Source organism: Procambarus clarkii, chromosome 62, assembly GCF_040958095.1.
Source record: "Procambarus clarkii isolate CNS0578487 chromosome 62, FALCON_Pclarkii_2.0, whole genome shotgun sequence".
In the NCBI taxonomy this organism is placed as follows: domain Eukaryota; kingdom Metazoa; phylum Arthropoda; class Malacostraca; order Decapoda; family Cambaridae; genus Procambarus; species Procambarus clarkii.
In genome coordinates, this window is record NC_091211.1 from 11,959,801 (window position 1) to 12,031,889 (window position 72,089).

Here is a 72,089-nt window from a genome sequence, read left to right on the forward strand (position 1 = left end):
GAGCGGCTCTGCCAGCACCACTCAACATGAGGTGACAGGACAATCCCAGACGACGGTCCCAGAACAACCCCGAAGGGAAGACAAGCCAACCCTATCAAAGACCGAAGGACCCTTCGCAATGATAGGAACACACTGCCCCCGAGACGAAACACGCAGGTGGGAGACCAATAACCTGGTCCATTTAACCTGGGACCTGTGTTTAGATTCGCAAAACGCGAAGCTAAAAACAGCGATCCCGCAACCCAAAGGAGCAACATAACCAGCTCCAGCAGGGAAGAAAGAATGAGACACGCATCCCCGAGGCATCCAAGAGGATTACCGTGGATGAGAAACCGCAGGAAAGCAAACACACCCGGTCCGGAAAAGGAACAAAGAAAAACCGCAACCAGGACCGGAACCCAGCAAACCCGGTTCCAAGAAAAGGAACCTGGAAGGCAGGAGCGGCAGACCGAAAAGTCCACACCCCCCCCCCCACAGACAGCGCAACCCGAAGCCTGCAGAAAACCACACAGAAATCGCAGGAACTCGGTACCAAAACGGAACACCGGAGAAGTCTAAAAGCAGGACGTGAAACATGGACAGAGGCCCACCGGAGCACCAAACAGGATAACCAAGAAGCACTGACCCAGACACAAAAAAGTGTAGCATAGGGAGGAAAAACGGAAATAAATAAGGAAACCACAAATACGGCCCAAGGAGCGGCCGGGAAGTAACGCACATGACCAACCACAAAATGTGAAGAGGAGTGCGTACATACCTGAGGGACCTTACGGACAGCAGTGTGCAGTCAGGCACCGAAGATAGGCAAGGAAAGTGTCCAGACAGGGAAAAAACCCCGGGGTCGACAACGAAAACAAAAACACCAAAATGCGGGGCAGAGCTCCACAGGACAACAAAGAACAAAAGATGGACAAAAAAGGCACTAAAGACACATGCAAGGTGACCAAACACCATACCAAACACCCCAGTCAGGAGCCATCGACGCAATCCCGCCAAGCGGGGAAGAGTAAACAAGGATGGAACAGTAAACAAGGGTGGCGGAGTGAATAGAGTATCCCAAAAAGATACTGGCTCCAAACGCATGAGCCTAACCAGAGAAGCAAAGCTCTCCAAAGTACCAACGATGGAACTCAAACCGTTCCATACATCCAAGGAAAAGTCCTGCCAAACTGAGGAGAACTGTGAGGCGGCGCCCAAGCATATAACCAGCAGAGTAGCGAAGAATAACTAGACTACCTGCAAGTGTGGTCTAGAACAGACATGCGAGACACCGTACCGACACTCAGAGCACCCAACCCGCACCATTGCCCGCCAAAATATCACCCACAACTACTGAATACGCAACAAAAGATAAGTAGTTCCTTAGTGTTTGTGTTTATTGACCAATCCCCACGAAACAATAGAAACTGGGATAGTGGCACAAGCCACCCTTGCGACACATTGTGGGTACGAAACAACGGGCATAAAAGGGATAAGCGCAGAATCAGGAAAGACTGGAGGAATGACCTGCACTGTAATAGGCCCGGTGACGTGCGGAACTAATTACCACATAACGTGGTGGTGGGGCCCCACGATCGGTGCAAGGGCGGGTTGGACATGTATGTGAGTGGGAATGGATGGTAAGAAACAGTAGCAACCTCGCACGGGCCAATAGGCCCTCCGCAAGTCCACTGTACTTAAGTCCGTATGTTTGTACACACAAGGAGACACAGACACTAAAAGAACCTGATCAATGTGAGAAGGGAAAGGAAGCAAAAAACACCAAAAAGCCATGTGAAGGAGGCAGAAGCCACCCACAGGAGCAAACGGGAAGACAGAGCCCAGAAGGCTCAGGAAACTGCACAACCGTCAACTGACAGGAGAAGCGGGGCCCAAGAGCCATAGCCAACCCCCGCAAGCATAACTAGGCAAGCACCCCACCAAAAGTGAGAACCAGCACTAGGCCGACAGAAGCTCCAGACAAGACAACCTCACCTGCAGAGCAGACACACGACCGTGCCACAACACAGGCGAGCCAAGCAACATACCAGGAGCAGCGCTAAAGGTGTGCCCGAAAGCCATGCATACTCGAGGCAGTAGGCATAGTATGTACCCTTACCTGAATAAAATGCGAGGTCGAATGAGAAATACGGCCAGAGGTGCGCGCCCTGCAGAAGACGAAGCAGTACAGAGGGAGAAAGTGACACCCCAGATATAAATCCAAAACACCCTCAGCATCCAGAGGGTCACGACTGGTGGGAGAAATGAGCAAGAAGCCGTAGAAAACCACGAGAAACGACGCGAACACACGAGCATACCGCCCGTAAACAAAACGCACACCGCGGCCCCAGCACACGAGGTACGAAACGCACCACCCGTCCACCGGGAGGCGTGGCTCGTACACCAGGTGGACACACAAATCGTACACACAATGTACAGACATCGTACAAACACCAGGAAGGTGTGCGAAACGAAGACAAAGAACGCCGAAACTGGAAGTACAGGTAGAGACGACGCAAAAACAAAACAAGGCGAAAACGAAGCAAAAGAAAACAGATGGAAGGGAACCAACAAGGCTGACAAAAGACCCGATGGAGACCACATCGAAAATCAACAGACGTTCCAAAAATATTGGAAGGTACGAAGAGACTCGCGAACCATCGAGAACGCTTTGCCCGAAACGAATGCCCGAAACGCTTGCGTAATAGTGGCTTTAGGCATTGTATGTACTAGCCCTATCTATAAATCCATCATTCTTTGTAAAATCTCTAGTACGTATGTACCTTAGCTAAATAAACAATTATATTTATTATTTATTTAGAACCATGACAAGCACCTCTGACCAAGGAACTTGCAGGTACAATGATACGGAACGGTTGAGGCACTATGTACTAGGCCAAGATAGAAATCCAGCAATGTTTGTTTCACACCTTGTATGGATGTACCTAACCTGAACACTTTTTTCTTTTTTTTTTGAACAGCATCGCGACATAAGAGCAAAAAGGGTAAGGAAAAGGGGGTGAAACACCCCCCCAGGAACGACGGGACCGACGAACCCGAAGGAACACGGAACCGAACCCAGGGAGGGGTATATCTAAAAACAGGAACACAGAGGGAAGGAACAACCCCACTGAGGAACTGCCAGCCCCACACCAAAGGTACAAGGACCCAAGAGGGGCAAACGGGGCCGAGGGCCCCCCAGGCAACCCCTCCCTAGCCCCGGGAACCTCTTCGGCATGACCCAGGGCCGAGCCGCACCCCCAAAGCCCCAGCTTAACAAGGAAAAGCCGGGGCAGCCGTGCAAACACTAATGAAGAGAGCCCACTGGTCAGACCCATACGGCACAGCTGGAGGAACCGACTCGAATGCCTCCGCCGTCACCCTGGAAGAGGAAAACCCCCGAGACTGCCCGAGTCTCAACCAAACCAGACCCCGCCCCAACCCCGAAACCCGCCTATAGTTCGGAGCAGGAAGCAAGGGAGAAAGTTAGTAGAACATAAGGGGAGGAACAAGAAGCGGAAGGAGCCAGAGCCGAAGCAACCCCCACCCCCAAGTCCAGACCCCAACCACCAAAACGGGGCAGCCTTGGGGCATCCGGGGCCGCAAACCAAGAGCGTTGCAGCAACACACACCCAGCAAGCAACGCCGCAGCCGCCTGCACCCGATTATCAAGACCAGTGGCCTGGGTGAAGGAGAGCGTGTACCGACAACAAACATCGGACGACTCCGGGTCACAAGAACAAGGACCCAACAGGCAGCATGGCGGAGGCACAACCTGTGAGTGTCACCCTGAGACAAGGGAACAGATCAACTGTCAACTTGCAGGACGCAAGGGGCCTCCGGGGACAAACCTAGAGGACCACAGAGCCCCCGTGGGGTTTCCCAGGGCCCTTAGCCGTTGGTACACGCTAAGGGAAGCCCAGGCAGGGTACTGCGAAATGGCGCCCAAATCTACCAACAAACTGCTAAAGCTGAACCCCCGGGACATGTCCACTCACGGGAGCCAAGCGAGGAGTATCGCCAACAGAAGAATTCAAAAGAAAATCACCTAGAACAGGAAGGGGGACCATAGTAAAGGCAGACCCCTCACCAGGCAAAAACAAAAACAAAAGAAAAACCCCGCAAGAGGACAACGTACCCAGGCGGAACAGAGCCGGCCGCTGTTAATGGTGAAAACTAGCTGTGCAGTACCCCGCGCCCCTACCAGTGACAAAAACTACCACCTACCCAGAGACAAACCAGGGGAACAAAACCCCAGCCGACTCCAAGGGCGGCCCAGTACCGAGCAGTAAAGGACACAGCGGAGGCAGAACCCAAGGTGACTTGTGGAAGGTGGCCCCAAGCCCCAAGGGCAGTACTTACAGGGCACCTAGGGAAGATAGCCCTAGGCACATGCAGCCCGAGTACCGTGGAATCTTAATCCTGGCTCACACCCCACCGGTAGAGACAGTCCACACCACAAGGCACAGAACTGAAACAAAAACCGGAGCCAGAGGCACTCGACTAGCCAGTAATACCATCAGCCAATAACTGCCAGTTGGATCACCGGCGTGGAGGGTCTGGGGCTCCCCCTTCCCCCTCTCGGGGAGGGGAGGGGGGTTGTGCAGACGGTGGCGCGGCGACGTGATGACGTCATGCTAGTTTGAAAATATTTTTTGGGGAGTTTTGCCCACTCGTTCGGCTTTCGGTAGCAATAATTTCACCAGAATAGGGGTTTGTTTTGGGACACCTACCTTTCTGGGTGCCTGTCCCAGACGATGGCAGACATAGAATATTTCCAATCACAAAGGGGTTTCTATAGGCCATTGCTCATCGTGCCTCTCTGAGGGGGCCAGGTTCTGGCTCGTGGTCCCCGGTAGGCAAGAACTCCTAGCACTTTGATGCCAGAAAGGTATACATATCCATTCAGCCTGGATAGCTCCGGGGAGCCGACGGAGCTCCCCCCAGAAAAAAACAGCTAAAGCAACAAATTTATGAATGTTATGGGTACAGGGGGATAGATCGCAGGCTGGCTGGACCAAATAACCCCGAGGACGACCTGGGAGACCTGCACCCTGATACAAGGGAAAAAGGGAAAGCGGATCAACCCAAAGCACATCCCCAGACATCGAAGTCATTACCCACAAGTAACGGTGAAGAGTCGCAACTAGACAACATGATGCACCCCCTGCCCGACCAACCAGGCATCAACAACCCAAGGATTCCTCCTGAAAGCCGCCGTCTCATTCTTCACTAGAAAAGAAGGAGAAGGTTGCAACTGAACAAACCTACCACAATGACCGAAGGAGCAGAAGCCCCCTGTGCCAGAGGAGAGCATGAAGCTTCCCGACCCAACCCGACCCCCAGAGACCAATGCCAACAAGAAAAGAGCCGTAGCAAAATATTCTGGAACCAAAGGGGCCACCACAAACCGAGGAGGAGAGAGAGAAGAGAGAGCACCCGGTCCAACAACCTGGACAACTCAGTCGGTGCATGAGCAGGACAAGGGTGGAACAAACAGCAACAGTATGCAGCATAAGATGATGCACGGTCCTGAAACAGCCAAGAGAGAAAATTCAAAACAACCCTATGAGAAACCGAAGACAACCTACAAAGGGACAAAAAGAGATGAAAAGACCACCTGGATACTTCATACTGCTGCCGAGATAAAAAAAACTCAGGTGGGACACCAACAAGGAAGCCACCTGATGATCATACAATTGGGGAGAAACCCCGCATCAGAAAGACCAGACGCGAAGATCAGAGAAGATCGAACCAGCCACGGACCTGACTGGGCCAATCTGCTCGGCCTGCCTGGTAAGTCTCTAAATGAGCCAGAACCCAAAGCAACAGCTGGACCAGGGGAAAGAAGTACAGGTAATCCCACCTTGACCAGTCCTGCCGAAAGGCAACCATTGTGACAGCTTCTGACAGCCAAACAGACGCAAACTCCACCACCGTGCTGTGAGCACAATGGAAGGATGAACCCCACTGTCCCTTGCTGGCTTGGTGAGCATTGGTCACAAACCCCAGCCAAGAGATGACGCATCCGTGGAGCACCGAGCAAGGTGCCTGGGTAGGTGCCAAGGCCCCGAAACCCCCCAAAAAACTCAAGAGGAAGCCAGCGATGCAGCAACAGACAGTAGGCACCCGGAATCCAAACCCAGTGATCACAAGAGCAGCAGAAGGGATGTCCCCCGAAGGAACTAGAACACCCGCTGAATCTAGACCCAACCCGGCAGGTAAGACCCACCAGAAAGAGCAGAAGGTGGGACAGCAAGTGCAGCAACACCCTCAGAGGGGAGACAGGGAAATGACCCTAGAGTTCCAAATGAAACCCAGCCAGGACCGAACCATGGGACGGAATGAGATGGGACTTCCACCAGTACACCAGGATCCCAAACCCAGCGAGGTGGTAACGAACCACCCCTTTGGGAATCAGAAAAGCAAACTGGCTGGGAGCCCACACCAACCAGTCATCGAGGACGGCCAAACCCCGAACCCCAAGCAGAAGAAGACGGTTCTCCAAGACCCTGGGATGAAGCGGAAAATGCACGGTGCCAGAATCAAGCCAAAAAAGAGCACAAAGTGCAAGCACAAAGTCCCACCATGAAACCGAAGCAGTCCCTGAACCCCAAAAAGGGAAGAGAAAAAAATAAAGTAAAAGGAAATGTGACTAACCAAGACACGACTCAGAGGACCTGGAACAGCATCCAAGAACCCGGCTCCAAAAGAAGCTGGACCAGGGACAGAGTGGGCATCAAAAGGTAGGCAAAGAAACCTCATCAAGATTACTGGAAGGAGCGCAGGGAAAGAACCAGCCCTGCATGCCCAGAACTCCCCAAAGTAAGGGGAAGACAGCCCAGCGCCACCACAGGCCAGAGGACATGACCGAAAAAGCCCACAAAGCATGGGCAAATGGAGCCAGCCTTTCCCCCCCAATGCCCCGGCAATGAGGCAACCCGCAATAGGGTCAATGTCTCTGGTGAGAAGCCGACGTACAAGCAGAGCGAGCACCATACAGACCAGACCACGATGGCCCTGGAGGAGGCACTGGCACAGAATTGGCTGAAAGGCCCACCTCGACTGGCAAAGACTCAAGCCCTGGCATGACCAGCCCGGGAGCACAAGAACGCCCACCCCGATTCACTCACAAAACAGAAAAAGAGGAAAATTCCCAGAGTAAGGGGCCCAGGCCGAAGCAAAAAAGTCTGCAAGCCAGGAAACCCAGGAACTCCGCTCAAAAGAGACCGGAGCCAGAAGAGAGGCCCAGTCTGGGCCACACTGGAGGTAACCATCATCGGCCATTCAAACCTCCATGGGAATTCGAGAGAAATACCACCAGAATACGAAACCGAGAACATAAGAACATGGTAACTGCAGAAGGCCTATTGGCCCATATGTGGCAGCACCTATTTATAACCACCCAATCCCACTCATATGCTCGTCCAACACACGTTTGAAACAATCAAGGGACCCCACCTCTACCATGTTACGCAGTAATTGGTTTCATAAATCAACAACCCTGTTATCAAACCTGTATTTACCCAAGTCTTTCCCTAATCTAAACTTATCCAATTTATACTCATTGTTTCCTGTTCTTTCTTGTGTTGATACTTTTAATGCCCTCTTAATATCTCCCCTGTTATGTCCATTCATCCACTTGTAAACCTCAAATCACCCTTAAACCTTTAACTGCGCGGCCTATAAATATGACACCCCCCAGTGCGCATGAGATAAATTCTCGGGAAAAAATTCATTTTTGTTCTGAAAGTGTCAAAAACCCCTCCCTGTATATGGGTATAGCAACGGAATTTCGAAATTGTACTTACTTTGGCTGCTATGGGGTCCGTAAGATGGCATGTGACGTCATCATTCCCCGTGCGCCCGTGCCGTAAGCTCCCGGGGCCAGAAGGGCGCCCGAGGCGGGGCGAGCGAGTTGCCGCAAATATATTTTTGTTCATTTTTTGCACACAGTTCCAAATACATTTTATTTGTTTTTACGTGCTAATCCTATGCATAATGAACACTTACACTATATTCCCAGCAAACACAGAACGTTTGTGGACGTTTTTAAATGGTGCCACAAAGGTAATACTGTTACGTTTAACATAAAATACTTATTTCTGACGTCCTTAAAACCAAAGGATATAACTAAAAATATATATTCTTGAGATGCAGTTTTTTAAGATTTATGTAAAAATTTAAAAATAATAGTGAATGCTATGGAATTATAATGTTTTCATGCTTTATATTTAAGAATAAATAATTTTCAGTCAACATTTTGTTTTTTTTGTTTACTTTATGTAAACCTAACCAATTTACGTTCTTATAACATAAATATAACATTTATATGACGTCAATATAACGTTATTTACATGACATCATTAAGTTGTTATGATGTTATATTAACGTATAATTCCTATATGAAAACCAGAATATTATACTGAACTTTGTTTTATACCTTGTAAAGTTATCATAAAACTTGAAATAAGACGGTAAGCATGCTTTACTTATGAAAATATAGAAACAAATCAACAAAATCATTTTAACATAAAAAGATAAACATAACATAAATTAAATGCATGTGCATGAGAGTTATTTGGAACTGTAATATTGCATACATGAACCTTGAGGTACAAACCCAGTGTATTTACCCATGCAATTCTTTCCTAAATCTTATACGTTGTTTCGAGTTCTGTCTTGTGTTGTTACTTTTAATGCCCTATTAATGTCCCCTTTGTTATGTTATATTCCCCTCTACCATGTCACTCCTAATTCTTCGCCTTTCTAGAGAATGTAATTAAAGCTTTGACAATCTTTCTTCATATGACAGGTTTCCAACACTTTTGCCCACTAATGATGAAGTATGGAGTCAAAATTTTAGCTGCTAAATGTTCACTAATGACGAAGTATGGCATCAAAATTTAAAATATTTGCTAAAATTCAGGTTTTTATCAAATTTTTGGGAAAGGTTTTAAACTGCTGCCAACGTCTTCCCGTTTTGAACTACTGAAGAACAAAGGTTACCATTTGTATGTGGTAAATGGTATAAGTCGGTTTGAATTAGTGAATTGCTGCTTGAAGATGGGGTATACACCTGTGGTATTATCAGATTGCAGCATGGTGAACCTAAAACCCTTTAGATCCAAGCAAAGGGTAAAATGCCAGTAGATGCAATTGCGAACACATTGATACCAAAATGAAAGACGTATGACGAGAATTGAGGTAACAAAAGTGAAAAGTGTGTACACTTTACATTGCTCTTGAGCGCTTCTGGGTAACTTTCTCTCACTTTCTCTGTTTTGTGCGGGTGGTACGCCATGCATTTGGAGTTTACATGCATTTAAACCTGTAGAGAATTCTATTGTGAACACGTTGATACCAGATTGAAAAACCTAGGTCGAGAATTTAAGTGACAAAAGTTGAAAAAGAGTATTCACTTTCAGTATTATCATGCTCGATCTCTAATGGAAGGCCAGGCACTGCATGGCTCTCTCATCCCGGTAACACGGCCTGCTTTCATCACATCAGCAGATGGAGCGCACTGCTGTTTTTGACATTTTATGCATATATTCCCATTGGAAATAATATTGCAAACACAATGATACCAAAATGAAAGACCTAGGATGACAATTGAGGTGAACAAAGTGAAAAGAGTGTACTGTATACATGTTATCGTTCTTGCGAGCTCCCGGATAACACGCTCTCACTTTCTCTGTTGCAGATGGTGGGCCGGGCTTTTGGAGTTTATATGCATTTATTCTTCTAGAGAATTCTATTGCGAACACATTGTTACCAAATTGAAAAACCTAGGACGAGAATTAAGGTGACAGAGTTGAAAAGAGCATACACTTTTCAGTATTACCGCACGCTTCCATGGAATGTTCAAAACCACTGGAGATAGTGGAGGGCTAACTCGCCCAAAACGCGAAAGTGTTTTGGGCGATTAACTTTTGTTATCCTATGTTGGACGCATTCTAGTGAATTTATATCCATTCTATAGTACGACAACCAAAAACGAAGTGCATATATATCTAAATGGGGCCTAACCAGAGCAAGATATAGCAGAACAACAGATGTCTTAATTATTACTAAAGTTTCGATACATAAATCCCAGTGTTCTGTTTGCCTTATTACGAACATTTATGTATTGATTTTTTAATTTTAACACTTAAATTGCGCATCGCATCATATGATGCTTTGACCGACTTACAGTAAATTGTGCATTGCATCATGTGATGCTTAATTTGGAGTACTACGCAAGATTTAAACGAAGTTCACCACACCTTCATCAGGGCTCTTGTAAACAGACGCCATTTAAAAAAAAAATCGTGGGCCGAATTCCCGGGTGTTAGGGGCCTCATTATTGAGTGAGCTACCAAGCCTGACGCACGCAGCATCAGCTCACAGCACTGCTGTTCCGCTTGTGACCACAGCATCGCCTAAAAATGCCATAATATACTTGTTCAAGCTTATTATGTAGCGATGATATTATTACAGAAGACCCCTGACTGTGATAAAACTGACCAGGGTTCTGATAATAGCAGGATTGTGGTGATATTTAACGCTGTGTTCCATGGAGGGAGGAGTAATGCTGTGGGAGAGGAGGGTAGTGGCATTGTCTTCTGACTGTGTGTGGCCACCTTTTATTGACTGCACTCACCATACCAGCTTAGTGGTTCGCTATGGTGAACACAAATGTAGATATCTATATATAACGTGTGTATAGAGGGTATTTTTTTTATGCAGTCAAGTATAGACCCAGAACTTAACCTCTTATCCACTATCTATGACAATAATCACTTTAATGATCTAAATTGCAGATATTTTGCAGCACATGATGTAAACAATGTATTAACTCATAGTCACAATATCTCTGTAATCAATTTGAACGTTAGATCCCTAGGCAAACACTTCGATGATGTTAGTGCCTTGATTGAAGCTATTGACAACAATTTCTCTTTTATTATACTTACTGAAACATGGTTGAAAGATGATACTACTCAACACTTTAACATGCCTAACTACTCAGCAATCCACAACTGTCGTCAACTTCAGAGAGGTGGTGGCACTGCTCTTTACTACCACCAAGAACTAACATGCTTAAAAGAAATTAGAACTAGAGACTGCTATGGGGAGTATATCTTCGCCAGCTTCAGAGTCAAGGGTGCCGAGTCTATCCTGTCTGTGGGTGCAGTTTATAGAATTCCTAACACTGATGTGTCCGAATTCAACTCAAACCTTAGAAATCTAATACTTGATAACAGACTGAACAAAAACCACCTAATTATTGCAGGGGACTTTAATATTGACCTCTGCGAGCCAGAACACCCTACTGCTGTTAGCTTCCTCAACTGTATGAATTCCTGCTTCCTCATACCCTTAATCACTAGACCTACTAGAATCACTGATAGCACTGCCACGACTCTTGATCACATCTGGACAAATATAACCTCTCCGCTTACTTCAGGTATAATCACCGATAGCACTACAGACCATTACCCCACATTTCTCTTAACTAACATTAGCAAACCACCTCTTGAGTCAAGAGAGATACGTTTTAGACTACACAATGAAACTGCTATAGACAATTTTATAACTGCTACTGATAATGTCAACTGGGAGTCCGAGTTAGGTAACATAGAGGACATCAACCTAGCAGTTCAATCTTTTCTTCAAATAACTCTTAGCCTTTATAATACCCACTGTTCTATGCTTACAAAACAAGTCACAACCAAAAGGCTTAACAATCCCTGGCTTACAAAGGGAATACTTAAATCTATTAATAAAAAACATGACCTTGAGAAAAAGTATAGGTTAGGGATTGTCTCCAAAGAATTCTCAAAGAATTACTCATTATTGCTATCTAAGATAATTAGACGAGCCAAAACTAAATACTACGAAGATAAATTTACCCAAATAAAGAGCAACATTAAACAAACATGGAGAACAATTTCACAAATATTGGGATCAAAAAAGTCTTTAAATAACAAACCGACTCTCCTGTCTAATAACGATGGTCAGCTTTCAGCCTCTGATTCTGCTATTGAGTTCAATAGGTTCTTCTCTTCCATTGGTTCATCCCTTGCTAATGATATTCCATCTTCCAGTACTGACATTAAGGACTATCTTACAGGGAACTATCCCCAGTCTCTGTACCTAAAGCCTATTAATTCCATTGACGTCAATGAGATAATCCTTTCCCTTAAAACCAAGTCTGGTGCCCTTGAGGAGATACCAACTTTAATCTACAAAAACGCCTCCAGATCTTTAGCCCCTGCTATTGCTTTGCTCTTCAACAAGTCACTTGAACTCCAAACCTTTCCAGATATTCTAAAAAAGCGAGAGTAACGCCTGTCCACAAATGTGGTGATCTCACAGATGTTAACAACTACAGACCTATATCAATCCTGCCAAACTTGTCAAAAATTTTTGAAAAACTAATCTATAAGCAGCTTTACTCATATCTAGCCAAACTCAATATACTTAGCCCTTGCCAATATGGCTTCAGGCCCAAAAAAAGCACTAACGATGCACTTATTAGTATGCTTAACTCGATTCATACAGCTCTTGATAAAAATGAGTTCCCTGTTGGGTTATTTGTGGACCTGCGTAAAGCTTTCGATACTGTCAACCACCAAAACCTTCTTCTTAAATTACATCATTATGGTGTCAGAGGACACTCCCTACAATACCTCAAATCCTACCTTACTGACAGGCTCCAATGTGTTTCTGTGAATAATACAATTTCGCCCACCCTACCCATCAACATTGGTGTTCCCCAGGGCAGCATACTTGGCCCTCTCCTCTTTCTCATCTACATTAATGACCTTCCAAATGCCTCCCAACACCTCAAACCAATCCTATTTGCTGACGACACAACCTTCATTTACTCCAGTCCTGATCCCCTTGCTCTAAATGCCACAGTTTATACTGAGCTAAATAAAGTCCATCTGTGGCTAACTGCCAACAAACTCACCCTTAACATTGACAAAACTTTCTATATTCTGTTTGGCAATAAATCCTCTAATCAAATAAATCTCAAAATAAACAATACCCAAATTTGTAACAAATTAGATGGCAAATTCCTTGGCATTCTCATTGACCACAAGCTGAATTTCCAGGGACACATTCTAAACATATCAAAAAAAGTTTCAAAAACTGTGGGCATTCTTTCTAAGATCAGATATTATGTACCACGCCCTGCCCTGGTGACTCTCTATTACTCCCTTATCTATCCATATCTCAACTATGGTATTTGTGCTTGGGGCTCTACTACCCAAAATCACTTACGTCCTCTAATTACTCAACACAAAGCTGCTATTAGGACAATATCCAACTCTGGCCCCAGACATCACTCGGTACCCCTACTCAAATCTCTGAATATGTTAGACATTAAGTCACTGCACATTCACTCATGTGTATTATACATATACAAAACGCTAAATTGTAATGCCAATCCTGATCTCAAAAGCTTCATAGAAGGTTGTAACAGAACCCATGAGCACCACACCAGAAATAAATACAGTTTTGATATTCCTAGAGTACGACTTAATCAAACCAGAAATGCTCTACAAATCAAGGGGCCCAGGATGTGGAATGACCTTCCCAACCATGTTAAAGACAGTACCTCTCTCAACCAGTTTAAGTTAAAAACGAAGCTATACCTAATAAATTCCCTGTAACCTACCTTACCTCTCTATTGTCAACCCATGTATGTTTTTTGTTTTTTTTTTTTTTTACAAATCAACGCTGTTTTAATGTAATTTTCTGTAATAATTTGTAATTGTATTTGTGCTGTTTTTTCAACAATGTTCCCCCCTCTTTTACCTCTATTTTTATTTGTACTCAACGCATTTTTTTCTTTTTACCCATTAGTTTTAAGCTTTAGTCAGTAGTGTTTTTTCCTGCCCGAAACGCTTTGCGTAATAGTGGCTTTAGGCATTGTATGTACTAGCTCCTATCTATAAAGCCAACAAACTTTGTAAAATCTCTTTATGTATGTACCTTTGCCTAAATAAAAATTATTATTATTATTATTATTAAACAGCAAGAGAAGTAGGTTGGGAGCCGCCATTTTGGTGAGGGCGGTGGCGTCGTCTGCACGATTTATCTTGTTGTTTACTGGTGACCACGATGGTCTTTGGGCACCATACCAGTTTACTTGTACAAGTATGGTGAATAAAACAGGTAGATATTTATATATAATGTGTGTATATAGCGTAATAACACCATAAACAGTATTGTTGGAGAACTATTAGTGCATCTGGCCTTGAGGTGGTAGCCATCAGCTGACTATGTGTGAGTAGCTACGTCTTTGTGCCTTTACTCACCATACAAGCTTAGATGTACAGTTATGGTGAACAAAACATGTTAATACTTATATATAACGTCTGTATATAAAAGCAAAAGCAGTATGGTGGGTGGAGAATGGTGGCAAGCCAGGTGAGGTGAGGGAGGGAAGGAGTGGCAGCCAGTGGCGGGCTGCCACTGCCACTCAGCATACTAACTTAGTGGTTCTCTATGGTGAACACGAATGTAGATACTTATATATAGCGTCTGTATATAGTGAATAAAAGCAAAAACAGTATTGTGGGAGGAGAATGTGGGTGAGTCAGGTGACTTGAGGGATCCTCTGACCCCAACCCACTCCTGTTAAATAATGTTGTAAACAATTAATTAAAAAAAGTCTACTTGTGGATGTCAACCAACAAACCTCACACAAAACATAGAAAAGACCTACTATATCTTATTTGGAAACAAATCAACAAATGCAATTCAGCTTCAGATAGATAATGTAAACATTAGCAATAAAAATGATGGAAAGTTTCTTAGCCTATACTTAGACAAGAGACTCAACTTCCGCACCCATATACAACACATAACTAAAAAGGTTTCTAAAACAGTTGGTATACTGTTTAAGATCAGATATTATGTACCCTACTCTGCTCTCCTCTCACTCTATTATGCACTTATCTATCCTTATCATTCTTATGGCGTTTGTGCTTGGGGTTCAACCTCTGCAAACTACCTCAAGCCCATCATCATCCAGTAAAAATCTGCTATCAGGACAATAAATAACTCTACCTTCAGACAACACACAGCTCCCTTGTTCAAATCCTTAAACATGCTAAACAAATTCACTCCATACATTCTCCTGTGTAAATTACGTTTATAAAGCCCTTTTTCTAACTGCAAACCCTGTTCTGAAACTCTTCCTGGACAGATGTAATAGAACACATGGCCACGTCCCCACCAGACATAAATATCTCTTTGATATCCCCAGAGTCAAACTTAATCTATGTAAACACTCTATGTAAATAAAGGGACCTAGTCTATGGAACTCACTCCCTTATAATGATTTGAAAAGCTGTCCAACTTCTGCCATATTCAAAAATAAAACCAAAAAGTACCTGTAGTACTTTTTAAGTACGAGGGAGTAATGCGCAAAGCGTCCCTCACCTGTGACGTCACAGCGTCACCTGACGCCATATCAACACATCGGCCATTTTGTCGTCAGTTCAGTCATGGCGAGGACTAACCCTTCATGCAAACTGCACCTACTATCAAGAAGAAGAAGATTTTGTGTTCCACCGATAGTATTATCGTAAGTAAGCACTTATATTTTATATTTTATTAAATTAATTGATTCTATTTTTCTGTAATAAAGGTCCAAAGGGTTGTTAAGGAACAAGGGTGTAGCGATACCGACGCTCAGTGCGCTCAACTCACACCAAAGTATCACCTGTGTAGCTTCTGTAATTAGTGTTAATTAGTTATGCTATAAGATAATGAAGCGAGTATAAGATTAACTCGCTACAAGGGTACTGTGTTGGGAGGTGAGGGCTGTTACTGGTGTCTGTGGGGATGTGAGGACTTGTACCAACCACTATCACCACCAGTACCTTGTCTTGCATCCTGCTTAGTATTCCTATTGAGATATGAAGTATTATTGCATTCATATAATTATTCATTCATTGTCATTACTATTTTTATGGGCTATGTTCTGTTACCCTAATGCTTTTTACCCCTGGGCATGTCCATTTACTCTCCAGCCCTTCACAAGCCACTGCTGCACCCCCTCCATGCCCATACTTACTGTGCTTATTCTTACAGGACTGCACTGCATTATGTGGTGCTCACTGCCTGGACACCTTGATACATGCATTATAGGGTTCTGGTAGTTGTTCTACTCACCAAGCCCTTCCAAGGCCAGGCTTGACATGTGAGAGCTTGGTCCAACAGGCTGTTGCTTGGACAGGCCCCTCAGGCCCACATATCCACCACAGCCTTGTTTGTCCGGCACTTCAAAATCAAATGTTTATTTACGTAAGGTACATACATATTTTTAGGTAAGGTACTCTTTATTTGGGTAAATTTATCTTCGTAGTATTTAGCTTTGGCTCGTCTAATTATCTTGGATAGCAATAACGAGTAATTCTTTGAGAATTCTTTGGAGACAATTCCTAACCTATACTTCTCCCAACCTATACTTCTTCTCAAGGTCATCTTCACTTCTTGAAGATGTTCAGGTTTTCTCTTGAAGATGTCGACGGTTGTTCCAGCAATACTGTATTTCTTTTATTGCTGAAAACCTGTTTTCAGCAATAAAAAAATAATCCTGAATCCAGAAAAAAATCCCTTTTGTATCGTCTGGAAATTTTCAAATATTGCTGATCAAACCTGAGTCTAAATTATTTGTATATATTATGAATTACAGAGGTCCCAGGACAGGGTTTTTAGGCACTCCACTTACATTTTCCCACTCTGACTTAACCCCCATTTATACAAACTCAGTCTTATCTTTTAGCTAATAATTTATTGTACACACCATACTCAGCCTGTGTAGGGTAGTTTATTGTGCATGTGTAGTATATATATTTGTGTAGTATATTTGGTATATTTAATGCCTCTAACCTCTCCTCATAGTTCTTGTCCTTCAGTTCTGGGAGCCACTTAGTAGCATGTCTTTGCACCTTTTCCAGTTTATGTGCTTCTTAAGATATGGGCACCATACAACCGCTGCATATTCCAACTTTGGTCTAACAAAAGTCGTGAACAATTTCTTGAGTATTTCGCCATCCATGCATTTAAAAGCTCTGAATATTATCCTTTACCTGCAATTGGTTGTTGCTGTATTTATAGAATATGATTTGTTCTACTTTACATTTGTTTGTTCCTTTTTTTCAAAATTTCTTTCTGCCTCTCTCCTCACTGCCGTGTAGTTGTTTCTCTTTGTATTACTGGTATGTTTGGGGGTTTGGCCTCTTCGTATATTGATTCCATTTTTGTGTCTTTTGGTCTCTGTCCGTCTTGAAATTTCAGTTGAACAAATCCTGTTTCCTAGTTCTGCATCTTTGTTTTGGTATAAATGTTTTTGTTCCTTTATCATATATTTCACAAAATTGACATACTGTGCATTAATTCATCTCAATTACTTCCTTTCCTAACAGCAAGCCTTTCCAGTAAAATTCTTTGAATTCTTTTCTGACTTCTGGCCTAATGTTTGTTTTATCCTAGTGTGTATGATGCCTAGCGTGTGTCTGGTGCCTGTTGTGTTAAACCGAAGATAAATGCATAAGTATAGGTCAGTAATTTCTCCAGCTTTGAAAGGGGCTTTCATTATGCAGCAGTATTCCACTCTAGAGAGCACTAGCGTCTTGAAAACTATCATCATCGGTATAGCATCTCTAGTGTGAAAAGTTCTTGTTATCTATCCTGTCATTTTTCTTGCAGTTGTGACGGCTACTTTATTGTGTTCTTTAAATGTAAGGCCTTCTGACATCAGTACACCCAAATCCTTTACGTTGCTTTTCCGTTCAATGTTATGATTTGACTGAGTTTTGTAAGTGGTTTCCGTTTTTATATTTTTTATTTTTTCCGTAGCGCATGAGCTGAAACTTATGTTCGTTAATCACCATGTTATTTTCTGTAGCCCATAGAAAGACCTGATTTACATCTGATTGGAGGTTTGCCGTGTCCTCTATGTTGCCTACTCTCGTGAAGATTCTAGTGTCATCTGCAAAGGATGATCAAGTACTATAGGTTGTGTCCTTGTCTATGTCCGATATGAGGATGAGAAAAAGTATTGGAGCAAGCACAGTACGCTTGGGGACTGAGCTCTTTACGGTTGATGGTCCAGATTTTATTTTGTTGACTACTTCACATTGGGTTCTATTAGTCAGGAAGTTGTATATCCATCTGCCTATTTTTCCGGTAATTCCTTTTGAACGCATTTTATGTGCAATAACACAATGGTCACATTTGTCAAAGGCTTTTTTTTGTCAAAGCGTTTTGTTTGTCTTCCATGGCATCTAGTGCCATGTCAGAGTGGTCCAGCAACTGTGATAGGCAAGAGCGCCCTGTTCTGAAACCATGTTGTCTGGGGTTATGGAGATGCTGTGATTCCATGTATTTTGTGATCTTACTTCTTAGCATTCTCTCAAAGATTTTTATGATGTGCGATGTTAGTGCTATCGGTCTGTAGTTTTTTGCCTCTGCCTTATTTCCTCCTTTATGGGGCGGTGCTATCTCTGCTGTTTTTAGTATGTCAGGGACAATGCCAGTATCTTGGCTTTGTCTCCAAAGAATGTGAAGGGCCTGCGATAACGTTTTTTACAGTTCTTGATGAATATAGAGTTCCAAGAGTCAGGGCCTGGTGCAGAGTGCATAGGCATACTGTCTATGGCTTCTTCAAAATCCAGTGGGGATAGGATCACATCTGATTTATGATTTGATGTTGGTATCATATCCATGAAAAATTCATTTGGGTTATCAATCAGATGGATGGAGAGCTACACTCGTGGTGTCCCATTTTCCCAGCACTCTTTGTCATATAATGCTTTGAAACTTTTGACGGATTTGGCCTCCACCACCTTCTCACCTAACATGTTCCAACCGTTTACCATTCTGTTTGCAAAAGTGAATTGTCTTACATTTCTTCGGCATCTTTGTTTAGTTCGTTTAAATCTATAACCTCTTGTTCTTGAAATTCCAGGTCTCGGGAAATCTTCCCTATCAAGTTTATCAATTCCTGTTACTGTTTTGTACGTAGTGATCATATCTCCTCTTTTCCTTCTGTCTTCTAGTTTGGAATATTTAATGCCTCTAATGTCTCCTCATAAATCCTGCCCTTCAGTTTTGGTATGAATGTTTGTGTGCCTTCATCGTATATTTTGCAAAATATGGAATACATCTCATTTACTTTACTTTAAGAATATGGTTCGATCAATTAAAAACCCTCTTGTTCAAATTGCAAAGAGACTGAAAGAGATGCAGCATGCTCAATGGATTATATATTAGTGATTATTATTAGGATTATATATTAGTGAATCATATTAGTGATTCAATTATTATGGTCATAAAACAATAAACAAATAGTTTTGGTGTTATTACACTCTATTCACAGGTTATATATAAGTATCTGCATGTTTTGTTCACCATTACAAACCACTAAGTTGGTTTGATTTTTGTTGAGATTGTTATTTATGATAAGATTCCTTACGTTATCTGAGAATGAAGCTATGTCGGTATTGGGAAATCTATAGATGGCACTTATAGTCAAGGAGGATTTAAGGGATTTACTGGAGAACTTGGCAAAGGTATATTCACAATAGTCGTCTCTATTACTAATGAGACTATTGCAGATGAAGGTATCTTTGTAAGATATTGCTATGCCACCTCCTTTTTTTATTAGGCCTGCAGTTGTGAATGGCTTTATTATCAGCCAAGTTGTAGCATACAACATAGCATATATATGTATATGGCATACATACATACATATATATATATATATATATATATATATATATATATATATATATATATATATATATATATATATATATATATATATATATATATATATATATATATATATAATATGTTACAACATAACAGGCCAATTACACTGGATTAATCTTTGTGTTTAGATAGGAGATGCCTCGTATGGGCCAATAAGCCTTCTGCAGCCCCTATGTTTATCCCTTATGTATCCCCCCATGTTTTCACCTTCATTGTATTATCACCTGACCTAATGCGGGTATAAAATCAACTAATATATATATATATATATATATATATATATATATATATTCAAAATTCGTCAGTGTACTACATTTTTGTTGTTGCTTTTAGGTGATGCTTTTAACCAGTGTATGTGGGTCTGATTGCGCAACCACAGTTCGAAGAATAATGAAGATATGAACAAACGGCCTGTGGTCACTATACAGTCTGGAAGGGCAAAAGAAGAAATTGGCATTTCTACAAAAACAAGAACTATATAATGTTATTTTAAGTAAGTAACCAAAAAATTAAATAATTTTTTTAAAGTTTAAAATTCACTTAAAAATGTAAATTTTAAGTTAAAAAATTTTAACCAAAAAACTTGATATTTTTCATATTTGGAACCATTCCATAATCCCAAGCATAAATGATTATATTTCTATCACTTGCTCTTAAGATTGTTTCATTTAATAGAGGTTGGGCATAATTGTTCTCTGCTGCTAATAGAACTGACTGACTTAGCTATAGGAAAATGTAAAATTAATTGGTTTATCCATTACAGTATTTTGCAGTTTATTTCATGATCCTGTGCTTAATACTTGCATAAATAGTAGATTACAAAATGCATTTTTATATCATTAGTATTGAATAATAATAATGCAAATAATTGACTTATAAATGATGTACAATTAATTGGTAGGTGATATTATATTATTAATATTTTTTCATTCTTGCAAAGCCTTAACAAAGTCATTAACATGTTAATATAAACTTGATCACCTTCCACTTATTTTCTCATGTGCTACCTACATGTACAAAACCTTATTCCTAAATGCATATTTTGTTCTGAAACTTGTCCTTTATATGTTGTGTATCACCATCTCTGGAGAGTTTTATCTGATTGATGTATAAATTACTTTTAATTTTACAGAATATTATTGTTATACTGAATTTATTATTATATAAATAACTTAATTTTACAGAATCATCTATCGACGCACATCCACAAGTTGAGGAGGAGGATGTGACCTTCCAGATTTCTCAAGTACTGAAACAGGCACCAAACAGGCCTGGTGGATCTAGGTACAAGGTAAAATAATTTAATTTTTTTTTTTTTTTTTTACTAATTGTCCGATATATATATATATATATATATATATATATATATATATATATATATATATATATATATATATATATATAAATATATATATATATATATAAATATATATATATATATATATAAATATATATATATATATATATATATATATAAATATATATATATATATATATAATGTGTCGTACCTAGTAGCCAGAACGCACATCTCAGCCTACTATGCAAGGCCCGATTTGCCTAATAAGCCAAGTTTTCTTGAATTAATGTTTTTTCGACTACCTAACCTAACATTTTCAGCTACCTAACCTAACCTATAAAGATAGGTTAGGTTCGGTCATATATCTCTATTAATTTTAACTCCAATAAAAAAAGAATTGACCTCATACATAATGAAATGGATAGCTTTATCATTTCATAAGAAAAAAAATAGAGAAAATATATTAATTCATGAAAACTTGGCTTATTAGGCAAATCGGGCCTTGCATAGTAGGCTGAAAAGTGCGTTCTGGCGACTAGGTACGACATATATATATATATATATATATATATATATATATATATATATATATATATATATATATATATATATATATATATATATAATATGTATGTGTGTGTGTGTGTGTAATTACCTAAGTGTAGTTAAAGGATGAGACCGTCTTCCCAGCACTCTTTGTCATATAACGCTTTGAAACTACTGACAGTCTTGGCCTCCACCACCTTCTCACCTAACTTGTTCCAACCGTCTACCACTCTATTTGCGAAAGTGAATTTTCTTATATTTCTTTAGCATCTGTGTTAAGCTAGTTTCAATCTATGACCTCCTGTTCTTGAAGTTCCAGGTCTCAGGAAATCTTCCCTGTCGATTTTATCAATTCCTGTTACTATTTTGTATGTAGTGATCATATCACCTCTTCTGTCTTTTAGTTTTGGCATATTTAATGCCTCTAACGTCTCCTCGTAGCTCTTGCCCTTCAGTTCTGGGAGCCACTTAGTAGCATGTCTTTGCACCTTTTCCAGTTTGTTGATGTGCTTCTTAAGATATGGGCCAACTTCTGTTGTTGGGCACCACACAACAGCTGCATATTCTAGCTTTGGCGTAACAAAAGTCATGAACAATTTCTTTAGTATATCACCATCCATGTATTTAAACGCAATTCTAAAGTTAGAAAGCGTAGCATAGGCTCCTCGCACAATATTCTTTATGTGGTCCTCAGGTGATAGTTTTCTATCTAGAACCACCCCTAGATCTCTTTCTTTATCAGAATTCTTTAAAGATTTCTCACATAATGTATAGGTTGTGTGGGGTCTATGTTCTCCTGTTCCACATTCCATAACATGGCATTTATTAACATTAAATTCCATTTGCCAAGTGGTGCTCCATATACTTATTTTATCCAGGTTTTCTTGAAGGGCATGACAATCATCTAAATTTCTTATCCTTCCTATTATCTTAGCATCATCAGCAAACATGTTCATGTAATTCTGTATACCAACTGGTAGATCATTTATGTAGACAATAAACATCACTGGTGCAAGAACTGAACCCTGTGGTACTCCACTTGTGACATTTCTCCAGTCCGATACATTGCCTCTGATTACTGCCCTCATTTTTCTATGTCAGAAAATTTTTCATCCATATTAGAAGCTTACCTGTCACCCCTCCAATATTTTCCAGTTTCCAGAACAACCTCTCTATGTGGAACTGTCGAATGCCTTTTTTAGGTCCAAATAGATGCAGTCAACCCAACCATCTCTTTCCTGTAATATATCTGTTGCTCGATCATAGAAACTGAGTAAATTCGATACACAGGATCTTCCAAATCGAAAACCATACTGTCTGTCTGAAATTATATCATTTCTCTCCAGGTGTTCTACCCATTTAGTTTTAATTATTTTTTCCAATATTCCAATTCCAATTTTTTCCAATAATGTGTGTGTGTGTATGTATATTTGTGTTGTTGAATATGACCGAAAGTCAGTCTTTCTGCCCCTCTCCTTACTGCTATTGTTGTTTCTCGCATCTGTGTATTGCTTGTATGTTTGGGCAATTTTTCCCCTTTTCCTAGTTCTGCATCTCTGCTTTAGTATAAATTTTGTTGTGCCATTATCATATATTTCACAAAACTTGACATACATCTCATTTACTTCATGTCCTAACAGCAAGTGTTTGTCAAATTCCTTAAGGAAATATCTGAGTTCCCCATAATGACCTCTCCACAAGTCAGGTTTTTCAACTGCTTCAAGCTCATTTTCTTCCAGATTATAATGCATTGCATACTTTATTCCAAAAAAGACATGGTCACTTTTACCCAAGTGACCATGTCACTTGGGTAAAAGGAGGGAGGTACTGAATGATAAATATATCTTTCTCTTTCCTGGTAAATATAATATCCAGCATGGAGGGAACATCCCCTTCCCTCATCCTCGTAGCTTGTTTAACATGTAGAAACATGAATGTTTACAGGGTGAGGTTTACGAAATTATATATATATATATATATAATTGGTCTCTGGTCTATATATATTATATATATATATATATATATATATATATATATATATATATATATATATATATATATATATATATATATATAAGTTTGTGTGTGTGTAATTTATATAAATAAATAATTAAATATTAATTTTGTTAATATCTTTTCAGGGAAAACTTGCAAGTACAATTCGTATACAAGAGGGGCAACAAGAGCCAGAGGATGTCTACTAAGAAAATATATAAGTCTTTATCCTCACACTCTTGATATATGGTCTTCTCTGGTCTCTTTATTTTCTCTCCTCACAAATGTCCCTTTTTTTATTTCTTTTACGTTTCTCTCCTGTTTTTCTTGTCTTTTAATCTCTCCTTTCCTCCTCTCTTCTAACACCTCTCGTTTCCTGTCTCTTCTAGCTTCTCTCTTCCTTTACTTTTTATATTTGTGGTATTCATTTATGTCATTTTTATCTTGTATATTTTTCTTGTATCTTTTTCTTATCTTGTGTTTCTCTTCCCCTTCTCTTCAATGATTTCTCATTTCTCTCCTCTCTCTGTTGTTTCTGTTCTGTCTTCTCTCTCCTTGCCTTAATTTTGTTCTGTCTCCTCTTTTGTTGTGTGTGTGTCTTTCTGTCTCTGTCTGTCTCTCTCTCTCTCTCTGGCTCTCTTGCTCTCTCTCTCTCTCTCGCTCTGGCTCTCTCTCTCTCTCTCTGGCTCTCTCTCTCTCTCTCTCTCTCTCTCTCTCTCTCTCTCTCTCTCTCTCTCTCTCTCTCTGGCTCTCTCTCTCTCTCTCTCTGTCTCTCTCTCTCTCTCTCTCTCTCTCTCTGGCTCTCTCTGGCTCTCTCTCTCTGGCTCTCTCTCTCTCTCTCTCTGGCTCTCTCTCTCTCTCTCTCTGGCTCTCTCTCTCTCTCTCTGGCTCTCTCTCTCTCTCTCTCTCTGGCTCTCTCTCTCTCTCTCTCTCTCTCTCTCTCTCTCTCTCTCTGGCTCTCTCTCTCTCTGGCTCTCTCTCTCTCTCTCTGGCTCTCTCTCTCTCTCTCTCTCTCTCTCTCTCTGGCTCTCTCTCTCTCTCTCTGGCTCTCTCTCTCTCTCTCTCTCTCTCTGGCTCTCTCTCTCTCTCTCTGGCTCTCTCTCTCTCTCTCTGGCTCTCTCTCTCTCTCTGGCTCTCTCTCTCTCTCTCTGGCTCTCTCTCTCTCTCTCTGGCTCTCTCTCTCTCTCTCTGGCTCTCTCTCTCTGGCTCTGTCTCTCTCTCTCTGGCTCTGTCTCTCTCTCTCTCTCTCTCTCTGGCTCTCTCTCTCTCTCTGGCTCTCTCTCTCTCTGGCTCTCTCTCTCTCTCTCTCTGGCTCTCTCTCTCTCTCTGGCTCGCTCTCTCTCTCTGACTCACTCTCTCTCTGGCTCACGCTCTCTCTCTCTGGCTCTGGGTCTCTCTGGCTCTCATATTTCATTTGATTTAAAAATGTCTGAGATTTTTTACTTAATCTAAGTTATATTGCATGGTGCTAATATGAATATTATACATGACTGTTTTTTCTTTTCTTTCTCTTTCTCCCTTTCTTTCTTTCTCTTTCTTTCCTTCTCTCTCTTTTTCTTTCTCTTTCTACATGAATATTATACTTGACTGTGTTTACATTCACTTGTAGATTTTTATTTTTAGTTAATTAGTCCTAAACTTTTGATTAATAGATTTTTATTATTAGTCATAGAAAAACTATAGTGTTATATGTATACTCGGAAAATTTTACTTGTTTTAGTTTTAAGTAACAATAACTGCTTATAACGTCAGACTGATCTCAGCATGACATGAATCACAGGCTGCTTGATCACAAAATCTATTGTGTTCACATATTGCATATATAGATTTTTAAATTTTTACTTTTATATTCTGTTATATAGTCTATATATTTCGAGCTATTACATATATTTTGTTGTATTACTCATTCTTAATTAAATAAATATAATATTTTAATTCTCTTTTTGTACCCTATTTATTTGTAATTTACACATACATATATAGGATGTCCATTTCTATCTCAGATATGTCTTCTTTCTTTCTCTCCCTTTCTATTTCAGATATGAATTACAAAATTATTATACCCTAATTTACCCTAAACGCTTTAATGTAGGTAATTAAAAGATCATAAAAAAGTTTTTAGAAATGTTAATTATATACGTTCTAAGGTTGTATATAAAAGTTCTCAAAAAACCTTTTCTAAACGTAATTATAAACGTGCTGAAAACAATGAAATGTCGTTTTTAGGATGTTTTAAAAACATGAAAATGTTTGCTGGGTTATGGCAGTAAAACATCCGTACTGTCCAAGGACACTGTTACGTGCATGACATTTGAGTATACATATGTTGCACATATTTACCATGTATCATGCTAATTTATGTATATATACAATCTATTTACAGACTATACACTGTCACACACTATATACATTAACCATCAACACATTCAGAACACCGTGAGTGTGAGCTGTCACACCCAGACAGCCCTCTCTCACTCCTCCAACATTGTATTCGCCAACATTGCTCATCCCATCATACAGTTATTCACACCAATGTTTCACGTTCATTTATGTATATTTACCACATATGTACACACTATACACTGCCACACACTATATACATTCACCAACACATTCAGAACACTGCGAATGTGAGCTGTCACACCAAGCCAGCCCTCCTTCACTCCTCCAACATTGTATTCGCCAACATTGCACCTACCATCACACAGTTATTCACATCAATGTTTCATGTTCATTTATGTATATTTACAACATATGTTCACACTATACACATTTACCATCAACACATTCAGAACATCACGAGTGTGAGCAGCCACACCCAGACAGACCCTCCCTCACTCCAACATCTTATTCACCATTATTGCTCCTCCCACCATACTGTTATTGTTTTTATTACACTATTTACACATGTTATATGTACTTACCTACATATTTTATTTGCCAGAACTATGCAAGTAAGCCGGTATTGTATCCAAACAGTACAGTGGCAACCATACACTGCATGAGAAATCACACAGCAGACGATGCTACGATTACAACGTCACCTCCCTCACCAAAATAGCTCCACTCAACATACTCCTGTTGCTGTTATTACACTATATACTCACACATTGTATATACCCATGTATATGTGTGGTCCCAATAGCGAACCACGAAGCTAGTATGAGGAGCAAAACAAAGAGTGGCTGCCACACAGTGAGGCTACCTCAATTCTCTCCCTCACCAAAATTCCTCCTTCCACAATACTACACACAACATTAATTATAACCACTATCCTGTCACTAATTTCTGTAAATGGATAATTGACCACAAGTTCATTTTGAAAAGGAACCTAAGAAGTCATTTGAAGATTCCTAGATGGACGAAATAATGCTGTGGTGCTGTGGCTAGCGCTGTGAACATCGTGAACAGCATTGAATCACTGATATTTGAACATTGTACCCAGTCATTATCACACTCAGGCTCTTCTATAATACTATCATGGTTAAATAATACAGGTTATATATATATTTTGACATTATTAGGCGATGCTGTGGTCACACGCTGAACAGCAGAGCTGTGTGCTCATGTTGCGAGCGCCAGCCTTGGTTGCTCACTCACTACTGAGGCTCTCACATCCGGCAATGTGGACCATGGTTTTTTTTAAAGATGGCGTCTGTTTACAAGAGCCCTGAGGAAGCTGATGTGAACCCCATGTAGCCGCGGGAGTTTTGAATGGAACATCAAAAATAAAAACACCCGGAGGCGCATTGCGCACCCGAAGCCTGGGCCTGCAGGCGCTTTGCACAGTTAAAGGGTTAACAGAAGGTGATGGGTCACCCTTAACTCTTCGCCTTTCCTGAGCTTTTCGCCTTTCCAATCGATAATTGCAATAATACTTGAAACGATAATTGCAAATACCTTTCATCTTCATCTTGAAGACGAATGTTACCTCTGTTCTTATATTCTTTTGTTCCTAAGGTTTGCGATGTTGTGTACCTTGACTTTAGCAAAGCTTTTGATACAGTGCCACATGAAAGACTGATTAAACAGATAGAAGTTCATGGTATTGAGGGTGCTATATTAAGTTGGATTAGGGAATGGCTATATCAAAGAAAACAGAGTTAGTATAAATGGGGTTAAGTCAGAGTGGGAAAATTAATATCCCCCTTGTTATGTCCATACATCCACTTGTAAACCTCTATCATGTCACCCCTAACTCTTCGCCTTTCCAGTGAATGCAATTTAAGCTTTGTTAATCTTTTTTCATATGAAAGATTTCTAATTTGGGGAATTAACTGTCATCCTATGCTGGACACATTCAAGTAAATTTATATCCATTTATACCCTATCTAGATCAACTTGTAGTGATAGTGAGTCTTCTTCCGTGTTAATTTCCCTACCGATTTTTGTATCATCGGTAAATTTGCAAATGTTGCTACTCAAACCTGAATCTAAATCATTTATAAATATTATAAACAACAGAGGTCCCAAGACAGAGCCTTGAGGCACTCCACTTACAACATTTTCCCACTCTGACTTAACCCCATTTATACTAACTCTTGTTTCCTTTGGTATAGCCATGCCTTAATTCAACTTAATATAGCACCCCCAATACCATAAGCCTCTATCTTTTTAATCAGTCTTTCATGTGGCAATGTATCAAAAGATTTGCTAAAGTCAAGGTACACAACATCGCACACCTTACCACTATCAACTGCCTCAACTATGCTGGAATAAAAAGATAGCACATTTCTTAAACATGAACGACCATTTGTAAAACAATGTTGTGACTCGTTTATTAATTTATGTTTTTCAAGATGAAAATGAATGGTATTTGCAATTATCGATTCAAGTAACTTTCCCACAATAAACGTTAGGCTAATTGGCCGGTAGTTTGATGCAAGTGATCTATCTCCTTTCTTAAAAATTGGTACCACATTAGCAACCCTCCACGACTCTGGCACTCTGCCTGACTAATGCTTTATTAAATATGGTAGACAATGGACCGCAAAGCTCCTCTTTGCATTCTTTAAGCACCCTGGTAAACACTTCATATAGCCCTGGGGATTTGTTTAGTTTGAGTTTTACTATTTCTTAAATATCATCATCTCTGGTAACTGATAAGACTAGCCAACCTGTCCTCGTCCCCACCCACATGAATCACTATAATTGAATCACTATACTCTAAATATAGCAAAAAAAAAGTTTCTAAAACTATTGGCATTCTTTCTAAGATCAGATATTATGTACCTCGCCCTGCCCTGGTGATGCTCTATTACTCTACCATCTATCCTTATCTCAACTATGGTATTTGTGCTTGGGGTTCTACTACCCAAAATCATTTACATCCTCTAATTACTCAAAACAAAGCTTCTATTAGAACAATGTCTAACTCTGGCCCCAGACAGCACTCGGTACCCTTACTCAAATCTCTGAATATGTTAGATATTAAGTCACTGCACATCCTCTCATGTGTACTCTGTATATTTAAAACTCTGAATTGTAATGTCAATCCTCATCTTAAAAGCTTCTTAGAGTGTTGTAACAGAATCCATGGGCACCACACCAGAAACAAATACCTATTTGATATTCCAAGAGTACGACTTAAACTAGAAATGCTCTACAAATCAAGGGACCCAGAATGTGGAATGACCTTCCCAATCATGTCAAAGGCTGTACCTCTTTTAACCAGTCTAAGATGAAAACTAAGTACTACCTAATTAACTCCATGTAACCTACCTTACCCCTAAATGTCAACCCATGTCTTACTATTTTTAAACAGTGGTTTGTTGACCAACTTGTATATTGGCTATATTCTACCATGTTCTCCTCCTTTTTATCTTTTTTTTTAATGCAATTTATACTTTAAGCTCAATTACTATTAAGTTTTAGGGTATGCGTACTAGTGGCTCTAGGTATTGTATGTGCTGGCTCTATCTATAAATCCAACATTATGTTTGTAAATCAACTACGTATGTTCAATTTCCTGAATAAAATTTACTTTACTTACTATATGCACACCATAATTTTTAGTATAGTGATGGTTCACACATTTTATTATATAAATAAATCACACAACACACTACTGAATAATATTACTGCAAAAAACTAAGAAAAAATGAGACAATAAAATAAATAGGTAATAATATCTTTGTGGCAACTCCTGTCTGACAGCTGGGTTGGAACACGATTTTTTTTTATTATGTTTCTCATGTTCAGGGAACAAAAATGAACACTTTTATATGACAAAAAACTATTTTGATTTTCTTGTGCATGAAATAAAGTTCCCCAAAAATTCTTTTTTCTTCATAAAATGATAAATTCCCTTCTCTGAACATGTCTATGTAAAAATATATACCAAATTCCACTTACTTTGGCTGTGGGGACGTGGACAAGGTGCACTGTGACGTCATCAGAGCCTGGTCATCCATGCGTGAATCACCCAGAAACGGTTGCGCGGGCCATTCAAGCACCGGGTGTTGCTACAAATATATATTTTCATTTATTTGTTTTATGTATTTCCAATGCGGTTTTATGTTTTCTTTATTGTATATGATGCATATTTGTGTCCTTTACAATATGTATACAGTAGAACGTTCATAATGTTCCCTGAAACTGTATTCACCTAGTTGTGTTTGCAGGGGTTGAGCTTTGCTCTTTCGGCCCACCTCTCAACTGTCAATCAACTATTTACTAACTACTTTTTTTTCCACACCACACCACACACACACACACACACACACCCCAGGAAGCAGCCCGTGACAGCAGACTAACTTCCAGGTACCTATTTATTGCTAGGTAACAGGGGCATTCAGGGTGAAAGAAACTTTGCCCATTTGTTTCTGCCTCGTGCGGGAATCGAACCCGCGCCACAGAATTATGATACCTGCGCGCTATCCACCATGCTATCCACCTGGTACATGTGTCATGTACAAGGCCCCCCTTGGTGATACATGTGTCAGTAATGTGTCCACAATAAATGTTTATTGTCGCAGTATTACCTGTTAAAAATTCACTAAAATTACAATATGTACAGTTTCACATACTATTTACACAGTAACACACTCAGTATTTCAGAAGTAAGTAATAATCAATGAAGTAGCCCATGGTACACAGCGCGACTTCGCTCTTAGTGCACCAGGTACAGATAAATATTCGCTTCCTGTTTCTTCATTCTGTGTTCTTGTAAATAACGCACTCACGTACACCCTTGGCCTTAGTACTTGTAGGTTGTATGTAGCCAAGCTTGTAAAGCATAAGGTAGTATTGAAAAGATTATAGGAAAAGATCAATTTGTAAGGTAGTCTTGAAAAGATCGCTTTGTATGGTCCCACACAAGAAGAGATTCAGCTTACCTCACAAGTGTTCGTCAGTCAGAAAGTTATTCAGTTAGACTCAAAGGGTGTCCGTCAGTTAGGAAGAAATTCAGGTATTCTTGAAAATATCTATGGAAAACACCACCATGGAAGCCGCTAACACTGTTCATCTATGCTATTTGTGTCAGATGTATCATCACTGAACGCAGAAAACGATTCATCTATATATCATCTAAATAAATTGTAGATAGCATAGGATTGCAAGGGTGACGCTCAGAGCTACAACTGGATAGGCTCGCTGTATCCTCCTCATAGGTGCTCTATCACTTGCATCCGACCTTTGTGTTAGGTCCTTATTGCGCCTAGCTTCACCAATATTATGACCCTTATGTTATTCAAACAATAAGGTTGGAATTTCACCGACAAAGCGTTATCTTTCAACACCGCATTGGACAGGTGTTTGGGAGCCAGAGGCACGTGCACCACCCATGGTTGCTCATTCAGCACTAACCCAGCCAGCAGCCCTAGGGCATTCTGGGAATTTTTTCCAAGATGGCTGCCTCTCACTGGAGGTCCTATGAGTCCATTTCGTACACAACCAACCTCATACACATTTATTATTGGTACCGAAAAATAAAAAAAAAGAGTTTTCTCGGTTGGCGCAGTTAAGTGGTTAAGGAGCAGCACAATGGTTAAACGAGGAATGGTCTGTTATCGAGGCGAAATCTGGGACATGCAGAAGGTACGCCGCAAAAGGCCTCCTGACCCTCCTTAGGCGGGATGTGGGAAGCCGAAAACCTCCAGAAAAAAGGGACAGAAGAACCAAAGGGAACCCGGAACTGAACCCGGGGAGGCGCTAAACCCATAACAATCTTGTACAGAGAGTGAGGATACAAAAACCCCTTTTGTAACATCAAGTGCTGTGCCGAGGGTACCAACACCCAAGCGAGGTCACATGGGGCCCAAGCCCCTCAAGTCAACTCCTCCCCAGCCCCAGGATCCTCCATGTCAGGACCAGGGGCCGAGCCGTCCTCCAAACACTCCGCTTCCAAAGAAAAGGTAGAGGCCGCCAGTAAAGCTGGGAAGAAGGGGTCTTGCTGGTCAGGCCCAGAAGCCCTGGCTGGAGGAACTGGCTCGAATGTCTCTGTCGCTGAACCAGAAGGGGCAGCCCCCTGAAGCTGCCCGAGTATCATCAACCTGTAAACCCTGACCCGACTCTGAAACCCTCAGACGTTTGGGAGCCGGCAGCAGGGAAAAGACAAGATGAACACCAACCGGGGAAGGACTAGAGAGCATGGACTAAACCAAAGTTGAAGAGACTAACACTCCCAAGTCCAGGTCCCTAAAACTAAAGTGGGGTAGCTTCAGGGCATCTGGGTTAGCAATGAACCTAGGGTGTTGCAGCAACCGAAATGTTGCATATAACGCCGAAGCCGCCTGCACCCAAACAGTATCAGATTCAGTGGAATGGGTGCATTGGAGTTCCAGCAAGGAACACCACCCACAGGACTCCAGGTCAAAAGTGTCACCAACCCAAAAGGCAGCATGACGGAGGCAAAAATGGTGATGGTCACTTTGAGACAAGGGGACAGCAACCTTCCAACTCGCAATCAGAAAGATGGAACCCAGAGGACTAGTCCCAGGGGTCCAATGAGCCCCAATGGGGGTTTACAGGGCCCTTAGGCAAACTGCTAAGGGAAGCCCAGGCAAGGTACTGCTAACCGGCTGGCCCAAACTAACAAGAGAACTATTAAAGCTGAACCCATGTGATGTGTATAATCACAGGGACCTAGTAGGGGATCAACAGAATAACAGAGGGTGGATGACAACCAAAAGCTGACCCCCCCCCCCACCAGGGAAAGAAAAAAATGCAAAAGAAGCAAAAATGCCTAAAAAGTGTGCATATTAGTGGCTTTAAGTATTGGATGTACTAGCTCTATCTATAAATCCATCATTATGTTTGTAACTCATCCTCTATGTATTTACTTTGACCTGAACAAACATTTGAACTTGAATTTGAATTGAAAAAAAAAAACATCAAAAACACAGTTTCCCTGGGAGAACAGAACCGGCCACTGATCGTAATGAGAGAAAAGCTGCACAGCACCTTGCGCCCCTACCAGCGATGACACTACCTCCTACTCAAGGTCAAACAGTGGCTATGAAAACCCCAACTGACCCCAATGGCAGGCAATACCCAAGCAGCAAAAGATCCCATTGGAGGTAATTCCTGAACAACTTGTGGAAGTTTGTCACAAGGGGAGTACTTACAGGGTGCCTAGAGAAGTAGGCCCAAGGTGCATGCAGTCCCAGTACTTCATGAATTATTCCTGGTTCACACCCCACCAACAGCAGAACAACATTGCAAGGGCAGAGCATTGCAGAAACCAGGAGCCATAGTCGATCGACTTTCACCTAATACAACAGCCACAGGACCGAGGTGTGGGGTAGCCAGCGTGGTGAGTCTGGGGCATCTCCTTGCAAAGAGGGGAGCTGCACAGACAGTTGATGCAGCAGCGGGTGTGACATGATTGTTTGCTAGTTTTTAGATTCAAGAGTTCTGCTTATTAGTTCGCTTTTCAGCAGCAATGTTTTTCCAGTAGGGGGTCTGATTTGGGACGCCTACCTTTCTGGGTGCCTAATCCTGGTCATTGGCTGACAAAGAATTCTTCCAACCACAGGGAGGTTTCTATAGGCCATTGCTCCTCGTGTCTCTCTGAGGGAGCGAGGTTCTGGCTCGTGGTTCTCGGTAGGCATAGAACTCCTTTCTCTTTGGCTGTTGTCATAATCTAATACATACACATCAGCCAGGTAAGCTCCGGGGACCCAGAGGTGCCCTCCATAGAAAATAGAAAGAGCATTAATATATATATACAAATGAAGAAAAACAAATAAAAAATTTGTTTTATCTTTGCTAGAATAAAGAAATATTTCTTTACTTATGAGCAATTTTAAGTTTTTCTACAATAAAAGCTTCTCCAGATCTTGCTAGGTCTATGAGGAGCATCTAAGTTCTACACTGACAGCTTCTCTAGTTCCTGCTTGGTCTATGAGGAGCATCTAACTTCCACTAAAGAACAAAATAATAAAATACCTTTAGAGATTTACCTGTCATGGTGAAGCATATTTCGTAAACAAAATATACATAATTAGCTCTGTAGGACATCCAACTTGGTAATAGCACAATATTTTCATGCTGAAGCTAAACTCCAAATTGTATATACAGTGGAACCTCAAGTGATGAGTAGCTCCAGTTATGAGCATTTCGAGTAACGAGCAAGCCACTCGCAGAAAATGTCTCGACTGATGAGCTTTCGCTCGATTAACGAGCATTCCCGCTGGTTCTCGGACACCTCTGACGACAGTTTCGTTGTTTCGCAAGACGAGTTTTCCACATGACGAGCTTGGTGCCGGAACGGATTAAACTCGTTAATCGAGGTGCCACTGTAATATTAGAGGTTAGTTAACCACTGCACTGTGCCAAACAACAAATGCCGTTTTGAGAATTGTGCATTTTTTTTTTTTTACTTAGGCTATATTTTAATGGTTTTTTTAACATTGTCATCAATCTTTGGGTTTTGAAATTAAAATAATTGAGTTTGGAAACATTTTGACATTACCTTTACCTGAATATTTATAAAAACAACAAAAACATGTCCTTAACAATTGCACTATGAAGTTTTTGCCCAAAAAAAATGTGCAGTGCAGGGGTTAAATGTACTAATGTGTCTCATTATACTTCAACATTCTCTTAATCATCCCCCATACTCAAAGTGTTTAACTTTTCACTTGAATGTATCATTTTGTGCTTGTTCATACTTGCAAGATGTTTGATTCTCTTCCCACATTCTGGACACTCATAAGGTTTGTCACCTGAATGCACTATCATATGGCATATTATATTTCCACGGTGTCTAAATTTTTTGCCACACTCAGCACATTCAAACGGTCTTTCATCTGTATGCACCATCCTGTGTCTCTTCATAGTTCCAAGTCCAGTGAATCTCTTCCCACACTCTGGACATTCATGAGGTTTGTCACCTGAATGCACTAACATGTGATGTATTATAGATACGCGGTGTCTAAATTGTTTGCCACACGCAGCACATTGAAACGGTTTTTCATCTGTATGCACCATCCTGTGTATCTTCATATGTTCAATCTTTCTGAATCTCTTCCCACACTCAGGACACTCATGAGGTTTCTCACCTGAATGCACTAACATGTGAATCTTCATACCTCCAAGACGACGGAATCTCTTCCCACACTCTGGACACTCATAAGGCTTCTCACCTGAATGCACTAACATGTGAGACTTCATACTTTCAAAACGAATGAATTTCTTCCCACACTGTGGACACTCATGAGGTTTCTCATCTGAATGCACAATCATGTGACGCTTCATATTGCGAACGAGATTGAATCGCTTCCCACACTGTGGACACTCATAAGGCTTCTCACCTGAATGCACTAACATGTGAGTCTTCATACTTACAATATGCGTGAATCTCTTCCCACACTCTGGACATCCATGAGGCTTGTCACCTGAATGCACTAACATGTGAGTCTTCATACTTACCAGATGCTTGAATCTCTTCCCACACTCTGGACACCCATGAGGCTTGTCACCTGAATGCACTAACATGTGAGACTTCATATGTTCAGAACGAATGAATCTCTTCCCACACTGTGGACACTCATGGGGTTTCTCATCTGAATGCACAAACATATGACGCTTCATACTTCCAACCTGATTGAATCGCTTCCCACACTGTGGGCACTCATGAGGTTTCTCACCTGAATGCACTAACATGTGAGTCTTCATACTTACAAGATGCTTGAATCTCTTCCCACACTCTGGACATCCATGAGGTTTATCATCCGAATGCACTAACATGTGAGTCTTCATATTTCCAAGTTGACTGAATCTCTTCTTACATTCTGGACACTCATGAGGTTTGTAACCTGAATGCACTAACATGTGCTTCCTCATGTTTCCAAGATAAGTGAATACTTTCCCACACTGTGGACACTGGTGAGTCCTCATCTTTTTTATGATAGGTGCAATTTGTGTAAGTTTTCACCTCTGGATGACTGCACAGGTAGAGATGTTGGGAAACGCGTCAGTCCAGCGTCAATATTGACGGTTAGGCAAGACTTGAGAGTTGTTTCTTTGAGTTAGACTTGATGTGAGCACTTGGCGGTCAATGGTGGTGCTTTTTCTTAATGACAGATGCAGTTTGTCTCTTGGTTTTATGCTCCGGTCCTGCCTGGACACTCACTAGCCGCTCCCAATAAAATGGCCCCCAACGCGCTTACAAGCGTTCCAATGTTTTTCGCCCTTCATATCTTTTTTTTTCCTACTTTGTTATTATTAGCTTATAACTGGTTTTCTACGTTTATCAGCTATATTTTTTCTCAGTTTTTCCAATTAAAGCAATCTGTTTTCTTACAAATTACTTCTGAATTTGGCCGTTTGCCCATATTGTATAGTTTAGTTTAGCTCATTTATTATGCACCCCATACCCATCTTGTGGGCGGTGGTGAAAAGGGTTACAGAGGCACATAATGGGCTCAGGGACTGAACCCCACAATTCATTTAGCTAAGCAAGTTGCAATCTTGATGAGCTAGTTACAAAATTCAATATAAGTCGTCACATCAACAATGGGTTCGAGATCGACCTCAAGTACAGGTTCTAAATTAAGCAACTGCATGACATATGTGGAGAGCTAGTGTCACAATTTATATGTTTGTCCTGCACACCGCCCCCATCCAGTGGGCAGCGGTGGATAGGTTACAATCACTCAGTTACTACCTACAGTTAGCAAACTGGGGATATTTAGCTAAAATTTCTGGTAGCAGATCATTTTGAATGAAATATTTACACATCGCTGGAACATTGGTTATAGAATTGTCTCTAAATTCACGTATCTTTTCGCACTCCATCACAGTGACGGAGGGTGTGCGAATAATTTTGTTGACACAGTTTACATTTGGTCAGGTCTACATCAGCAGATAATGAGAATTCCCAGAGATACTTGTAACCGAGTCTAAGCCGAGCAGTAGTAACATCTAGAAGTCTGCCGATTTTATTGGATGATCCATAGATGTGTGGATCCTCTTGCATGATAGTATGATGATAGATGGAATTACTGGTGTCAATTTCACTTTGCCTCAGATCTACAAGATCTTGTTGAAGTTCTCGGTGTACTGCTGCTCTCAGATTGCTCATTGACAATCCAAGGTTACACTCAACGGCTCCTTGTATGTAAATAATGTTAATTTTTTTTTAATTTTGCCCCGAGGGGCGAGTTTATTGGGCAGCGCCACTCATCTTGTGAGTGGACATACCACCATAGCAGCATGTACAACACTCCCCAATAGGAAGAAAACCCGCTGGGTTGTTCATCCTGTCACTTGTACCCAGACACAGCTGGGACTTGCTTAACTGTCTCAAGTGAACAGCTCCTCAAACAAGAAGATTAACATCTATCAACCCTTAAAAGCTTACATTATCTTGCGAGTGCAAAATGGGGAAATCTTTTAAGAACAGTATCAATATTTGACAAATAGTGTTTTCCTAACTCAAACAATGTGGGGTTTATTATTCTACACAGTATATGTGTATCCAAGACGGATTCTCGCTAATACTGATTCTCTCCCTCGTCCTCCTCTTCGGCCATAATGATTGGGATTGCCAGCTGCAACCATGTTGTACCATCTTATAGATTCACTGGTTTGTGCTTCTATCCTCCTTTCCTCAGTTACCTTGTCACGGTGATGTTGCCTGACAATACCTCTAATTTGTAGTAGAGTCTTGGGTATGAAGTATTCAATATGGTCTCCTTCAGCGCCTTAAATCAGCAGCCAGCACATCTGCTCGTTCATTCCCACATATTCCGACATGGGAGGGGATCCACAGAAACTTGATGATTCTTCCCTGATTGGTAAGTACTCTCACAGCTCTCTTAATTTCAGCGACTATTGCAAGATTTTCTGCCCGATTTTTACTTAGGCTTTGCAGTGCTGCTTTTGAATCGGTGCAAATCACTGCACCATTAGTGTTCCATTCAAGAAACTTTAACGCAATAACAATGGCAGTTAGCTCTGCTTGCGTTGAAGAGGCATAGTTCTCAATACGTGCTTTTTCTTCATTTCTGCGTTGGAAAGTATTATCCTTGATTACCGTGTATGCTGCACCAGCCCTGCCATTGACAGGATTAGATGACCCGTCAGTGTAGATTTGATCTAGTTCATCTCCGGCTTCTTTATAAATTTCCTCCAGATACTTGTGCCTCATTTCTTGTGGTAACATGTTGGATTTTTTCATTGCCATTTCATTGATGATGATCTTGCATGAGACATCCTCCCAGGGAGGTAACCTCTCTACAGGCAGGAGCTCACGGGCTTGCTCAAGCAGGTGAAGCTCTTCGAGGTAGTAGACTGATCTGTGATGCCATTTTTTGCTTCTCCTGTTTTCCCCTGAAAGTAGCATATAGAGCTCAGTTTTTTATTAGCAATATCATTGTAATGAGGATCTCTGACTATCCTAATTGCAAGCTTAGCATTCAGCTCCTGAATTCTGCTTTTAGCACTGGGAAGGGACAACTCCTCTCGTAGATTAGACGTTTTGGCAGTTTTTGGAACTCCAAGAATGAGTGTCATGGCTTCATTTTGAATGCTTTCAAGCCTTTTCATATTGCTTTGGGAGTAGGTACACAGAACTGGTGCGGCATAGTCTATGACGGAGCGCATATTCAGATTCAGATTCAGATGTTTATTCAGGTAAGGTATATACATACAAGTGATGTTACATTAATGGATTGATATATAGATAGAGCTAGTACATACAATGCCTAAAGCCACTATTACGCAATGCGTTTCGGGCAAGAAAAACATTAATATCTAGAACTTAATACTAAATATAGGCTGTGTACATCATTTTAAGCACGGCAATAGAGGCTCCATGTCCAATTCAGGTCATAGCTTTCAGTGCCCTGAGTCGACTTTTGTATGTTCCTATGAGTTGATTGAGCTCCTCTTTCTACCCCTTGTTAGAGCCGACAGTGACGCCAAGGTACCGATAGTGGTCAACCCATTCAACTGTTACACCATTAATTTGCAGTTGTTCATTTGCTCTCCGCTTGTGATGGTAGTATGCCTTCGTCTTCTTTGTGGAGAGAGTGAAACCGAGCTCAATACATTTACTTCCAAGGAGTTCAATGGACTGTTCAGTTTTTCCCAAGGTGGGAGCTTGTATTAGGACATCATCTGCATATCCCACTTGTTGTGTTCCTTCCGGAAAGTCAATATTTGCAATGGCGTTCATAAGTACATTGAATAGTGTAGGGCTTAAGACTCCGCCTTGGAGGGTCCCGAGTTCCATATTCATTGTTCTGGAGACTGCTCCATTGAAGCAAACCTTGGCTTTCCTTCTTGTGAGGTAGTCTTCAACCCATTTCATGAGTCTCCCCTTGACACCCATGCATACAAGCTCGTCTAGGATCGCAATCCCCTGTGCTTAAAATAAAATAAAATGTTTATTCAGGTAGGTACATACATACAAGAGATTTTCCAAAATTTGATCGATTTATAGATAGAGCTAGTACATACAATGCCTAAATCTACTATTACCCAAAGCGTTTCGGGCAGGAAAAACATTAATAACTAAAACTTAATACTTATTGAGTATAAAGAATAAAATGTGTTGAGAACAAATAAAAATAAAGACAAAAAAGGGAAGGAACATGGCTGAAAAAGCAGCACAAATAACAATTAGGTCGACAAACAGCGTTGTTTAAAAAAACAAAACAGACATGGGTTGACAATAGAGGGGAAAGGTAGGTTACAGGGAATTTATTAGGGAGTGCTTCGTTTTTACCTTAAACTGGTTTAGAGAGGTACAGTCTTCAACATGGTTGGGAAGGTCATTCCACATTCTGGGTCCCTTGATTTGTAGAGCAATTCTAGTTTGATTAAGTCGTACTCTTGGAATATCAAAACTGTATTTCTGATCGGGGATGCTAAGAAAATAGTTAGAGGGATAGAAGCCCTAAACCAGAAAATAATAAATACAGAATATGCGGTCATATTCAATGAAACATATATATATATATATATATATATATATATATATATATATATATATATATATATATATATATATATATATATATATATATATATATATATATATATATATATATATATATATAATATATATATATATATATATATATATATATATATATATATATATATATATTAATAAATAAATAAATAAACAAATATGTTTATTCAGGTAAGGTACATACATACATACAAGTGATGTTACATTAATGGATTGATATATAGATAGAGCTAGTACATACAATGCCTAAAGCCACTATTACGCAATGCGTTTCGGGCAAGAAAAACATTAATATCTAGAACTTAATACTAATTGAGCAGAAAGAATAAAAGGTGTTGAGAACAAATACAAATAAAGATAAAAAAAAGGGGGAAAATGACTGAAAAAGCAGCACAAATACAATAGGTTGACAGTGTTGATTAAAAAAAAAAATTAATATATTAATAATATTAATATATTAATATTATATATTAATATATATATATATATATATATATATATATATATATATATATATATTTTTTTTTTGTTTTTTAATATAGGGAAGGGAGTACCACCTCTGGCTGGAAGAAGGGGGACCCATAGCCTCGGAGGAAACCACACATAACGCATTAGAGGGAATGTGTATATGTGTATATATATATATATATATATATATATATATATATATATATATATATATATATATATATATATGTGTATATATATAATGTGTATATATATATATATATATATATATATATATATCGCCAGAGAAATCCTAGTAAACAACACAGAAATCATCGATAGATACAGCGATAGCAGGCGGCTTGACGTTTGCGAGGCACTACACATCAAGAAGTCAACACCAGCAATCAACAGCCAATTATTGCACAACTATATTCTACCCACCTCAAGACTCCGCTCCAATATAGAAGCATCAAGAAATATGGACCAATAGGCTTTCTACAAACACTTCTATTCAATATCCATTGTTTCGTGTTCTGTCTTTTGTTGATGAAATTAATACCCTATTAATACTCTTGTTCTGTCTTGTGTTGATGAAATGATGAAATTAATACCCTATTAATACCACATCTTGTTCTGTCTTGTGTTAATGCCACATCACCCCTTCCACCTCACTCAAATGTAGATATAAAATCGGAGATGCGTAAGTTCTATTGCACTTGGTCCGGGAGACATCTCCCGTCACGCAGGGTGCAGTCGCGCCTCCACAGATCTCCAGTATCAGCTCTTGATACTGGTAATGGCTCAAAAGGGCCACCACTTACGAGCTATTCATGCCCGTGCCACCTTTTAGGTGGCTTCATCTTCATCAATCAATTCAATCTGTTTAAATCACGGAAGACATCTTCCGTCAAGCAGGGTGCAGTCGCACCACCACAGATCTCCAGTATCATCTATTGATACTGGTGATGGCTCAAAAGGGCCACCACTTACGAGCTATTCATGCCCGTGCCACCTTTTGGGTGGCTTCATCTTCATAACACATTCACAAGGGAGACATCTCTCGCCATGCAGGGTGCATTCGCACCTCCACAGATCCCCAGTATCAGCTCTTGATACTGGTAATGGCTCAAAAGGGCCACCACTTACGGGCTATTCATGCCCGTGCCACCTTTTGGGTGGCTTAATCTTCATCATCATCAGTTCTATTCAGTTGTGTATTTGTGAACTAAAGTCTTTGAAAATGTAATAAGTTTTACGAAACGCGCTCGTGTCGCGTCAGACTAGAAATAAAAATGAATTTTGGAGAATTGATTTTTGATTTACCTCCAACAGTGAAACGAAATATACGAAAGATTGAGAAAATTCGTGTTAAAATTATTAATCTTACTTTTTCGGTCATATTTAATAATATATATATATATATATATATATATATATATATATATATATATATATATATATATATATATATATATATATATATATATATATATATATATATTGTGATGGAGTTCCCCCCCTTATAATTCTCCCATGCCTGCAGTAAGAGTCATGTCTGCTTTTCCCAAGCGTTCTCTATGTTGCAGGCTACAATTTGATATATGGGAGAGAGTGAAGTGTTCTCGGAGAGCCGAGAAATTTGTGAAATAGTAATATTTTGGCCTGTGGTTTAGGCCCTTTAGGGAGCCAAGATGGCGCTGGCCTCTCTGATCTCCCGCCAAAACCGTGTGACGTCAGTGGCACCGGATTGGTCACCTACAGCAATGTGGCACCGGGAGCCAATGAAAACTTCCCATAGCGAAAGTGACGTCACGAAGGAAGGGGGTCCAGCCCGCGCGCCGGGCTGGCGCCAGCAGTCAGACACGACACGTCATAGAGGTCGGACGTGCGACGGATGGTCCTGTCAGTTGGACAGTTGTACCTCGCTCCCGTGGATTTACGCGTCACCTGAAGTCCGCCAGTACTCTGAGAAGTCTTCCCTAGTTCATGTGTTGAACCAGAAGAGGGAATTGACGGTTATTTGAGCAACAAGTGCTCCAGTCAGGTACTGTGCCAGTAGCAGTGAAGCCGTGCAGTGACGTATGTTGACGTCTGTGGCAATTCACCAGTTCGTGACAGCGTAGTGGCTGACAGAGCCACTGGGTAGCTGAGGAAGAGAGGACTATTTGGGGAAACCGAACGACTGTAGCTGAGACGTAGGCGACAGCCGTTGCTGGGAGAAGACGACGGCCAGGAGACCGACTCCAACCTTCAAGAAGTCAAGAAGGAGGACGGACCTGCAGTGAGGAGGCACGGAGACGACGCGCTAAACGGTGGGACGACGAGAGGCTCTGGTAGGACACGACGACGTGTAGTGTGGGGGCGTTCCCGACACGAGGACCAGGAGCTACATCTCGACTCTCATCGGAGGATAGGGTGAAGTAGGTGATTCTAGTTCCCTCCCCATTCCCCTTTAGTTAGCTATGTTATTCGGCTATATTATCTAGCCTGAGGATTTTATATGTCGTGAGCAAGTCTCACCCATGTCACGGTAAAGCACCAGTGTGCTAGACAGTACTATCAAGAGTACTTGTAATATTCATGTTGATTATTGGTGTGTACAGGCACCAGGAACCAGTGATAAATTTACTGTGTTGTGTATATCTTTCTATAGATTTTGATATGAACATATAGTGGTGAATTATATATAATATTATGCCAGTATTTGGAGGTTAGGCTATGTGCTCAGAAACTATTTATTTTCCATGTATTGATGATTGATTTACATACCATATATATGTCTATGTTCATTCAGTGAATAATCATTTGTGAGTATAGTGAATTATTGCGTTATCGCCCACGAGAGAAAGTATTGAAAACTCCAGTGTTAATAGTTCTTAATATATTGCTGAGTGAAGAACAATGCAAAGCCATTACAGTGAATCATTATAGCATTGATTGTAGAAAAGACTGTTTGAGCCTGAGTACAGTGTAACCAAGTGATACGTGCTATTGTAGCCAATATCGTGTGTGCGAGTTCATGGTAATATTGGAGAATTTAAAGAAACAGCGCGCGCGAATCTAGAAAACAAGCAAAGCTTTCGCGCGGGAGCCAGGCAATCAGCTGATCTTGACACTTGATGAGGAGGGGAGTGTTGCCACCATAGTGATCGCATACTATCCGTGGGAACTTCCGGCCGCGTCGGGATCAGTTGACTTATTTGTTGTTGTTTGGTCTTTGTGACATCTTTCATACATTTTGAGTAAAGTACAAAACCATCTTTGTGTTTTTATCATTCCCTCCATTGATCTTGTGGCTATATTATACTGGTAAACATAGAGTGATAACAATAAGTACCTGCCTGATTCCTGATCTTTTGAGTGTGACCTTGCCAAGGCTTCCACTGAATACACCCGTCCACTGATGGTGTTACTGGCCACCTTAAACACCAGTTGGCGACCTTGTGTTTAACCGTAGAGCCCTATTGTTGGGGAGGGCACACGACAGTCGAGGGCACGAGTCGTATTCTCACTCTTTCTTAATAAGAGGCCGTTAAGATTGACTGGGAGACTCTCCTGGCGTGCAGTGGCGCCGTGAGGATCGAGTGAAGACCCGCAGGGCTACGGTGAGTTACCTTGAGCATAACTATTGCTCACCCCAGACTAGAGAGAAGAGACCTAAAAACCCCAACATTGGCGACCTCGCCAGGATCTCGATCGAAGTAAAGGTTGCAGTGGTGGTACTTGGCAGTGATGTTAGAGATCAGGCGCAGGTTAACACTCGTAGCACAAGATGGAGGATGATAAAGTAGCCAGGTTTATTGACTCTAGAGACGAACAGGTGCTGGAAGAGTGCACCAAGGCACAGTTACAGGCTATAGCGAATCATTTTGGAATAAAGCTGAAATCTGCCAGAGTTGGTGAAAGAAGACTAGAGATAATGGCTCAGCTCAAGGCTCGAGATGAAGCTTTGGGGGAGGAACGGCCCCAAACACCTGCCAGTGAGGGTGAACACTTGAGTATTGGTGGAAGCAGCAGGGAATCCAGCGGCAGCAGGCACAGCATAAAGCTGGAAATAATGAAGCTGCAGCTAGAAGCACAGCAGCGCAGAGAAGAGCGAGAAGCAGAAGCACAGCAGCGCAGAGAAGAGCGAGAAGCACAGCAGCGCAAAGAAGAGCGAGAAGCACAGCAGCGCAAAGAAGAGCGAGAAGCAGAAGCGCAGCTGAGGAGAGAAGAAGCACAGCAGCGCAAAGAAGAGCGAGAAGCAGAAGCGCAGCTGAGGAGAGAAGAAGCACAGCAGCGTAAAGAAGAACAAGAGCGAGAAGCACAGCTACGACGGGAAGAGCAAGAGCGAGAAGCACAGCTACGCAGGGAAGAACACGAGCGAGAAGTTAGGCTGAGACAAATGGAAATAGAAGCCAACCAGGAGGTAGAGCTGAAGCGAGCTGAACTGGGACTAGGTGCCCCTGCCCCGCCACAGGAAGACCGACGAGTGAGGGAACGAGACCTGCCGGTCTTTGTGCCTAGTGAAGCCGAAAGTTTCTTCGATCACTTTGAGAGAGTTGCTGCTATGAAGAGGTGGCCGAGGGCGGAGTGGGCGGAGTTGGTCCAAGGGAGGCTCACAGGTGAAGCTCGTGAAGCCTTCACTATGCTCGACTTCCAAGAATGCACTAACTACGATGCGGTAAAACGAGCTGTGCTCCGTTCCTTTAAACTCACGCCAGAGTGTTACAGAAAGAGGTTTAGAGAATGTACCCGGTTGCCAGGAAAATCGTATGCGGAGACGGCGAGGGACGTAGAAAGAAAGCTCCTTAAGTGGCTGGACTCTGAAGAAGCAAGGTCGGTCGAAGAGGTCAAGGAACTAATGGACATGGAAAAGTTTATGTCTGTGCTCTCTCCTGAGATCAGGATGAGGATAAAGGAGGCGGACATAAAGAACCTGAGGGCCGCAGCCGACCGGGCCGACATGTTAGAAGAAGCCCTACGCCCACGCCGAGAGGGACAGAACCGACCACCCGCATACGTCGGAAACGATAGGAGTTATAGAAGGACGGATGGGTGGAGGACAGGAGCGAGTTCTCCCAAGTCCCATTTCTCAAGTTGGAACACCCGAGGATCAAAAGGTGCTGTAGCGCCGATAGAGGAGAACCAAGCTGAGAACTCGGGAACTGTGACTGCAGGGAAAGAAACGACAAGTGAGGCGGGAAAGACACAGGGTGTGACGGTCTCTGGAGGCAGTGCTAAGACGAGCGGTGGTGGATGGTCTCCGCCGAGGGGCCGCTGCTACAACTGCGGAATAATCGGACACGTCGCGCGGGAATGCAGACGCCCTAAGCAGCGGGGACACGTTGCTTTAGTGATGTTCGAGGACCAGAGGGCCGAGGAAGTGCGGGATGAACCCGTGCTGAATGGGGAGAAGAAAGTTCACCCGTTCATGTGTCAAGGAACCGTAAGGATGGGGGTCGCAGACCCCATCCCAGTGAAGATGCTAAGAGACACCGGGGCTGACTTTACTGACTTTACTTACTTTACTGACTTGTAAGTGAAACCCTGTTCCCCGAGGGTTACAAGAATACCAGTGTGGGGGTGGCAAGTGTGACCACTGTGGGAGGCCCGGTGAGTGTGCCCCTACACCAGGTAACTTTGGATTCCGAATATGGCTGCCAGACCCTAGTGGTGGGAGTCTGTACATCAATGCCCAAGATGGAGGCACAGGTCATCTTGGGGAATGACGCGTGTGGAGGATATGTCCTCCCGCATCTCGTGAAGGGCGAAAAGTGCACAGAAATATACAAGAAGACAGGCGGAGAGTTGAACGTCTGTGGGGACGAGAAGGGAATCGCACCGGTGGCGATCCCAGTTTGTACTGTGACACCGAAACAACGCGAAGAACCAGGAGGTTGTGGATCTGATGGGGCTGAGGAGTCGACTGACAGCCTGGGAACAGATCACCTCTGCGTAGGACCCAGAGAACGAGCGGAGGGCGAAGGTAGCCCGAATGGTGAGTTGCAGGTGACACTCACTGGTTCTCTAGGGGTAAACCGCACTCGTCTCGGAGAGTTACAGCAGGAGGAGTTCCCCAAATTGGTTAGTAAGGCCGAAGGAGGACGTGTGGGTCCTGAGAAGGCTTACTTTCCATTTATATATATTATATATGCCATGCTATTCATGATGAAGGAACGATGGACGCCAGGAGCAACCGTGGGAACGGTGAATAAATATGTCCAGAAGTTCAAAGAACGTCTCACTAGAGCGAAGGGACTGGCTAGGAAACTCCTGAAGAAGGCGCAACGTAAGATGTCGGAGTGGTACGACAGGAGAGCTGCGCAGAGGGATTTTCAGGCCGGATCCAAAGTAATGGTTGTGCTGCCAGGTAAAGGTAGTGACCAGGTCGCGGTTCAAGAGACCATACCGAGTGCTGCGACGGTTGGGTCCAGTGTCGTACGAGATTGGGAAGCCGGATGGACCCCGAAAGAAACAGGTGTGTCCCGCAGATCGCCTGAAACCTTTCTTCACTGTGGAAGGAAGAGCCGACAAGCAGGACGGAGCGATGTCCCGAGAAACCCAGCGGAAGACGGGTCTGAGTGTACCGAGGGACCGAGAACTCCCGGAGGAGGAAAGTAAGTGGTCCAGGGCGGGCGGCACCAGTCTCCCCCGCACTGAGAGTCTGACAAGGATCAAGGTCAAGCACATCAAGGGGAAGGACGACGCAGTAGCGGACGCCCTATCCCGCATACACTAACCAGTCATGACTCTTATTTTAAGGGGAGGGGTATGTGACGGAGTTCCCCCCCTTATAATTCTCCCACGCCTGCAGTAAGAGTCATGTCTGCTTTTCCCAAGCGTTCTCTACGTTGCAGGCTACAATTTGATATATGGGAGAGAGTGAAGTGTTCTCGGAGAGCCGAGAAATTTGTGAAATAGTAATATTTTGGCCTGTGGTTTAGGCCCTTTAGGGAGCCAAGATGGCGCTGGCCTCTCTGATCTCCCGCCAAAACCGTGTGACGTCACTGGCACCGGATTGGTCACCGACAGCAATGTGGCACCGGGAGCCAATGAAAACTTCCCATAGCGAAAGTGACGTCACGAAGGAAGGGGGTCCAGCCCGCGCGCCGGGCTGGCGCCAGCAGTCAGACACGACACGTCATAGAGGTCGGACGTGCGACGGATGGTCCTGTCAGTTGGACAGTTGTACCTCGCTCCCGTGGATTTACGCGTCACCTGAAGTCCGCCAGTACTCTGAGAAGTCTTCCCTAGTTCATGTGTTGAACCAGAAGAGGGAATTGACGGTTATTTGAGCAACAAGTGCTCCAGTCAGGTACTGTGCCAGTAGCAGTGAAGCCGTGCAGTGACGTATGTTGACGTCTGTGGCAATTCACCAGTTCGTGACAGCGTAGTGGCTGACAGAGCCACTGGGTAGCTGAGGAAGAGAGGACTATTTGGGGAAACCGAACGACTGTAGCTGAGACGTAGGCGACAGCCGTTGCTGGGAGAAGACGACGGCCAGGAGACCGACTCCAACCTTCAAGAAGTCAAGAAGGAGGACGGACCTGCAGTGAGGAGGCACGGAGACGACGCGCTAAACGGTGGGACGACGAGAGGCTCTGGTAGGACACGACGACGTGTAGTGTGGGGGCGTTCCCGACACGAGGACCAGGAGCTACATCTCGACTCTCATCGGAGGATAGGGTGAAGTAGGTGATTCTAGTTCCCTCCCCATTCCCCTTTAGTTAGCTATGTTATTCGGCTATATTATCTAGCCTGAGGATTTTATATGTCGTGAGCAAGTCTCACCCATGTCACGGTAAAGCACCAGTGTGCTAGACAGTACTATCAAGAGTACTTGTAATATTCATGTTGATTATTGGTGTGTACAGGCACCAGGAACCAGTGATAAATTTACTGTGTTGTGTATATCTTTCTATAGATTTTGATATGAACATATAGTGGTGAATTATATATAATATTATGCCAGTATTTGGAGGTTAGGCTATGTGCTCAGAAACTATTTTCCATGTATTGATGATTGATTTACATACCATATATATGTCTATGTTCATTCAATGAATAATCATTTGTGAGTATAGTGAATTATTGCGTTATCGCCCACGAGAGAAAGTATTGAAAACTCCAGTGTTAATAGTTCTTAATATATTGCTGAGTGAAGAACAATGTAAAGCCATTACAGTGAATCATTATAGCATTGATTGTAGAAAAGACTGTTTGAGCCTGAGTACAGTGTAACCAAGTGATACGTGCTATTGTAGCCAATATCGTGTGTGCGAGTTCATGGTAATATTGGAGAATTTAAAGAAACAGCGCGCGCGAATCTAGAAAACAAGCAAAGCTTTCGCGCAGGAGCCAGGCAATCAGCTGATCTTGACACTTGATGAGGAGGGGAGTGTTGCCACCATAGTGATCGCATACTATCCGTGGGAACTTCCGGCCGCGTCGGGATCAGTTGACTTATTTGTTGTTGTTTGGTCTTTGTGACATCTTTCATACATTTTAAGTAAAGTACAAAACCATCTTTGTGTTTTTATCATTCCCTCCATTGATCTTGTGGCTATATTATACTGGTAAACATAGAGTGATAACAATAAGTACCTGCCTGATTCCTGATCTTTTGAGTGTGACCTTGCCAAGGCTTCCACTGAATACACCCGTCCACTGATGGTGTTACTGGCCACCTTAAACACCAGTTGGCGACCTTGTGTTTAACCGTAGAGCCCTATTGTTGGGGAGGGCACACGACAGTCGAGGGCACGAGTCGTATTCTCACTCTTTCTTAATAAGAGGCCGTTAAGATTGACTGGGAGACTCTCCTGGCGTGCAGTGGCGCCGTGAGGATCGAGTGAAGACCCGCAGGGCTACGGTGAGTTACCTTGAGCATAACTATTGCTCACCCCAGACTAGAGAGAAGAGACCTAAAAACCCCAACAATATATATATATATATATATATATATATATATATATATATATATATATATATATATAATGTCGTACCTAGTAGCCAGAACGCACTTCTCAGCCTACTATGCAAGGCCCGATTTGCCTAATAAGCCAAGTTTTCATGAATTATTTGTTTTTCGACTACCTAACCTACCTAACCTAACCTAACTTTTTTGGCTACCTAACTGAACCTAACCTATGAAGATAGGTTTGGTAGGGTTGGTTAGGTTCGGTCATATATCTACGTTAATTTTAACTCCAATAAAAAAAATTGACCTCATACATAATGAAATGGGTAGCTTTATCATTTCATAAGAAAAAAATTGGAGAAAATATATTAATTAAGGAAAACTTGGCCCTATAGGCAAATCGGGCCTTGCATAGAGTTCAAGACTTGTGATCCTGGGGTCCTGGGTTCGATCCCAGGCGCCGGCGACAAACAATGGGCAGAGTTTCTTTCACTCTATGCCCTTGTTACCTAGCAGAACAATAGGAACCTTGTTGTTAGTCAGCTGTCACGGGCTGCTTCCTGGGGGTGGAGGCCTGAACGAGGACCGGGCCGCGGGGACACTAAAGCCCCGAAATCATCTCAAGATAACCTCAAGATAACCAAGATCCTGTACGCCAGATTGCAGAGTGATTCTGGAAGTATGGGTTCGAGTCACTTCCAGGGTGTTAGTTTTCAATGGCATATATGCTTGGAGACCATTCAGGCTTGTTCGCATTTGAGTTCGTCACGTGTGACCCAAAGAATGAGGTGATTTGATAAAATACCATGCCCAAGATTACCAACCGAGTGCCGGCGGGGGGATGAAATAGCCTCGACTACCATCCTCTTTTGTCAGGTCGTTTAGGTCGAGTAGTTAAGGCATCCTGTACGCCAGATTGCAGAGTGCTCGTGACAGTATGGGTTCGAGTCACATTAGGGGTGTGAGTTTTCATTGGCCTATATTCCTGGAGACCGTTCAGGCTTGTTCACATTTGTGTACCTCACATGTGCCCCAAAGAATGAGGTGATTTGATAAAATACCATACCCAAGATTACCAACCGAGTGCTGGCAGGGGGATGGAAATAGCCTCGGCTATTATCCTCTTTTATCTGGTCGTGTTGGTCGAGTGGTTAAGGCATCCTGTACGCCAGATTGCAGAGTGCTCCTGGCAGTATGGGTTCGAGTCACTTCTGGGGTGTGAGTTTTCATTGGCCTATATTCCTAGAGACCGTTCAGGCTTGTTCACATTTGTGTACCTCACATGTGCCTCAAAGAATGAGGTGATTTGATAAAATACCATCTTCTTGAGGTTATCTTGAGATGATTTCGGGGCTTTTTAGTGTCCCTGCGGCCCGGTCCTCGACCAGGCCTCCATTTCCAGGAAGCAGCCCGTGACAGCTGACTAACACCCAGGTACCTATTTTACTGCTAGGTAACAGGGGCATAGGGTGAAAGAAACTCAGCCCATTGTTTCTTGCCGGCGCCTGGGATCGAACCCAGGACCACAGGATCACAAGTCCAGCGTGCTAAGTGCCGCTCGGCCGACCGACTCACTCGTCCCCAAAATTAGCAACCGAGTCCCGGCAGGGGGATGAAAATAGCCGCGGCTACCATCCTCTTTTGTCTGGTCGTGTTGGTCGAGTGGTTAAGGAATTCTGAACGCGAGATTGCAGAGTGCACCTGGCAGTATGGGTTCGAGTCACTTTTAGGGTGTGAGTTCTCAATGGCATATATGCTTGGAGACCGTTCAGGCTTTTTCATATGTGTTCGTCACGTGTGTCTCAAAGAATGAAGTGATTTGATAAAATACCAGGCCAAAGATTACCAACGAAGTGCCGGCGGGGAGATGGAAATAGCCTCGGCTACTATCTTCTTTTGTCTGGTCATGTTGGTCGAGTGGTAAAGGCATCCTGTACGCCAGATTGCAGAGTGCTCCTGGCAGTATGGGTTCGAGTCACTTCTGGGGGTGTTAATTTTCATTGGCATATATGCCTGGAGACCGTTCAGGCTTGTTCGCATTTGTGTTCCTCTTGTTTGACCCTAAGAATGAGGTGATTTGATAAAATACTATTCCCAAGATTACCAACCGAATGCTGGCGGGTGAATGGAAATAGCCTCGGCTGCCGTCCTCTTTTGTCTGGTCGTGTTGGTCGAACGGTTAAGGCATCCTGTACGCCAGTAGCAAGGTGCTCCTGGCAGTATGGGTTCTAGTCACTTCTGGGGTGTGAGTTTTCATTGACATATATTCCTGGAGACCGTTCAGGCTTGTTCGCATTTGTGTTCCTCACGTGTGCCCCAAAGAATTAGGTGATTTGATAAAATACCATGCCCAAAAATACCAACCGAGTGCCGGGGGATGGGGGGGGGGATGGAAAAAACCTCGGCTACCATCCTCTTTTGTCTGGTCGTGTTGGTTGAGTGGTTAAGGCATCCTGTACGCCAGATTGCAGATTGCTCCTGGCAGTATGGGTTTGAGTGTCACCTGGGGTCTGAGTTTTCATTGGCATATATGATTGGAGACCGTTCAGGCTTGTTCGCATTTTTGTTCCTCACATGTGACCCAAAGAATGAGGTGATTTGATAAAATACCATTCCCAAGATTACCTACCTAGTGCCGGCGGGGGGATGGAAACAGCCTCGGCTACATCCTCTTTTGTTTGGTCGTGTTGGTTGAGTGGTTAAGACAATTTGTACGCCAGATTGCAGAGTGCTTCTGGCAGTATGGGTTACAGTCACTTCTGGGGTGTGAGTTTTCATTGGCATATATTCCTGGAGACCGTTCAGGCTTGTTCACATTTGTGTACCTCACATGTGCCCCAAAGAATGAGGTGATTTGATATAATACCATGCCCAAAATTACCAACCGAGTGCCGGTGGGGGGGATGGAAATAGCCTCAGCTACTATCCTCTTTTGTCTGGTCGTGTAGGTCCAGTGGTTAAGGAATCCTGTACGCGAGATTGCAGAGTGCTCCTGGCTGTATGGGTTCGAGTCACTTCTAGGGTGTGAGCTTTCAATAACATATATTATTGGAGACCGTTCTGGCTTGTTCGCATTTGTTTTCTTCACGTGTATCCCAAAGAATGAGGTGATTTGATATAATACCATGCCCAAGATTACCAACCAAGTGTCGGCGAGGGGATGGAAATAGCCTCGGCTACCATCGTCTTTTGTCTGGTCGTGTAGGTCGAGTTGTTAAGGCATCCCTTACGCCAGATTGCAGAGTGCTCCTGGCAGTATGGGTTCGAGTCACTTCTGGGGCGTGAGTTTTCATTAGCATATATTCCTGGAGACCGTTCAGGCTTGTTCGCATTTGTGTTCCTCACATGTGCCTCAAAGAATGGAGTGATTTGATAAAATACCATGCCCAAAATTACCAACCGAGTGCCGAGGGGGGACGGGGGGTGGATGGAAATAGCTTCGGCTACCATCCTCTTTTGTCTTGTCGTGTTGGTTGAGTGGTTAAGGCATCTTGTACGCCAGATTGCAGAGTGCTCCTGGCAGTATGGGTTCGAGTCACTTCTGGAGTGTGAGTTTTCATTGGCATATATGAATGGAGACCGTTCAGGCTTGATCGCATTTCGGTTCGGTACGTGTGACCAAAAGAATGAGGTGATTGTATAAAATACCATTCTATAGATCAACCCGTTCTCGCAAATTCGTAATGTCAATATTGACTTAATAAATAAGTGCATAGGTGATATACTAAACATAATAGATACCCTTAAAAAGCTTCTTAGAAAACATCGACCTTACCTAACCTTGTTAGTATCTTAAGATAAGCATCTTATAGCTTCGTAATTACAATTGTTACTTAACCTATTATAGGTATAGGTTAAGCAATAATAATATAATAATAATAATAATATAATAAAAATAATAATAATAATAATAATTTTATTTAGGTAAGGTACATACATAAAGAGATTTTACAAAGTTTGTTGGCTTTATAGATAGAGCTAGTACATACAATGCCTAAAGCCACTATTACGCAAAGCGTTTCGGGCAGGAAAAACATTAATGACTAAAGCTTAAAACTAATGGGTAAAAAGAATAAGATGTGTTGAGTACAAATAAAAATAGAGGTAAAAGAGGGGGGAACATTGTTGAAAAAGCAGCACAAATACAATTACAAATTATTACAGAAAATTACATTCAAACAGCGTTGATTTGAAAAACAAAAAAAACAAAAAACATACATGGGTTGACAACAGAGGGGTAAGGTGAGTTACAGGGAATTTATTAGGTATAGCTTCGTTTTTAACTTAAACTGGTTGAGAGAGGTACAGTCTTTAACATGGTTGGGAAGGTCATTCCACATTCTGGGCCCCTTGATTTGTAGAGCATTTCTGGTTTGATTAAGTCGTACTCTAGGAATATCAAAACTGTATTTATTTCTGGTGTGGTGCTCATGGGTTCTGTTACAACCTTCTATGAAGCTTTTGAGATCAGGATTGGCATTATAGTTTAGCGTTTTATATATGTATAATACACATGAGAGAATGTGCAGTGACTTAATGTCTAACATATTCAGGGATTTGAGTAGGGGTACCGAGTGATGTCTGGGGCCAGAATTGGATATTGTCCTAATAGCAGCTTTGTGTTGAGTAATTAGAGGACGTAAGTGATTTTGGGTAGTAGAGCCCCAAGCACAAATACCATAGTTGAGATATGGATAGATAAGGGAGTAATAGAGAGTCACCAGGGCAGGGCGTGGTACATAATATCTGATCTTAGAAAGAATGCCCACAGTTTTTGCAACTTTTTTTGATATGTTTAGAATGTGTCCCTGGAAATTCAGCTTGTGGTCAATGAGAATGCCAAGGAATTTGCCATCTAATTTGTTACAAATTTGGGTATTGTTTATTTTGAGATTATTTGATTAGAGGATTTATTGCCAAACAGAATATAGAAAGTTTTGTCAATGTTAAGGGTGAGTTTGTTGGCAGTTAGCCACAGATGGACTTTATTAAGCTCAGTATTTACTGTGGCATTTAGAGCAAGGGGATCAGGACTGGAGTAAATGAAGGTTGTGTCGTCAGCAAATAGAATTGGTTTGAGGTGTTGGGAGGCATTTGGAAGGTCATTAATGTAGATGAGAAAGAGGAGAGGGCCAAGTATGCTGCCCTGGGGAACACCAATGTTGATGGGTAGGGTGGGAGAAATTGTATTATTCACAGAAACACATTGGAGCCTGTCAGTAAGGTAGGATTTGAGGTATTGTAGGGAGTGTCCTCTGACACCATAATGATGTAATTTAAGAAGAAGGTTTTGGTGGTTGACAGTATCGAAAGCTTTACGCAGGTCCACAAATAACCCAACAGGGAACTCATTTTTATCAAGAGCTGTATGAATCGAGTTAAGCATACTAATAAGTGCATCGTTAGTGCTTTTTTTGGGCCTGAAGCCATATTGGCAAGGGCTAAGTATATTGAGTTTGGCTAGATATGAGTAAAGCTGCTTATAGATTAGTTTTTCAAAATTTTTTGACAAGTTTGGCAGGATTGATATAGGTCTGTAGTTGTTAACATCTGTGAGATCACCACATTTGTGGACAGGCGTTACTCTCGTTTTTTTTTAGAATATCTGGAAAGGTTTGGAGTTCAAGTGACTTGTTGAAGAGCAAAGCAATAGAAGGGGCTAAAGATCTGGAGGCTTTTTTGTAGATTAAAGTTGGTATCTCCTCAAGGGCACCAGCCTTGATTTTAAGGGTAAGGATTATCTCATTGACGTCAATGGAATTAATAGGCTTTAGGTACAGAGACTGGGGATAGTTCCCTGTAAGATAGTCCTTAATGTCAGTACTGGAAGATGGAATATCATTAGCAAGGGATGAACCAATGGAAGAGAAGAACCTATTGAACTCAATAGCAGAATCAGAGGCTGAAAGCTGACCATCGTTATTAGACAGGAGAGTCGGTTTGTTATTTAAAGACTTCTTTGATCCCAATATTTGTGAATTTGTTCTCCATGTTTGTTTAATGTTGCTCTTTATTTGGGTAAATTTATCTTCGTAGTATTTAGTTTTGGCTCGTCTAATTATCTTAGATAGCAATAATGAGTAATTCTTTGAGAATTCTTTGGAGACAATTCCTAACCTATACTTCTTCTCAAGGGTCATGTTTTTTATTAATAGATTTAAGTATTCCCTTTGTAAGCCAGGGATTGTTAAGCCTTTTGGTTGTGACTTGTTTTGTAAGCATAGGACAGTGGGTATTATAAAGGCTAAGAGTTTTTTGAAGAAAAGATTGAACTGCTAGGTTGATGTCCTCTATGTTACCTAACTCGGACTCCCAGTTGACATTATCAGTAGCAGTTATAAAATTGTCTATAGCAGTTTCATTGTGTAGTCTAAAACGTATCTCTCTTGACTCAAGAGGTGGTTTGCTAATGTTAGTTAAGAGAAATGTGGGGTAATGGTCTGTAGTGCTATCGGTGATTATACCTGAAGTAAGCGGAGAGGTTATGTTTGTCCAGATGTGATCTAGAGTCGTGGCAGTGCTATCAGTGATTCTAGTAGGTCTAGTGATTAAGGGTATGAGGAAGCAGGAATTCATACAGTTGAGGAAGCTAACAGCAGTAGGGTGTTCTGGCTCGCAGAGGTCAATATTAAAGTCCCCTGCGATAATTAGGTGGTTTTTGTTCAGTCTGTTATCAAGTATTAGATTTCTAAGGTTTGAGTTGAATTTGGACACATCAGTGTTAGGAATTCTATAAACTGCACCCACAGACAGGATAGACTCGGCACCCTTGACTCTGAAGCTGGCGAAGATATACTCCCCATAGCAGTCTCTAGTTCTAATTTCTTTTAAGCATGTTAGTTCTTGGTGGTAGTAAAGAGTAGTGCCACCACCTCTCTGAAGTTGACGACAGTTGTGGATTGCTGAGTAGTTAGGCATGTTAAAGAGTTGAGTGGTATCCTCTTTCAACCATGTTTCAGTAAGTATAATAAAAGAGAATTTGTTGTCAATAGCTTCAATCAAGGCACTAACATCATCGAAGTGTTTACCTAGGGATCTAACGTTCAAATTGATTACAGAGATATTGTGATTATGAGTTAATACATTGTTTACATCATGTGCTGCAAAATATCTGCAATTTAGATCATTAAAGTGATTATTGTCATAGATAGTGGATAAGAGGTTAAGTTCTGGGTCTATACTTGACTGCATAAAAAAAGCTGATTGCAGGAAAAAAAAGAAAAAAAAAAAGAAAAAAATGTTCACAATACTGTACCAAACAAACACAAAAGGGGCTTACAGGGGTACAATGGAGTAAGGGAGTATGGCTAGGCTAGGAAACCTAGGTAATAAATGAGATTAGAGAAAAAAACATATAAACATGGACTATACAAAACACAAGATATAGATATACAAAACAAAAATATAAACAAGACTAAGCAATACAAAAAAAAATTGAGCAAAAATGATAAATGAGGTAGATTGCTTACAGGTACTCTCAGGTACACTGTAAGTAACAATAGACAGAGAATATATATCAATATAGAAAAGAATGTCACAATACAATAAGATAAGCAATTACATGAACAGATGAAAAACAAATCTGCTGTAAAATAGAAAGTAATTATAGCAAAACACAACAATATAATAATATAACAATACAATAAGAGCTTACAAAGTATTGAGTCTGCAAAATTAGAGAATAATTGTGGCAAGACACAACAATAAATGCAAGTAAACAAAGAATTGAAACAATTAGAGGTAGAATTAAGGTCACTAGATAGCCATGGAGGATACACAAGTTTGGTGGAGAGAACAAAAAATCAGTAGAGACTGTCAATATGAATATATAAAAAAAATTGACAAATGATAATTGTAAAGTAAAATAATCTTAAAGATAATAAATTTTATTAAGCTTAGTTTTAACTTATAATTAGTATGAACTTAATTAAAAGAACAAAAATGAGATCAGTAATTGATTTCAATAAATGACATAGATCAATACAAATAAATTTAAAATATAAATGGAATAGGGTAAGATTAGATTTAAGAGTAAAATTTTACAATGAAACTGAGGTAGATGCTTGCATAAGTGCATGGAGACTTGATGGATTATTTAGGAAATTATATGAATAAGAGAACATTAGGTAAATGGTAAGGCAGAGACAGCACCTTAGACAAAGTTAGATTAAGTTAGATCAAAGTTAGGTCAAAGTTAGATCTAATATAATATCTAAGTGAACAAATTATTTACAGTGTCTTAAGCCACCATATCCATTACCTAGTAAGCATTCATAGCTTACTAATACAGTTCTGTGTCAAAAACCACAGTACTTAATTTAACAGTGTCGAAGACACAATTATATCATACTCATAAATACCATTATATTCCTCAATTGTGGTAACATATATACAGACATTAAGTGTATTATCTAACATTATCTGTAATCCACTGATTTTCAGAGCTGCTCATTACAAAATACTCTTTAAAAAAGTGTTTTTAACACAATAAGAGCATTTCATTACAATATATCCATAATAAACTGTATCAATCCCTATTACAGGTAAAACCAGTAGGCATTCTACTGTATTTTATCAAATCCCTATTAGGGTAATAGAGCTTGTAATAATTTTGGCGAAAATAGTGCCATTTACTATTTTTAACCCCTTAACTACATTGCCTCCAAATATGACACCCCTGCAGTGCACAGGAAATAAATTCTCTGGATTTTTTTTTGTGTGTGTCAAAAACCCTTCCCTGAGTATGGGTATGTAAAAAAAATCGAATTTGTACTTACTTTGGCTGCTATGGGTCCGTAAGTTGGGGTGTGACGTCATCATTCCCCATTCGCCCGTGACGTACGCTCCTGGGGCTAGTAGGGCGCCCGGAGTGGGGCGCGCGAGTTGCCGCGAATATATTTTTGTTCATTTTTTGCGCACAGTTCCAAATACATTTTATTTGTTTTTACGTGCTAATCCTATGTATAATGAACACGTAAACTATATTATGGCAGTAAAACATCCGTACTGTCCGAAGACACTGTGTTACGTGCAAGACACTTGTATACACATATGTTGCACATATTTACCGTGTATCATACTAATTTATGTATATATACAATCTATTTACACACTATACACTGTCACACAGTATATATACATTCACCATCAACACACACAGAACTCCTCGAGTGTGAGCTGCCATACCCAGCCAGCCAGTCCTCCCTCTCTCCTCCAACATCGTACTCACCATCACCCCTCCCACCATTCACACCAATGTTTCGGGTTCATTTATGTATATTTACAACACATTTACACACTCTACACTGTCACTTGTAATCTTTATGAAATAATGCTGTGGTGCTGTGGCTAGCACTGTTAACATCGTGAACAGCATTGAATCACTGATATTTGAACATTGTTCCCAGTCATTATCACACTCAGGCTCTTCTATAATACTATCATGGCTAAATAATACAGATTATATATATATTTTGACATTATTAGGCAATGCTGTGGTCACACGCTGAACAGCAGTGCTGTGCGCTCATACTGCGTGCGCCGGCCTTGGTTTCTCACTCACTACTGAGGCTCCAACACCCGGGAATGTGGACCACGATTTTTTTTAAAGATAGCGTCTGTTTACAAGAGCCCTGAGGAAGCTGATGTGAACCCCATGTAGCCGCGGGAGTTTTGTATGGAACGTGAAAAATAAAAATACCCGGAGGCGCATTCCGCAAACCAGACGTGGGCCTGCAGACGCGTTGCGCAGTTTAAGGTTTAAACAATTATTACAAAATTTAGCGATTTGGTGCATTCGGATGACAAACCAAATTATTACTTTTAATAATTGAGCACCTGTTACATCCAGATTCCATGGGAGGAAAGGAAGAACGATCTTTGGAATCATTACCTAAGTACACAGGAAGGCTCATTTATCCAAATACATTAACATTATACATATTTTTATCGGAAAAGTAAAAATATCTCGGAAACTCCGAAACTTGGAAAAATCCAGATGACTTCTAATTCTTCACCTGCTACAGAAACAGGAAAGAAAAGGACACTTATAAAGTGTCTAAAAAATCACTTGACTCAACAGCTTGACAGATGTCAAGAGTTAGCTAATCAAGTATCTCTTGATTTAATCATCTTGAATAATAGAATTAAAACTTCAGTTAAAAAATTTGATCAAATCAAAAACCTTTCTAAGACTTATTTAGCAGAAAGAGCTAATGCGGATTTAACCCAAAGGGAACGTCAGGATATCAGAGCTGAAACAGCCATTTATGAAAATAAAATCCATCCTTTAATCAAACTTGCATTACCCAGCAGTAGCCCAACCGAATGTGAGCACCTCCACTCAGTTTGGTACCTCAACTATCCCACATGTAGCAGCCGAGCTCGCAAAGGTACAATTACCATGTTTTGAGGGCAAGGATGAAGAAAATTGTGATGCCTTTTGGAGATTGTTACGAACCCGGATCCAGCGTCCGAGCACGGAGCAGTGACGACCGCGCCATCTGTGGGTCAGCTCCCGAAACCCCCACCAAATGGACGACGACACCTGGTGAGGACAAGGTGTACTGGCTACGAGGGCCAGTTTCCAGTCCCGTTCAGCGCTCAACACAGCCGCTGCTGACCTCTGGTGAGGTGGTGCTCAGACAACAGCGCCATCTATGGAGTGGATACGCCGGGCGTTTGTGTCTGAGCCTGTAAGTGAGGTGTTTTAGTGTGTCCCAGTTATTGATGACGTGTCTGCTTACAGAGTCGACCTGGGACTGCTGTGATGGAAGTTGAGTCAGTCTACCCAAGGCATCCGTCCCCATACCTTGTGCTTTGCTGTAGCAGCTGTGAGTCGCCTCCCGGAAGAACACTGTGGTGTTACCCTGCCAGTGGAGTGGCAGTAGAAGGATTACCCGGGACCGACTGCTGGAGACGATTATCCACTGGGGTATTGAGGACAGGAGAGTGATTTGTGGTATCGCATGAGGCTCCTGACTAGGGCGTTACCCTAGTATCGCTCGTGGAGTGGCCTGACCAGCGTTGCTGATCCGGAACCTGCCAGCAGACCTGCTGGACTTGTGGTTGACGGCCTCCACGGCGGTGCCCCCAGTGGACCTGTGTTTTGGCTGACCTGTGGCCAGGGTAGACTCAGCTTCTCAAAGGATTCGTTGTGAGGCCACGAAAGCACCGAGGACTTAGCACCAAGAGCTTGGATCCAGAGTCTTCAGGAGAAGACGATTGTGTACAGTGTTAATACCCTTCCCCCTGTGTAATCTTATATTATTTATTTGGTGATGGTTTAATAATTATAATCTTAAGTTTTTGCCTTTATTTCCCTTCCCCTTTAAGTTACTTGCGTCACGGATCACATCCCTTGATAGCCACTACTGGCTTGGGGCCGGGTACAACTTCCTCTAACAACATCAGAGTAAGAACCCCGTTGCGTCCCGAGAGGGCCGTAACATAATTATGTTACGGCCCTCTCGGGACGCAACGGGGTTCTTACTCTGATGTTGTTAGAGGAAGTTGTATCCGGCCCCAAGCCAGTAGTGGCTATCAAGGGATGTGATCCGTGACGCAAGTAACTTAAAGGGGAAGGGAAATAAAGGCAAAAACTTAAGATTATAATTATTAAACCATCACCAAATAAATAATATAAGATTACACAGGGGGAAGGGTATTAACACTGTACACAATCGTCTTCTCCTGAAGACTCTGGATCCAAGCTCTTGGTGCTAAGTCCTCGGTGCTTTCGTGGCCTCACAACGAATCCTTTGAGAAGCTGAGTCTACCCTGGCCACAGGTCAGCCAAAACACAGGTCCACTGGGGGCACCGCCGTGGAGGCCGTCAACCACAAGTCCAGCAGGTCTGCTGGCAGGTTCCGGATCAGCAACGCTGGTCAGGCCACTCCACGAGCGATACTAGGGTAACGCCCTAGTCAGGAGCCTCGTGCGATACCACAAATCACTCTCCTGTCCTCAATACCCCAGTGGATAATCGTCTCCAGCAGTCGGTCCCGGGTAATCCTTCTACTGCCACTCCACTGGCAGGGTAACACCACAGTGTTCTTCCGGGAGGCGACTCACAGCTGCTACAGCAAAGCACAAGGTATGGGGACGGCTGCCTTGGGTAGACTGACTCAACTTCCATCACAGCAGTCCCAGGTCGACTCTGTAAGCAGACACGTCATCAATAACTGGGACACACTAAAACACCTCACTTACAGGCTCAGACACAAACGCCCGGCGTATCCACTCCATAGATGGCGCTGTTGTCTGAGCACCACCTCACCAGAGGTCAGCAGCGGCTGTGTTGAGCGCTGAACGGGACTGGAAACTGGCCCTCGTAGCCAGTACACCTTGTCCTCACCAGGTGTCGTCGTCCATTTGGTGGGGGTTTTGGGAGCTGACCCACAGATGGCGCGGTCGTCACTGCTCCGTGCTCGGACGCTGGATCCGGGTTCGTAACAGAGATCCTTTGATTATTTAATACACTCAAATGCTTCTCTCACCAAGGCTATTAAATTGTTATATTTACAAAGCCAAGTAAGAGGAAAGGCATTGCAGATCATTGCTAATTTGTCATGCACAGATAAAGATAATGATCAAGCCATACAATTGTTACACGATAAGTACAGTGGATACTAATCAAGAAACTTGAAGGCCTACTGGCCACTTCTATCAGTTGAATGACAGTCATCACATAGCTAAACAGCAAATCATTAATTTTAATCTACAGTCTACAGGCCATTTAAACCAGGTGATAGATAAATGTCATCATCACTTGGCTACAATAGTCTACTACTGGGGATTATGACCAGTCTTAATCTCACATTTAAAATCTGAATGGCTAAACAGCCCCTCATCACTAATTTACAATCTTAACCCTTTAAATGTGCAACGCACCTGCAGGCCCACGTCTGGGGTGCGCTACGCCCCTCCGGGTATTTGTATTTTTCACGTTCCATTCAAAACTCTTGCGGCTACATGGGGTTCACATCAGCTTCCTCAGGGTTCTTGTAAACAGACGCCATCATTAATAAAATTCGTGGTCCAGATTCCCGGGTGTGAGAGGCTCAGTACTTAGTGAGCAACCAAGGCTGGCGCACGCAGCATGAGCTCACAGCACTGCTGTTCAGCTTGTGACCACAGCATCGCCTAATAATGTCAAAAAATATATATAACGTGCATTATTTTGCCATGATATTATTACAGAAGAGCCTGAATGTGATAATGACTGTGAACAATGTTCAAATATTAGTGATTCAGTGCGGTTCACGATGTTCACAGCACTAGCCACAGCACCACAACATTATTTTGTCCATCTAGGAATCTTCTAACGACTTCTTAGGTTCCTTTACAAAATAAACTTGTGGTCAATTATGTATTTATAGGATTTAGTGACCAGTATTGTGATAACAACAGGATTGTGGTGATAATAAGCACTGTGCGTAGTATTGTGGGAGGATGAATTGTGGTGAGGGAGCGAGGGGGAGAACCGAGGTAGCATCACTGTGTGGCAGCCACTCTTGTTTTGCTCATCATACTAGCTTAGTGGTTTGCTATGGTGAAGACATTTGTATATGGGGTATATACAATGTGTGTATATAGTGTAGTAACAGCAACAGGAGTATGTTGGAAGGAGCTATTTTGGTGAGGGAGGTGATGTAATCGTAGCGTTGTCTGCTGGCTGCTGTGTGATTTCTCATGCAGTGTATGGTGGCCACTGTAAAGTTTGGACACAATAGCAGCTTTTTTGTATAGTTCTGGTGAATAAAACATGTAGATAGGTATATATAACATTTGTAAATAGTGTAATACAAACAATAACAGGATGGTGGGAGGAGCAATGTTGGCAAGTAAGATGTTGGAGGAGTGAGGGAGAGACTGGATGTTGGAAGAGTGAGGGTGTGGCAGCTGACACTCGCAGAGTTCTGAATGTGTTGATGGTGAATGTGTATAGTGTGTGATAGTGTATAGTGTGTAAATAGACTGTATATATACATAAATTAGCATGATATAATAGAAATATGTGCCGGATATGTGTGCCGGATGTGACGAAGCAAAATACTTCGTCACGTCCTGAATAATGTAAATGCACAGTATTTCAGATACAATTCATCCTTTAAGGAAATTCTTGGAGGAGTACAAGTGTTACATGTTTGTATGACCTACTTGCATGTAATTACATACCTACAAGTGTTACATACTTGTAACAATATCATATCACAAGAAAAAATCGCTAAAAGTGTATCTACGGACAATAACAAAAATGTCCACACTGGCAATCAGAAATCAAGGCAACAAAACTCATCATCTGCAAAGTGTAAACAGAGTAATGATGGCTCATATTCTATATCACCCACAGTTAATTTAACTGAAGGAAATCAAGCTCCCAAGGCAGATAAAGCAAAAGTAGCTATAAGTGGCCCAAGATGTTTATTCTGTCAGGAAGCACATACCTATCAATGCACAGCCTATGCAATTTCAGACTGTGCCAACAGAATCAATAATAAATCTATATCACAGGCAAAGGCGAAAGAAGATAATTCTTCACCAGCTGTACAATTCTGTAAGGTACAGAGTGATGTTAATGCCTTAGCAGCAAAAACAATTACTACAGATACATTACCTACTGCACAGCTGGAACTAATCAATCAAGGAGTTATCATTCAAACAAGAGTACAAGATCTTGAACCTTCAACTCTTGAAAAATCACACCATACAGAAACTGTAATTGTGGCTTGACTAGGCAAAGAACAGTCACCACTTAATATCCCCAAACATGATTGATGACGGATTGGAATCTGTGCATAAATTGTGGGAACTTGATGCAATAGGAATAATTTCTGAACAACCAAGTCCTGATTATGTCTGTATGTACAATCAGTACTTAGATACTGTACTGATAGACAGATAGATAGATGATAGACAGTACTGGGTTAGGCTATCTTGGAAAATCAACCATAAAACTTTACCTACCAACTATCATATGGCTTACAGTCAATTTAAATCTCAATTAGCAAAACTAAGGAAAAGGCCTGAGCATTTAATACTCTACCATGAGATTATTGCTCAACAGCTACAGAATAAATTCATCGAAGTCGTGAATCATGACAATAAAAAAAGGCCATTTTTTACCACACATGGCGGTAATCAGAGAATCAAAAACAACTCCTTTATGGGTAGATTTTAATTGTAACTCTAAATCTGGACCCCAAGGAACCAGTTTAAATGATTGTTTGCAAACAGGTCCAAGTCTAACTCAGAAATAGTATGACATACTGCTGAAGTTTAGACTTAACAAATATGCGTTTTCAGCAGATATAAGCAAGGTCTTTCTAAGACTTGGCTTGCAGGAAGAGGATAGGGACTTCACTAAGTTTCTATAGGTAGAGAACCAGAAGATTTCAATAGTCCTATTGTGATGTACAGATTCTCCTCTGTACTCTTCGGTGCTATGTCTAGCCCATTTTTGCTGCAAGCAACTCTAGATACTCATCTGAAGAAATCATCAAGTCCTTATAAGGCTGAAATCAGTCAAAATCTATATGTAAATATTTTTCAAGCGACAGTTAACAGTTAACTGAACTGTTACAAATATATCAAGAGGCCAACAAGGAGCTACAAGGTGCCAACATGGCACTACAATCATGGGTCTCTAATAATGCAACATTGAATAATCAAATAGCAAGAGATTACCCTGAATATCACGTACCAGGCTCACAAAAGGTGTTAGGTATGGAATGGGATCTAATCTCAGACACAATATCAATCAAATCAGTACCAGTAAATTATTGCATTGCTACAAAAAAGGGATTTGCTTTCACATGTTAGAAAAGTATTCGACCCCACTTGCCCTACTAAATCCTTTAACCCTTGTATGGCGCTGGGCTATTTAGCATTTGTCACCCACAGGCGCATACCAAAAAAAAAAAATTTTTTTTTTCTTCTAAACCTGTTAATTTGTGTTCACTGATCATGGGAAAATAATAAAAAAATTGTAAGAGGCATATATTGCCCGCAATAGGGTGGGGAATTCTGGCAAAAAACAGGCGCTGACTCAGCGTGCGTCCCAGACAGTCTGTTGCTCGCCAGCTGTCAGGCAGGAGTGGCCATAAAGAGATAATTACCTAATTATTTCAATGTCTCTGATTGATTTTTCTTATTTTTTTTTTGCTGTAATATTATTCAATATGTGTAGTGTGATATATTTATATAATAAAACGAGTGAATCATCACTGTACTCAAAAATATGGTGTGCATATTGTTGATTCAATTATTATGTTTATCAAACAGTGAACAAATAATTTGTCGGTTATTACACTATATACACAGGTTAACTAAGTTTCTGCATGTTTTGTTCACCATAACAAACCACTAAGTTGCTATTATGAGTCAAAAAGTAACGAGGAGTGACCACCACACACCAGCCAGCCACTCGCTGCCACTCACTCCCTCAACACCTCACTCGCCCACATTCGCAGACTCATCTGCCAAAGCTTTTGGAGCTTGTGCTTACTTAGTGACTTCCTATCAATCATATCTAATCACCTCTAAGCCTAGAGTCACTCCATTTAAAAAGAGGAATTTGCCCCAGATGGAACTAACTGCATTGCTAACTGGCACACGCTTAGCAGTGCATATCAAACAAGTCTTTGTCACTTCAAAGATGTTATTATATGGTCTGAAAATGAAGCTGTCTTACTATGGGTACGAAATGACAACTGTTCGACACCGTATGTAAGAAATCGCGTCTCAGAAATTAAAGAAATTTCTGCAGGCTTTCAATGGTTGCATGTACCAACAAAAGATACTCCAGGTGATCTCTTATCAAGAGGTATGGCGTTTAAACAGTTGGCAAAGTCAGATATTTGGTTTCATGCCCCTCAATGATTAATGAGTGATAGTTGGCCAGAACAAAAGTCACACGTCATCACGACACAAATCATAACTACCACCAGGCAGCAAGCTCAAATATCAGTCTTGGATTGTACTCGTTACTCCTCGCTCATCAAATTAATCAATGTAACACAGAATGTGTTTCATTATCTCAGGAAAAGAGGTATAATTTTTTTTTTTCCAGATGCACTTATCTTTTGGGTAAGACAACCCCAGAGAGAAACTTATGGGAATAACTATGAAAATCTTCCGCATAAGTTAAAACACAATCTCGGTCTGTGGATAGACCTAGAAAATCACATTCTGCATTGTGGAGGGAGACTTAAACACGCAGATATCAATCTAGATACTGTGCATCCATGACTTTTACCAAAAAATCATTGGATCACAAGGTTGATTGTGTTACATACACATCAACAAATCATCAAACATGGAGGAGTGTTAGACACACTCACACATCTTAGACAGCAGTTTTGGATTCCTTAGGGAAGACAGTCAGTCAAATCAATCTTGAAAAATTGCATATGCCAAAGGTACGATGCAAGACCTTGCTCTTATCCAGGGCAACCACCCCTACCAAAAGAACGAGTGGTCCATCTACATCCTTTCCAGACGACAGGAGTAGATTAAACAGGAACAATATATCTAACAGGGACTGCAGATAAACAACTTATCAAGGCATACATCTGTCTGATCACCTGTGCCACCACCAGAGCAGTACATCTAGAGGTAACCCCGATATGACTACTCAATCATTTATTCAAGCTTTCAGCAGATTTGCAGCATGCTGATCATGCCCTAAGCCGATGATTTCAGACAATGGAGCAAACTTGGTAGCTGGAGAAGCATGTATACAGGAAATCTGTTCCTATCCAGAGCCGGTGGCTGAGTGGACAGAGCATTTGATGCATGATCCTGTGGTCCCGAGTTCGATCCCGGGCGCCGGTGAGAAACAATAGGCAGTGTTTCTTTCACCCTGATGCCCCTGTTACCTAGCAGTAAATAGGTACCTGGGAGTTAGTCAGCTGTCACGGGCTGCTTTCTGGGGGTGGAGGCCTGTCCCCGAGGCCTGGTCCTTGACCAGGCCTCGGGGACAGTAAGCCCCAAAATCATCTCATAACCTCAAGATAAGATCCTGCAGTTACTTCCACACTGGAACAGTGTCACTGCAGATGGAAATTTATCCCTCTGAGAGCCCCATGGCACGAAGGATTTTATGAACGGTTAATAGGAACTGCCAAAAGATCCTTGAGAAAATCTCTACACCATCAGGCAATCAATCTTCAAGAACTCCAGACAGTAATCACGGAAATAGAATCAAGGGTGAATAACCGGCCGTTGAAATACTTGTCTGATGATCCTACTCAACTTGAGACATTAAGTCCTGCCCACCTAATGTATGGAAGACTTCTGACTCCAGCACCATCTCTAGTGGATGATGAGATCAGAGATCCTTCATATGTGGGTCAGAGCGAGTTGGTTCAGGGGTATAAGGATCTGTCCGGCATAATCGAAAAATGGTCTCACATAATATATCTGTAAAAATGTCTCACGTAATATATCTAATCTCCAACCTGGCGATATTGTCTTTGTAGACAGTGATGGCCCTAGGGCTGACTGACCATTGGGTAAAGTTGTCTCAGTCCATCCAGATAGTCAGGGGATTTTGAGAATAGTCAAAATCCTGTCTATAGGAACAACCTCCCTGAAGACATTGGACAAACTCATCCACATGGAATCAGTGAGTGCCAGCTACAGTTAGATACTGGGAGACCCCAAGACCCTCTAACTCCACTTGACCCACAGACTCCTAACAGGCACACTCGTCCCCAATGGACAGCCACACAAAAGTGCAAGCAAAATTTGCACTTGTATTATCAATCCGATGGAGAGTAAATGAATACATATAGTTACTATTGTCCTTAGTATTGGACTCTGTGGTAGTTCTCTCCCTCTGGAAGATGTTGGAAATTTTTACCCCCTATATCTATATTATTATCTAAGAAATTTATTATTTCTATATCATATCCAAATCATAACAAAATCATATGAAAATCATATCAGAATCACTACAGATTCATTATACATCTGGATCCTACAAGACAATGCCACCTATGATCACATACGACCATAGGGCCTCTTGGTTGCCTACGTGACTTTGTGCATGATTTCTCAAGGATTCAGAAGCTTCTAGAAACATTTCTTAATTAAAAAACTATTGGAACAATTGAATAGATTTCGGGTAGGGATTAAATTACATCCTTAATAAGAATCAATAGTGCTAGCAAGTACTACTTGTAATCTTTAAATCCTATATCTAATTATATTATAATCACATCTTATCTCAATCATATGTCTAGACAGTAAAAATAATCAATCAATGTTCATTGAAGGCTACCTTCCCAAGAAAGAAGAGAGGAGCCAACTCAGGAGTAAGCGACCTAAGACCTACGGGCGCTCGAGGGCAGAACGCTTGTGTTTACAAACAATGAACATGTGTGATGGTGCTTAGCGAACATTAATTAGCTTAGGACACCTTATTCAATTATCTTTATCACCAGTGATTACTCTCTAGAACTGGAGGAGTACCGGAACAATATATCTACAAGGAAAAATTCGTAGAACATTTCTATATAAGAGTGTAGAGTGGAGCACACAAAGTGACACCGTCTCCACCTCTACCATCATCACCTATCATCCTACTGCTAGGAATCACAAACGCAATTAAGGACATAATCCCGTAGCAATGCTACCAGAACAATCTACAGGAAAGCTGTGGTATAAAATATCGTGCCTAAACTTGACAAGAGAGTTATCTGGTCTGGCACACTTGTTAGACAGGCACCCGGCATTCAGAGAAGTATATTGAATGTTATTTGGTGTATTAATTGGCCAATTGTATGCTTGTATAACTTTAATATATCCAGTTATACCTCACCCTGTAACTGACAGTCTGTCTGTCAGTTACAGGGTGAGGCCACGCCTCATATTTCAGTAAGTGTAGTAATAGTGTTGCAACTGAATCTTTTCCAGGACCCTGGACACTCGTGAGATTCACCTCATCATAAGTGTCCCTGGTCTGGGAAGAGTTTCAGTCAGGTTGACTGAATCTATATAAATTGAATATATCTACTTGAACATACTAGTACTTTATACTTGAACATATAGATTAAGTTAACTATTGCTTGCTTAGTTATCTTTAATTTATAATATGGTTTAACCTATTGAATATAATATTTAGTACTTAGTTAACTAGTATTTAGACCACATTTAAGGTCATTTAATATCATACTTCTACAATTTAAATTGTTGTGTTCATTGGTATAATATATTGGCTGTTAATAGTTATGGTGCTAGGCTGGACTGTGTACATATTTAAATCCCTGATTTAAACAGAACCAGTGTTCAGTCATAGAACTGAATTTATTAAAATCTTATCCTTGTATTAAAAATACAAGCTGATGTGAGATAATTGCCTGCAGGTGGATTGTGGATCTTCAATCAACCTCTTCATTCACCCCCACTTGCCCCTTACATCCCACAGTCTGTCATTAGGAAAAGAGGGGGTAGTATTTGCGACTCTAGCTAGAGATGACCAGACCACACACTAGAAATTGAAGAGACGACGACGTTTCTACGACCTTTATCTACAAATCATTCTCTCGCCTTGGTTATCCTTTGCATTTCATCAACTGTGCCCACTCTCAAGCTAAACGAAATTTCTTTCATCCTAAACCTGCTTCCAACACTAGTAGCACTGTACTATGCCTTCCCTTCATATCTGAACTCAAAACTTTTACCAATACCTTTCGTCCTCTTGACATTAAACTCGCCTTTCGACAAACTAACACACTTCGTAGCAATCTAGTTCACACTGCTCCTCCTGCTTCTAATGCTGCTGGTGTCTACTCTATTTCCTGTTCATCTTGTCCTCTCCAATACTTTGGCGAAACTGGCCGTACACTGAATGACAGACTTAAAGAACACAAGAGAAGTGTTATGTCTGCAGACACTAACAATGCTCTCTTCTGCCATGTGAGGGATTCTAATCATCCCATTGATTGGTCTTCCTCCAAAATAATCTTTCCTGCCTCTACTCTACACAGACGCCGTCTTGTAGAATCGGCTCTTATTAACAATGTACCCAACATGAACTTGAGTCCTGGCTTTGTTGCTGTGGACTCTTCCCTTTCACAGTATATACTCAAATGCTCTAATCTTTCTAACAAACGTGACTTAACATAAGCTTTCCCCCTTCCATTTCTTTCTTTCTCTTTCCCTTTCTTTCTCTCTTCTCCCTTTTTCTGTTCATTGTCTTCTACGCTCCCTTGCTATCCTCTTCTTATTCCTATTACCATCTCCTTCGGTGGTTATAATAGGAGCTGCCTCGTATGGGCCAATAGGCCTGCTGCAGTTCTCATTACTACTATCCCCTACACCTGACTTTCCTCCTCAGCTCTCTCTTGCCTATTTAATTCTTGTCCCTACCTGTCCTCATCACAATCGACTTGAGAATGATCCAGGACGGACCGAAACGTCGTCGTCTCTTCAATTTCTAGTGTGTGGTCTGGTCATCATACTTCAGCCACGTTATTGTGACTCATCGCCTGCATCTAGCTAGAGACTTTAGTTAAATTAACTTTGCATACAGTAATTTTTTAATTTTTAGTACAGTACAAGTCCCTAGTAGTTCTCCTCTCATATCAGTCCCGGCAGTTTTCCCCACAAAGAATGCTAAAGCAACTTACCAGAGGTTAATGAATTTGCTGTTGCCGGATATTCCCTATTGCCGTGCTTATTTAGATGACATTGTTTGTTCAGTGATTCCTAGCAAAGCCATTTACAGGAGTTTAAAGTTGTTGCTTGCTAAGTTGCAGGTGGCCAATCTTACTGTTAACCCTCAGAAATGTAACTTTTCCAGGGGTACAATTGTCTATCTAGGGCACGAGGTTGGTCAAGGTAGGGTGATGCCTTGACAAGATAAAATTATTATAATTGTCAATTATCCTCTCTTGACTAACAAGAAACAGGTTCAGCGATTTTTAGGGATAAGTGCCCACTACCGTAGGTACTGTAAAAACATTTCTATTATAGCTTCACCTCTGACTGATTTGTTGCAGCATAGAAGTAAATTTAAGTAAATACCCAGTGTCATGAAATCTTTGATGGTTTAAAAATTATCATATCTTCATACCCAGTCCTCGTTAGTCGTGAGTTTGATAAGCCTTTTGTAAAGTATATAGATGCTTCTGATTTGGGTGCAGGTGCTTTCCTACTCCAGGTTGGAGGTGATAATGTTGAGCATCCTGTATCGTATTTTTCAAGAAAGTTCACTAGTACAGAGAAGAATTAATCTGTTGTTGAAAAGGAAGTTTATGGTCTTGTTTTGGCATGTAAGACGTTTGAGGTATAACTCCACAGGAATAAAGTTGATGTATACGTTGATCATAATCCTTTAATATTCATTGACAGAATGAAAATTCATTATCAGAAAATTTCGAGGTGGTCATTGTACTTGCGGGAATTTAATCTCCACATACATCATATTCCTGTCAAATTAAATGTTCTGGCTGATGCCTTGTCCAGGTGTTTTCCTGAAAAAACCTTGAGTTTGAGAAACCACCCTAAAACTTCCTGATTGATATTGATTATATATTGACTGTAATTACTTGTTATTGCATATATACTTGTAATTTATTTAAACTTGAAGATATTGTATATAAATTATATACTGTAGTATTGATGCTGTAGTTTGTGCTTGCAGTGAATAATGTGTGGCTCATGTAAGTAGTTTATGGTGAATCTATATAAATAAAAA

General features: G+C 41.5%; 1 long non-coding RNA gene across 1 annotated transcript; it reads left to right on the plus strand.

Moving 5' to 3' along the window:
* The first annotated feature begins 15,443 nt into the window (after window positions 1–15,443).
* On the plus strand, window positions 15,444–24,266 carry LOC138354261 (uncharacterized). Its single transcript, XR_011223487.1, has 4 exons — window positions 15,444–15,568; window positions 20,098–20,257; window positions 20,949–21,055; window positions 23,750–24,266. It is a non-coding gene; the product is annotated as an uncharacterized lncRNA (long non-coding RNA).
* The last annotated feature ends 47,823 nt before the right edge of the window (window positions 24,267–72,089 follow it).